Consider the following 72,089-nt stretch of genomic DNA (forward strand, 5'->3'; position numbering starts at 1 on the left):
GCAATTAACATGTTATTACTACATAGACATAGAAAACATGAATGTTTTGACTTAACAAAACACAAGGTTATTAATTTGTTTTCAAAGATTTAGAAAAATCACTTTCAATATGGTACTTAGTACTTAAAGTCATTATTAACACTCACACGCCCTTTGTTAATTCGTAGCTTGTTTAGTAACTCCCCATCAATGCAACACTTATGCATTTACCGAATGGAAAAGCTATGTCTCCATATGGTGTTACCCACTGATTCTCCACCGTATAACAACCTCAAACCAATGGTCAAGTTGAAGTGACAAACTGGGGGATAAAACAAATACACAAAAAAACGGTAGGGCAAAATCGGAAGGATTAGGCAGCTAAACTCGATGATGCTCTTTGGGCATTCAAAACAACTTACAAAACACATGTTGGGACCATAACTTTTCGCCTGGTTTATGGAAAAACATGTCACCTTCCAGTTGAGCTCAAGCATCGAGCATACTAGGCTCTCAAAAATGCCAACCTAGACTTAACAGAAGCTGGTAAAGCTCGAATCTCCCAGCTGAATGAACTGAAAGAGTTAAGAAATCAGGCCTACAATTATTCTAGAATATACAAGGAAAGATCCAAGAAAATGCATGATCAAAATTTGAGGGGATCAAAAGACTTCCAAGAGGGATCGTGTATTTTCTTGGATCTCTCCTTGTATATTCAAGAATTATAGTGTGACAACTGGCACCTAACCGGTAATTTCCGTACACTTTAATTATTATTTAATGACTGCAATTATGTGTTTAAATGTCAACATTGTTTGATTACATGATATACTTGTGAATTCATGCACGTTTTATACTACAAGAATTACTTTATGATAGCGTTGCGTCAGAAACACTAGTAAACTCACCGGTAAGACACATTGTGTCAACAATTCTGCAGAAAGCAGTCAGACAATAGAATTGGGGCCTAGGTGTAGGTCCAACAACAAGAATACATTAAAACCCAAGAGTACATACAAGGGTTAACATATAGACTTTCCGGAAGCTAAAATACGCACTAAAAAGCACCCGAAACGCACTTTAAGTGCAGAATTTTTCAGAATTCAGCTATAATCAACTTTATAACCTCGAAATATTATGCGGAATTCATGTTTTATTATCCAGAATGCCCTCCTAAGTGTTGGGAATTAAAAGGGTTACAAAAGGGTACTTAAAGGACACTAAACGGTGCAATTTAGCACTTTAATGAACCGGTATTTAACCGAACAACCGGACATTACCCGAAACATAAAAATATTACTAGAAGCATTTTTTTATGTTTCTGAGCTAGTTATGGTCTCCGAACACCATAACACCTCCTATAGCATAATAACACATCAAGTCCCTAAAAATTACACTTGAAAGCTAACTTGTTTATAAAATTAAAGTTTGGATTTTACACTTTGCCCCCCCCCCCATTCTTGTCTACGGTTACAAAGGGGTGGCCCCCGCAAAATATTTGCCAAATCCTACTAAATCCCATTTGATATTATTTTGATATTACTTGGATTTGTTTTGATTTTATAAGATATGGTGATCTTTGAAGATATGATATGATTATAAATAAGATACTAGAACTCCATCTTCATCCACACACCATCTTCAACCTCCTTCTCTCCCTCCTTGTTCTCGGCCTCAACCCACCACCATACTACCACCATTTTCATCCAACATCCTTCCATTCCAAGGTGCACACAAGGTGTTAGGAGCTCAGTTAAGAGGTGTGGAGCTTGTGGATCTTGAAGGACCTTCTTCATTTGCTATTATCCTTCATTTTTGTCATCTTCAAGTTCTAGTAATCTTCCCTAGCCTTATTGCTAGTGGTGAGCCCTCATAGTCTCTTATTACTTCATATCTTGATGGTTAAAAGATGATATATATTGTTAAACACAAGAACACTAAAGAATATGAACATGAACTTTAACATAAGCTTAAATACATAAGAAAATATGTTGATTGTGTTGATTTGCTTCTTGTTGATTGATTATAAGTGTTAGTGATGTTAGACATCATATGGAAACTACTAGATTGTGATTAAACACATGATCTAGTGAGTTAAAGTGGTGATCTTGTGAAAGACCAAAATCATCATACTTTATGTCTTCATGAACTTGAATGAAGGAAGTGATTTTCATATGTAAAAATGATTTAAACAAAATACAAATCTTGTAAATAGATGATTTCCAAATAATTTTCTCAAGAAACCAAGTTTGTTTATGAGATCTACAAAGTCATGGTTTCTAAATAAACTAACCATATTTCTAGTGTTGAAACAAGACTAGAACCATGTGTGTAACAAGAAAAATACAAACTAAAAGAAATATTTTTTTAGAAAAATCATCTTACAAGTTGTAAATGGCTAAATCTTTCAAGAAAGTGATTTACAAACAAATAACCATGTTTTAAGGGTAACTAAACCTACTAAATAACATGGTAAGTTACTAAAAGTTTTTACAAGAACTTCAAGTTCATGATGTAGTGTGATTTACATGATCTAGGCTTATGGTAAGACTTGATTGTGTTGTTGATGTTGTTGATGATTTAAAAGAAAATAAACACATGTTTTGGAAACATGGGAAACCTCCATTTTTAGGGGAAACTATATCAAAATTTTTATAAACTTTGACACTTAGAAAAATATAAGTTTTTGAGAAACTTATTCCCTAAAAATGTATCTAAAGCCATTTACCAAGGTTTCCCTAATTTTTGTGTTAAGAAATGATGATTTCTTCAAGATAAAAATCGATATTAAGTATTGATGTGCACAGAATGCAACATATAAGTTACATCAATTGTGGCACAAAACTAACATTTTTTAGTACTAATGTTGGAAAAAGTGTGCTTTTGTCTTCCTTTTATATTTTCAGGATTAAATGAGCTCAAAATAACAAAAGAAGCAAAAAGACAGCAAAATCTAACATAAATATAAGAAAAGAAACAAAAGTGACATGCCCGACCCCTCGACAACATCTTCCCAAGCAAAAACAAAGAAGACAGAAGACTAAACACGCCCCGTGCCCAGTGAGCACGGGGCCGTGCCCAAGTGCTAGCAGAAAAGACAAACTCATAGAAGCTTCTGTTGCCCACCACGGGGCCGTGCCCAGCGGACACGAGGGTGTGGTCAACTACCTGCAGGCGCATTTATTTTAATTACGAATTACAATTAATGAAGAGAGAGAGTCAGATGGACACGGGGCCGTGCCCAGCGGACACGGGGCCGTGCCCGAGCTTCTGTTCAGCCTATAAATAGGAGTGTTTGGAGCTCTTGCAACTCATCCCTTGGCACATCACCTCTCTCACACTTCACCCACCACCCACCACCACCATAACACCATCATCCACCACCATCATCTATTATCCATCATAGAGTGTGTGAGTCGTCTCGGGATCCAAGATTGATCGTAAGAGTTCTTGACAATCAAAGGCCATGTTTGCCTAAGTCTCTTACATCACTTGGTGAAGACAAATGTTTAGTATAATACTTTTTATTTTTAATCTTTTGCACTTTTTAATTGGTTTTGTATTAATGACTTTAATTACTAGTTTCTTATGTTGAAGGTGATTCTTCCTTATCGTTTGTCTGTGGTGTCTTGGCATTATTTTACTGTCTATATAAAATAATTGGCTACCTAGTCGGGGGTTAAGGGAACGGTTTGGTAAGAGTGTTGCCATTGTTCAGTGTATAGATCCTGCAAAGGACCTGGGTCAAATTTAGTAGGACCTCCTTCAATACCCAAAGGTATTGGATGGCGGGGGTCCAAACTCTTTGATCCCCTCATAAGTTAAACTACTATTAAAACTTTAACCCGGCTACTTAGGACTGTATCCCTGCTGACTCAGACTACTTAGCCGAGGGTAACATCGCCTTCAAAAGAGGGGCCTACCACATTACGCATTAATAACTTAATTAATTATCTTTCAATAATATGACCCAATAGGATTGTATCCTTGCTAACTCAAACTACTGGGTTGAGGGTAACGTCACCTTCAAAAGAGGGGCCTACTACAATAACTAAGATAATCTCTTAAACAAGTGCAAAAGTGCAAAAATAATCGAAGGTTACACTACACACGAGTCGGATCCAAGTGATTCATCTTGTTTATCTGTTTTTCTTTTATTTTATTTTTCAGCATTTTAGTTAGTTTTATTTTCTTAGTTTAAAACCTTTTTCTAACATTTTGATTTGTTTAGACGTTGAGGATAAACCGGTACTAAAAGCTCTTGTGTCCTTGAACGACCTCGGTATCTTACCAACACTATACTACGTCCACGATGGGTGCACTTGCCCATATGTGTGTTTAGTGTTAGTAAATATCGTGTTTTATAAATTCAAAACTTGGCTAAAAAGTGTAAAAAGGGCTTAAAATATATACCTAAATTATATTACACCTAACGCACATCAAGTTTTTGGCGCCGTTGCCGGGGACACAAGGATTTTAAGAAAGTTAGGAATCAACGGCCTAATCATTTTTTCTATTTTCTTTTTATTTTTTTAGGATTTTCTTAATTTTTCAGCTTCTGCAGAGCTCAGCACGGGCCGTGCCTGGTCGGAAACGGGCCGTGCCCAGCAGTGTCACTGGCAGTTTTTATTTTCCGAGTTACAGAAGGCTGAGCACGGGGCCGTGTCGGTGCAACACGGGGCCGTGTCCAACTTTCCAGTAACAGGGATCCAGAAAACAATCGCTGTATCTCCGACCACGGGCCGTGTTCAGTGAGCACGGTGCCGTGGTGAACTTTCTGACCAACATTCTTTTCTGTTTTTATTGCAGGATTTGGAACCAGACGCCGCATCTGAACCTTCTACGTAGTGTATGAGCTCTAGTTCTAATAAAGACATAAAAGAACCTCTAGAAGAACCCGAACGTTTTCTCAGAAAAAGACTTAAAGCTTAAAACCAAGAGAAGGTTTCGGGGGACCCACTTCCAATGGCGGACCAACGTACCCTCATAGATTACCTACGACCCACCGTAGGTAATCTCGGCGCCGCTATCAATGCACCGAATGTTGAAGCCAATAACTTCGAACTTCGGCCACATTTGATACAAATGCTTCAAAACTCCGCAACCTTTCATGGGCTTGCGGACGAGGATCCCCATCTACATATTACTAATTTCTTAGAAATATGTGATACCTTTCGGATCAATGGAGCATCAAATGACGCCATCCGCCTTCGAATGTTTCCATTTTCGCTAAAAGACCGAGCAAAAGCTTGGCTCAACGCCCTCCCAGTTGGTTCGGTAAACACCTGGGATGAACTCGCCCAAAAATTTCTATATAAGTATTTCCCTTCCGCTAAAACGGCTAAATTAATGACTGAATTAATACATATTCACAAGAGGATGGGGAATCCTTATATGAAACTTGGGAAAGGTTCAAGGAGCTATTGCGAAAGTGTCCCCATCACGGTCTTGCGGTATGGCAACAAGTATCCACCTTCTATAATGGGTTGTTGCCACACACGAGACAAACACTTGACTCTAGCTCCGGGGGACTTTTAGGTAATCGCCGCCCACATGAAATATACAATCAAATCGAGAAAATTGCTCAAACCAATTTTCAGTGGCACACTCCCCGAGGCAATAAATCTATTGCCCCGGGCGCCCATAAGGTTGATGAAAGCACTTCTTTACAAGCCCAAATCGAGGCCCTTTCTTCAAAAATTAAAAAGTTAGAAATGACAAAACGGTCTCGGTAATGGCTTGCGAAGGGTGTGGTGGGCCACATGAAAATTGGAGTTGTATGAAAGAAACAGATGATCAAACAGAGTCGGTAAACTACATTGATAATAGACCTAGACCATCGGGTCCCCTAACGGGTACCTACAACCAAGGATGGCGTAACCACCCTAACCTTGGTTGGAGAGAACCCGACAATAATAGTAACCAACAAAGTCTAAATCAACGAACAAACTTTCAACAACCAAGAAATGAGTCACAAAATTTCCCTCAACAACAAGGTGGACGAGAAAGGCTTGAAGATACTATATCTCCCCTCATCTCCGACACTGAAAAGAAAAACTCGGATCGGTTTCAACAATTGGAATCAAATTTTAGAAATCAACAAGCTAGTATACAAAACATTGAAAAACAAATAAGTCAACTAGCTCAAAATTTCTCCGAGAGACCACAAGGCGTGTTACCAAGTAATACCGAAACAAACCAAAAGCTCAAGTTCATCTCATAACATTAAGAAACCGTACCGTGGGTCCCGCGGAAGCTCCGCCACCACCAGCTGAGGAAAGCACAACACTGCCCCAACAAGATAAGGCTTCTCCTCTACTTCAAGAGCCCACCAAGGCTCCTCCGATTCCGTACCCCGGTAGGTTAATTCGTCAAAAGACCAATGAGCAATTCGCAAAATTCGAAAGTCTACTAAAACAATTTCATGTTAATATTCCTTTCATAGAAGCCCTAACTCAAATGCCTAAATACTCAAAATTCATGAGGGACTTCCTCACTCATAAAAGGAAAATTGAATCATTGCAATTAGTTAACCTAGGCGAAGAATGCTCCGCCCTCGTACTCAACAAACTTCCCCAAAAGAAGATTGATCCTGTAAGCTTCACAATTCCTTGCTCGATCGGGGAATCCCCCATTCGTAATGCACTAGCCGACCTTGGGGCTAGCATTAACCTCATGCCCGCATCAATGTTCAAACGACTCGGCCTAGGAAAAACGAGCCCTACCAAGATGAGTATACAACTTGCCGATAGGTCCGTCAAATACCCGCAAGGTGTCGCTGAAAATCTATTGGTCAAAGACGACATTTTCGTCTACCCAACCGACTTTGTCATACTAGATATGGAAGAAGACACCCAAGTCCCCCTCATACTAGGGAGGGCATTTTTAGCCACCGCACAAGCAGTGGTAGACATGAATGACGGAACACTCACTTTGAAGTATGGGGATAAGGAAGTGAAGTTCGGGGTTGGGAAGAGAATAGAGGACGATGACCCGGTCAATTACATGAAGGTTATTGATTCGAGTTTGGATGATGCTCTCCGACGGTGCAACATGGGATGCAAAACATCCCGCTCGGAAAACATATAACCTCACTTTGGGTCTAGCCAAGGACCCTTATAAACGTGGCGCACCATGGAGGCATTCCGCGGAACTATCCTTAGTTTAGTTTAATCTTTTAGTTTAATTTTAATTTGCAGGAATAAAACACACTCGTGATGGTAAAGGATAGCAAGGGAAACGAGAAACATAGCCCCATGCACGAAAACAGGGCCATCCGACAACAATTTCTTCATTACAGTAAGCTCAGCACGGGCAGTGTCCGCCCAACACGGCCCCGTGCTGCACACTCTACAGAAATATGCCCAGTTTAGGTAACTGGACACGGGCCATGTTCACTGAACACGCCCCCGTGTCCAGGCTTCTGTTTCTTTTCTTTAATTTTTGTCGCTGGCACCTGAACACGGGGTCGTGCCCGGTCACCACGGGGCCTTGTCCAGGATGCCAGTAACATAAAATTTTGCTTTTAACACCATTTTACACATTCAATCAACCTAAAAACTTATTTTTGGGACACATTGAGGACAATGTGTAATTTAAGTGTGGAGGGATGCTAAAACCTTGAATTTTGCAAGTCCTAATAACAAGCCTTACACAAAACTCTATTGGAACCGCTATGTGAGATTAAATATATTATTAATGTAATATTTAATCTTGTAGCCTTTATAATCATTTATATTATATTAGATCAAAATATATTAATAACCTATTAATAATTAGTTGGTAATTGTTGATGGACCATATTACCCTTATTAACTAATTAGGTTTCCTCTTGGGTGTAAAAATAAGGGGATTATTAGAGAGTTTAAGGGTTACACAGATTACATAATCACAAACCCTCATAACATCAATTTTCGTCTCTCTCCCCATAACCGAAATCTACCCTACTTTCGGTTTCATCACCATCATTACCTTACACCCTAAGGAGGAACCAGATCATCCTGACAATCATATCGAACTCGATGGCTGCATCTCTGACTGGATTCTCTGCTGGCCTGTCTGCTGTAACAGGTATGTTATTCATGTTTTCCATTACATTTAAATAGAACTGATCCAACATGTGGTATCAGAGCATATGTTGATTAATCAGTTCTGGTTTTCTATCCATTATTCTGGGATCAAAAATCTGGAAAACGGAAGTTTTTTAAAGCCATATAAATCACGGCTGTTTTCGATTTTCTATGAGCCGAAATCAGTATTTTAAGAAAAGGGTGGTTAAATCATGTCACCCAAAACCATAAATGGGATAATAATATCCGAAATTTGTTAACTGAAATCATAAAATTTAGATTTCGGATCCCAAATTATGTTTTTATTTTTTTAGGGTTCATCATAATGTTCTAAGAAAACTCGAAAATTCCCTAACTTTTGGAATGTAATTTAGATTAGTGGGTGTTTTTACTGTTTTGATATTAATTTTATCTAATAAAGTTTTCGAAAACTGTTAAAGAGATAATCAGTTATTATTTACGAAATCTTTTGATAATTTAGATCAGCAATAAAACAGGAAACACTATCCCACAATCCCTAAAATTTCGAGTTTTCAGTTATCATCACAAAAACAGCTGTTAACAGGGATTCGAGATCATCAGACTGCGAATCGAGCCATCAGATCTCGACTCGAGACCACAAGGTCTCGACTCAAAATCATAAGGGCTCTCAAATCTGTACTACTCGAGACCAAGGTTGCTACTCGAGACCAAGGTTGCTACTCGAGACCAAGGTTGCTACTCGAGACCATAAGGTCATAACTCGAGACTAAGGTTGCGACTCGAGACCATAAGGCTACAACTCGAGACTAAGGTTGCGACTCGAGACCTCATAACTAACTCGAGATCTCAAAACTCAGTCGAAACCTAACTCGAGACCATGACTCGAGACCATGACTCGAGACCTCACTCGAGATCTCAAAACTCAGTTCGATCCGCGCTAACAGGTGGTTTGCTATTAAATACTTGGTTTTGTTAACACTTAATTAATTAATCAGAATCAGATAATTTTTGCAAAACCAAAATAGCTTTACTTGAATGAGCTTCTGATGTATTAATTCTGGCCAAAGCTGATTTAATACATCTATTTATTGTTCAAGTATCATGAAAGCTATGTTAAGTATGCATTACAAACATGAAATGTCTTAATTCTGGCCAAAGCTGATTTAATTCATTTATGTTTAGCATGCTTGACAAAGTGCATAATTAAAGTGATTGTCTCATTTCTGGCCAAAGCTGATTTGTCACGATTACTTTGCACACATACTTAAATGATTACACTTCTGGCCAAAGCTGATTTGTTTTCGTTTAAGTAGAATTTTTACTAAGTCTATTATTTTTGATGTTAGTAATAGACAATATCACAGCTTCATAATTAAAATGGTCATTATTTATGCCTGCCTTAGTATAACATGCCCATTAGATCACATTAGGACTTCTTCTTTTGTATCATAACTTGCTCATCTTATTTCCACTATCAGCACCCAATTGCGGGATTCCACCTTTGACTGGTGATAACTTTGCTGAATGGAAGGATGCCCTCATGCTTACACTAGGATTGCTAGACTTTGATTATGCTCTAAGAGAGAATAAGCCAGCGGACCTTACCGCTACAAGTACTGCTGCTGAGCAGATAGTCCATGATAAATGGACTAGGTGTAACCGCATGTCTCTCATGTTCATGAAGCAGTCCATTCATAACTCAATCAGAGGGGCCATTCCTGATTCTGAAGATGCTAAAACCTATTTGGCTTCTGTGGAGAATCAATTCAAGGGAACATCAAAGGCACACGCAAGCACTCTTATCCTCAAGCTGGTGACAACTAAATATGATGGGAGGAGCGGCATTCGCGAACACATCATGATGATGCATGACATGGCCAATAAGCTGAAGGGCCTAGAGATGGAAATCAGTGATGGTTTTCTTGTTCACTTCATCATCACTTCGCTTCCTTTGTCTTATGAAGCATTCAAGATCAATTACAACACTCAGAAGGACAAATGGACGATGAGTGAGCTGATCGCTATGTGCGTGCAGGAGGAAGAGCGTATGAAGATGGATCGCACTACTGATGTTGCTAACTTCACCACCTCCAGCTCAAAGAAGAGGAAGAACTCTTATCAAAGAAAGGATGCTTCTAAGGTTCAAAAGCCAAATCCAAATTCTAATACAAGTGCACCTTCCAGCTCTAAGAGCTCCTTAGGCAAACCCTATTGCAAGTTCTGTAAGAAAACAGGACATAAGCAAAAGGAATGCCCTGACTTCAAGGAGTGGCTGGCTAAGAAAGGTAACGATTTTTTCATGATACTTGAGTCCTTTAATTTAAATGTTCCTGCTAATTCTTGGTGGTTTGATTCTGGTTCTATGGTTCATGTTACCAATTCACTTCAGGGATTCCTTACAATCCGGAAGCTGGGAAGAAACCAAAGAACACTTAAAGTTGGGGATGATCGGGAATTAGAAGTGAAGGCCATAGGAACATTACAATTATTTTTGAAAACTGGTTTATGTATTAAACTTTATGATACCTTATATGTTCCTGAGGTAACTCGGAACCTTGTATCAGGACCAAAGTTAGACATGGACGGTTTTGTCGTTTCTCATGGTCATCGCAAACTCTCTATTCTCTATGATTCCGTTGTTTATGGTACTGGCATTCTGGATAGTGGTCTCTATAGATTAGAACCAGATGATAATTTTTCCAAATCTTTGTTGTCATATAATATAAATGAATCACTCACAAAGATGGAAAAGAAACAAATTCGAGACTTAGAGACTTCATCTATGTTGTGGCATCAACGTTTAGGCCACATCTCAAGAGAACGATTAAATCGTCTCGTAAAGGATGAAGTCTTACCTCCTCTCGATTTCACTGATTTTGGAACATGTGTCAAATGTCTTAAAGGCAAAATGACATCATCGAATAAGAAAGGTGCCACTAGGAGCTCTAATTTATTAGAACTCATTCACACTGACATTAGTGGTCCCTATCAAATCGCTGGCATCACAGGACATACTTCATTTATCACTTTCATTGATGATTATTCTCGTTACATGTACTTGTATCTTATTAAGGAAAAGTCTGAATCTCTTACAACTTTTAAAGATTATAAAGCTGAAGTTGAGAAGCAATTAGATCGTCAGATTAAAGTTGTGAGATCAGACAGAGGCGGTGAATATTATGGAAGACATACTGATGTGGGTCAAGCTCCTGGTCCATTTTATGAGTTTTGTAAGGGCCAGGGAATTGTGAACCAATACACCATGCCTGGTACACCTCAGCAGAATGGTGTCGCTGAACGAAGAAATCGTACCCTTATGAACATGGTGCGCAGTATGTTAGCCAACACTAATTTACCATTATTCCTCTGGACTGAAGCGTTAAAAGCAGCTGTTCATATACTCAATAGAGTTCCTTCTAAGTCTATCCCTAAAACTCCTTATGAACTCTGGACAGGAAGGAAACCGAGTCTTAAATATATGAAAGTATGGGGCTGCATTGCTAAAGCAAAACTCTATAATCCTTTCCTAAGGAAACTTGACCCTAAAACAGTTACCTGCTTCTTTATCGGGTATCCTGATCATTCAAAGGGTTATCGTTTCTATTATCCTTCCCATGTCACCCGTATTGTTGAAACCAAGCGTGCTGCGTTCCTGGAGGATTTCAAGGTCAGTGGGAGCAGTACCAACCCTTACGAAGAATTGCAAGAAGTACAAGACGCGGGGGGGAGAGACTCGTCGCTTACCATTACTCCGTTTACTCCTCTTGTACCCCATGCAACTGCACCTGAAGCCACTGCACAAACTCCATCTCCACAACCAGAACCCATTATACCTCATAACGAAGGCACATCAAACGCTCAAAACCAAGACAACGCTGAACCCGAAAATCAACTCAGGAGGTCATCTAGGCAGAAACGGCCTACTGATTGGGATGATTATGTTACCTACCTGACTGAAATGGATGCTGGAAAGCTCAATGATCCTATCTCTTATAATGAAGCCATTAGCAGTGATCCGTCTTCTGAATGGAACAAAGCAATGATTGATGAGCTTGAATCCATGAAGAAAAATGACGTTTGGGATTTGGTAGAAATATCCAACGGTGTTAAACCTGTAGGTTGTAAATGGGTGTTCAAAACAAAACTGGATCCGAATGGGAACGTTGAACGCTATAAAGCGAGATTGGTTGCAAAGGGCTACACTCAGAAAGAGGGAATTGATTATCAAGAGACGTTTTCACCTGTCTCTCGTAAAGATTCAGCTAAGAAGGTCCTCAGATATCTGCAAGGGACGAAAGACTATAAACTGACCTATAGAAGAAGTGATCATTAGAAGTGGTAGGTTATTCTGATTCTGACTTTGCCAAATGCAAAGATGACAAGAAATCCACTTCGGGCTACATCTTTATGTTAGCAGGCGGACCTATCTCATGGAAGAGTCATAAACAACAGTTAACTACAACTTCCACAATGATGGCAGAATACATTGCTGTTTACAACGCAACCTGTCATGGAATGTTGCTTAGAAATCTGATCACTGGACTCAAAATCGTTAATTCCATTTCTAGACCATTGAAGCTTTACTGTGATAACTCAGCTGTCGTTAGTTTCTCGAACAGTAACAGTTCGACTGGAGCTGGTTTATATCTCGATACAAAATATTTGTTCGTACGTGAACGAGTTGAGGAAAATAATCTTTGTATTGAGTATATTAGTACTAAAGATATGCTAGCGGATCCGGTGACTAAAGGTCTCCCACCTAAAGTTTTCGAATAACATGTAACGAATATGGGACTTACTAAAGACCTTATTTAATGGCATATTGTACTAGCTTATGTTTTAATTAATAAAATTTCCTCAGTTTGATTTTGTATGTCTCTAACATATGTTCTGCCGGTGTAATGACATATAGACAAATATAAATACAAATCAGACGCTAAAGGGCTTATACATATTTTGATCGTAACTATTAGGTTTTAAATTGAGGCTATAGTATGATTAATGGGGGTCCTGAGTCGAATGATGATTCAACGGCTGTATTTCTCTGCTATAGTTCTTGGTTTAAAGCTAAAATGAGTGTTAACTCCTGGCCAGGCTTACCTAATACTCATGATAAATGATTACTCGGCTAAGTGGGAGAATGTGAGATTAAATATATTATTAATGTAATATTTAATCTTGTAGCCTTTATAATCATTTATATTATATTAGATCAAAATATATTAATAACCTATTAATAATTAGTTGGTAATTGTTGATGGACCATATTACCCTTATTAACTAATTAGGTTTCCTCTTGGGTGTAAAAATAAGGGGATTATTAGAGAGTTTAAGGGTTACACAGATTACACAATCACAAACCCTCATAACATCAATTTTCGTCTCTCTCCCCATAACCGAAATCTACCCTACTTTCGGTTTCATCACCATCATTACCTTACACCCTAAGGAGGAACCAGATCATCCTGACAATCATGTCGAACTCGATGGCTGCATCTCTGACTGGATTCTCTGCTGGCCTGTCTGCTGTAACAGGTATGTTATTCATGTTTTCCATTACATTTAAACAGAACTGATCCAACACCGCTAATCACCCCAAATTTTTTCAAAAATTTTCATTTTTTTTTACTTGTCTAAGTTTAAGTTGGAAATTCAAGTTCTAACAAGGTTATATTTTTACAAGTTTACAACCTATAGCATTGTGATGAAAAGAACCAACATAAGAAAATTACGAAAAGGCATGACAAACTTAGTTAAAATTTGATTATATATACTTGATCACATAAAAACCCTTTCCCACAAAAGTGAGTTTTGAGCCTTTAATGAGCATACAAATATATATCTTTACACTAAATGCTCATTTTTCGTTTCTTGTGAGAATAGCCGCTTGGTTCGTACGACTCTAGAACTCGCCACAACAATACATTCCCGGTCCTTACCAACTTAAACCCGAGTAAGTAAATGATGGAGGCATTAGGACTAACCCCTTTTTCATACCATTATTTTTCATTTTTTTACCACCTACCCAAACTCCCCTAGTTAACCCCTTTGAGCCTAAACCTTTTCATTTCTTAACCCAAAATAATCACCCTTTTTACCCAGCTAAACCTTTTTATTTTAACCCTTTTCTTTTAGTAACGACGTTCGGTTTTCTTATGACTTATGTTGAAAAAAAAATTATTATATTTTGATGAAACAAAACAAACAAACAATTTCATCAAAAATAACTTTGTTTGAACAATTCATCAAAATTAAAATAAAAATGTGAAAAATAAAAAGTCTTTCAAAAACCGACGTTTGTTACGCTTTTCGCCCTTTTACTAACCACCCACCTTTAGCCCAAGCCTAACCCTTCACCCAAAAAGTCCTCTTGATATTTACAAAGGTATATAGTTAAAAAGGAGGAGGATTGATTGCTTGGCAAGCTTATGGTAGGAGTAAGTTCCATGCCGCTCTCGAGAGATTCACTAAAAATACAACTTCGGCCGAGTGTTGCGTGATTCCCCCGTGAGGTATGTGAACTTGTATATAAATGAAATTTTAAATAGGTATGTTATGCCCTAATAAATAATTTATCTTATGAAACGTTTTTAATAAATCATGACGAATAGGATTGTAAATAAATAAAAATAAAACCTAAATAATCTTGGAATTCCTGACACTCTATGACAAGCCCAAAAACCTTCTCTTCTACCCATTCCATTTGGGAGTGAATAAAGCCACATTATAAAGAGTTTTGCTTGAGGACAAGCAAAGATTCATGTGTGGGGGTATTTGATGTGCACAGAATGCAACATATAAATTACATCAATTGTGGCACAAAACTAACCCTTTTTTAGTACTAATGTTGGAAAAAGTGTGCTTTTGTCTTCCTTTTGTATTTTCAGGATTAAATGATCTCAAAATAACAAAAGAAGCAAAAAAAAAAACAGCAAAATCTAACATAAATATAAGAAAGGAAACAAAAGTGACATGCCCGACCACTCGACAGCATCTTCCCAAGCAAAAACAAAGAAGATAGAAGACTGAACATGCCCCGTGCCCAGTGAGCACGGGGCCGTGCCCAAGTGCCAGCAGAAAAGACAAACTCATAGAAGCTTCTGTTGCCCACCACGGGGCCGTGCCCAGCGGACACGGGGGCGTGGTCAACTACATGCAGGCGCATTTATTGTAATTGCGAATTACAATTAATGAAGAGAGAGAGTCAGATGGACACGGGGCCGTGCCCAGCGGACACGGGGCCGTGCCCGAGCTTCTGTTCAGCCTATAAATAGGAGTGTTTGGAGCTCTTGCAACTCATCCCTTGGCACACCACCTCTCTCACACTTCACCCACCACCCACCACCACCATAACACCATCATCCACCACCATCACCCATTATCCATCATAGAGTGTGTGAGTCGTCTCGGGATCCAAGATTGATCGTAAGAGTTCTTGACAATCAAAGGCCATGTTTGCCTAAGTCTCTTACATCACTTGGTGAAGACAAGTGTTTAGTGTAATACTTTTATTTTTAATCTTTTGCACTTTTTAATTGGTTTTGTATTAATGACTTTAATTACTAGTTACATATGTTGAAGGTGATTCTTCCTTATCGTTTGTCCGTGGTGTCTTGGCATTATTTTACTGTCTATATAAAATAAAAGATTTTCACCATTCATATCTCCACGGCCTATATGGAGGTATGTTGGCTACCTGGTCGGGGGTTAAGGGAACAGTTTGGTAAGAGTCTTGCCATTGTTCAGTGTATAGATCATGCAAAGGACCTGGGTCAAATTTACTAGGACCTCCTTCAATACCCAAAGGTATTGGATGGCGGGGGTCCAAACTCTTTGATCCCCTCATAAGTTAAACTACCATTAAAACTTTAACCCAGCTACTTAGGACTGTATCCCTGCTGACTCAGACTACTTAGCCGAGGGTGACGTCGCCTTCAAAAGAGGGGCCTACCACATTATGCATTAATAACTTAATTAATTATCTTTCAATAATCCGACCCTTTAGGATTGTATCCTTGCTGACTCAAACTACTGGGTTGAGGGTAACGTCACCTTCAAAAGAGGGGCCTACTACAATAACTAAGATAATCTCTTAAACAAGTGCAAAAGTGCAAAAATAATCAAAGGTTACACTACACACGAGTCGGATCCAAGTGATTCATCTTGTCTATCTGTTTTTCTTTTATTTTATTTTTCAGCATTTTAGTTAGTTTTATTTTCTTAGTTTAAAACCTTTTTCTAACATTTTGATTTGTTTAGACGTTGAGGATAAACCGGTACTAAAAGCTCTTGTGTCCTTGGACGACCTCGGTATCTTACCAACACTATACTACGTCCACGATGGGTGCACTTGCCCATATGTGTGTTTAGTGTTAGTAAATATCGTGTTTTATAAATTTAAAACTTGGCTAAAAAGTGTAAAAAGGGCTTAAAATATATACCTAAATTATATTACACCTAACGCACATCAAGTATGTATATTTTGAGGAAAATATATATATTTATTTGTCACCAGATTTTGTGCTAAGTGTATGTAGTATGTATTATACGTGATAGTGTATTAAGACTTGAAAATACACTAAGTACTCCTAAGGAGTGAAGATACAAAAATATACATACAACATGCTTAGACAAATACAAGAAAAATATATTTATGAAAATATATTACTTGATAGATTATATAACTTGGACAAGTTATGAACATGAATTGAAGTTTTGGACAAAATACATAATTCGGGTGAAAAATACAAGATACTTATATTTATTTTTGAGAAAATAATATAAGTAAGAGACATAGTTAAAAATATAAATTATTTTTAACACAAGAACAAATACATAAAAGATAGTGACTTGTACTTGTGCGATACAAGTCTAGTGACTAACGTTAATAAAACACGTTTAGGTCACGACGCTAGATAAGCAAATCCGGTGAAGTTTACGACGCAGGAACACAAAGTTGTGAGTTCATGCTCCCCCTTTTCTTCTAACTGTTTTCAGTTTTATAACTTCGGGGGTGAAATACATGTTACAAATAATACAATGTTTACAAATAGTATGATGGATACAAAAACAAGAAGCACTCTTGGTGATAACTAGTACCAAGTATGATGCGTATTAAGGAATGATACGAGAAATCGTGTCACGAATAGGGTACCATAAGCACCATTAATCGTGTACATACTAAGACCGCTGAAAAAAAGGTTAGATCTAATGGGTTTTCGGGCAACCACACTCTTGGTGAAAACTAGTATCAAGTAGTGCTTTTGTGTCTCAGTCGTGAATCGACAACTAGAAAAATGCCTATGGTTTGGTTGCTTCCTATGTCGTGTCACATGTTAATGGCCTTGCAACCCATTAACAACATGATACATACAAGAATACTTGATTTATACAAGAATACTTGAGTTATACAAGAATACTTGATTTATACAAGATACATACCATGTTTTTCATACAAAGTATACAAACGGTCAATACAAGAATTGCATGAATTCACACCAACATTATGTTGACGTTTTTCCAAAAACTCACATGTATTTCAGGTAACTAAAAGTGGATGTGCGCGCGGTCTTACTCATGCTCTTGGATGTCGTTTATGTTTATCGTTGAATAAAGTTGTAAACTTATCAGACAATATATCGTCTTGTGTTGTAAACACTTAAACTATGATTTCAGTTATGTAATGTTGGGCATTTAAAGTTATTTTTATGAGCATGTAGTATGTTTACCAATCGTATGCAATGAAAACCTTTCATGATCACACCTCGTGCTTCCGCCTTAGAAAGGGGTGTGACATATAGTAAGTCTCATTTCTTAACTCCTCCACTTCATTCAACTAGGAGATTTAAGCTTTCCCAACTTCTATCGAGTCTAAGTTGACGTGTTTGAGAGCCCAGTAAGCTCGATACTTGAGCTCAACTGGCAGGTAACAAGTTTTTCCATAAACCATGCGAAAAGGTGTGGTGCCAAAGGGTGTTTTGTTAGCTATTTTGAATGCCCAAAGAGCATCATTGAGCTTATCCTCCCATTCCTTCCGATTTTGCCCTACCGTTTTTCGAGTATTCGTTTTATCCCCCGATTTATCACTTTAGCTTGACTATAAGTTTGAGGGTGATATGCGACGAGGAATCGGTGGATAATACCATATTGAGACAATTTCTTTGGAAATTGCAGAAATGCGTTTCACGATCACTTATCAAGGCTTTAGGGGTACTAAAGCGTGAAGACAATTTCTTTAGATATTTAACCACAATCCTTGCATCATTTGTGGGTAAAGCTTCAGCTTCTACCCATTTGGATACATAATCGACCGCAACAAGAATGTATTTGTTTCCACAAGAAACAAGAAGATGTCTTATAAAAGCCAACTCCCAAACGTCACAGATTTCACACACCTGGATATCGTTCTGGGGCATCTTATTCTTTGCAGTGATGTTCCCGGCTCGCTGACGGGCATCTCAAGCTTAACCCATGCGTGTGCATCTTTTTAGATGGTTGGTGATGTGCCATCAATTATACATATTTTTAATACGAATTTACCCCCATTTATGAATACTTTTGAAGCAATTTATGAAGGAAACACTACCTAAATTGTTCCTTTTTAGTTTTCATAGGATTTGAAGGATCAAATAAAAAAGAAACAGAAAACGATGAAAACAAGATGAAAAATATGAAATTTCCCAAAAGCACCCCCCATGCACAACAAGGCATGGTCATGCCTCTCGCCTCAGCCTGCCTTTTGAAAGAATCAAAACAACTTGCCTTGAATGGTAGTTTGCCCAATTCATTGTCCGATGGCGTTTTAGCAATTTAAGCCCTTTTTCAATTCGGAAAATTTTAATAAGTTTAAATGAAAACTAGCGGGCACATTTAGCTCGTTATCCTATCTAGATTTATTATGTCCCTAAGGACATAAAAGTTTCCAATGGTTTAGCAGTTTAAAATCCATTTGGTCGTAACTTCGCATCATAATCGTGTTTTTGGCTCTAAAGGTCGTTTTTCCCAAATACTAGATACCTCGATTGAGTTAATCTATTACCCAAATCTGACCCAACCATCTTTAGTCGGACCATAAGCCCTTACCGAAGACATGATCCTTTACACATACCCGTTATCAATACCTTGTGATTCCTTATTACTAATTCATGGCAATGCATGCCCGTATGCTATGCTTATCTGTAAGCACACGACTTAACAAGACAAAACATTAATATCATATTCAAATGGTGACAACATCACCATTCGACCCGTTTGACCCGGTAGTCCATTTGCCCCGTTGTTAGCTTACCCTTCTGGTGTTATAACCTAACCACGTATTGTTTATTACCAAAAAGGTGCTTATTAATCATCTTACCCATTTGATCCGTAATGGTATACACCTTAGGGTCCTATTTCAAAAATTCATTATTTGATCACTAATATGTGATTACTTGTCATTTACTCGTTGACCCGTTATGGTTCATAACATATAGTTCTATTTCAAAAATTCATTGATTTATCACCAAAATACGGTCCCTGGTCATTTTACTCGTTTGATTCATTTTTGTTTACACTATAGGGTCTTACTTTAAAAATTCATTGGTTTATTACCAAAATACGGTTCCTGACCATGTTACTCGTTTGACCCGTTTTGGTTTACACCATAGGGTCTTACTTTAAAAATTCATTGGTGTATTACTAAAACATGGTTCTTGACCATTTTACTCGTTTGACCCGTTTTGGTTTACACCGCAGGGTCTTACTTTAAAAATTCATTGGTTTATTACCAAAATACGGTTCCTGACCATTTTACTCGTTTGACCCGTTTTGGTTTACATCGCGGGGTCTTACTTAAAAAAATCATTGATTTATGACCAAAATACGATTCCTGAACATTTTAGTCGTTTATCCTGTTTTGGTTTATACCATAGGGTCCATCTTACCACATTATCGTTTATTACAAAAAATGTAGTTTTATCATAACTTTATCCATTTTGACCCGTCTCATGGTTTACACCATGGGATCTTATTCTTAACAAAATCATCTGATTCTTTCTTCATCTTGTTTTTAACCAATTACACAAGTAGTGATTCTATTTATGAAATGTGAGCCTTACTTACCTTGCGTCCGATCATGCTTTCTCGCATCTTTGACTTGATTGACCCATTCATTTCCAAACTTCCACCTAGCTTGTCAAGAGTTAAACTATCATATAACACTCACAAAATTGTTAGATTAGTTATCATATATCATGACCATCACACCTTATGGACTTTTATACGTATTTCTCATTCAATTATATTATATGTCAGTTTGAATTTTAAAAGTTAACTGCAAATTGACATACATTGCCACTCCATTAATTTGATAAAACTCACTTAGGCATTTTATCAATCACTCGGTGGGCATCATTTTTAAGCCACCATATTAGCTCAAATTTTAATCCAAAACTACCATGTTTCTTTCAACTCTACTAGTTCATATACTTCTTATTATCAAGTTAACATAAACCTTATTTCAACTATCATGAGCTAATTCATCATTTTGACCAAATAATCATAGTTTCATCTTTCATATCAAAACTTCTTTCATCATATACATGGACAACTATCTAAACATCTCATTTAGTCAAATACTTCACAAAATCACCAAGTATGATCATCATAAGCATCCATACAACATCAATTCGCATTAAATCATATTCAAATCAAATTTTATATTTTTCTTGAACATGAATTCTAAATCAAAATCCCCAGATTATTATTAACACTATGTTACTACATTTAAACTTGAATTTAGCCATCTAACATATCCAATTTAGTCAATTAGGATTGATTCATCAAAACCCATCAAGAACTTCAACCAAGAAGGTTCAAGAGGTGAATCGGATACTTACTTGATGCATATGAGATGAGAAACATTCCTAAAACCATAGATTATTCATGCAAATCTCAATTCTTCTCTTTTCCTTCTTCCTCTTGATTAGGGTGTTCAAAACTATCCGTATCCGAAAATTCGATTCGAAATATCTGAAAAATCAGATATCCGAAATTCGAATATCCGAATTTTTCGGATTCGGATTCAGATAGTGATTTTCAAAATTTTCAGATATTTCGGATATCCGAAATATCCAAAATTTAATTTTCAGTTTTTTCGGATATCCGAATATCCAAAAATATTCGAAGTATCCGAAAATGTCCGAAATATCCAAAATATCCGAAAAGTATCCAAAAACTTGTATTCGGATATCCGAAACTATCCAAAATATCCGTTTCCGAATATGAAAAAAATAATAAAAAAATAAAAATTAAATAAAAAGTTGGATTTTCGGATATCCGATTCACTATCCGAATCCGTATCCGAAATTTCGAATACGGATTCGGATAGTGGAATTTGGTATTCGAAAATTTCAGATCATCCAAGAGCAAACTCACACACAAGTGTGTGAGTGTCGTGGTTTTTCACCACCATTACCTCCTGGCCCTTTTTTTTTTTTGTAAAAAACCACTTACACCTTAACCTCTCATAGTTTCATTTTTTTATAAATAGGCACTAAACCCAAGTTTAGTTCCTTATATTTATCATACCAAGTAAATATTATGGCTCCAACTTTAGCCCCATGAGTTTAGCTAGTTACTTTTTTTTAGCGGCAAATAATATCATCGTCCCACCAACAGAACCATCCAATCATATACATCTCCACTAGGCATAATGCACACACACCAATCCAATTCAGGAGGAAACCCAATAAATATGGGAAAAACCCCCCTTGTGGGAATCGAACCCAGGACCTATTGGTCTCAAAACCTTATTCCACCACCAAGATGCCACTAGGCTATAAAACCCCAGACTTTAGCTGATTACTTATATTTAATTTTAACTCACTTACCTCTTATTATTTAACTCATCATATAACTAAGTTAGATAAGTTAGTTACTTTTATTTCGTGTCATACATAAAAATGCACTACTTAATAAAATCGGGTTATGGGTCGTCACATAGTATGATCGACCCGGTCTAATTTAAGCCTCGGTAGCCGAGCCTTTTATAAGCTTTATTTTCTAAAACCATTCATTCACTTTTAATTTAACATTAGATTCATTTATTTAAATCCTAATATTTGTCGGGTTAACCTTCACCGCTAATAGTATTTTACCCGCTCATCCTTAGTTAATTTGGAAAAATAACCAAATTTGTTTTCGGGATATTACAAAAGCTCCCACGTCCGATCCACCATTTTTTCTTTATATTACTCACAAGCAATTATTTTATTATTTTTTTGTTTTTATACACTCACGTAATTTGGTGGAGGATGAACTTTTGATATATGAAAAGTTACTATAGCATATTTTTTTATATATATTTTAGAGTAAACTGCAATTTTATCCCCTGGGGTTTAGGTTGATTGGCACCCTTACCCCCCTCCCCCTCTAACGAAATAATTGCAATTTTACCCCCCAACGTTTGCTGTTATGTCGCAACCTTACCCCCCGGCTTCAAATTTGTTGACTGATCTGTTGACTATAACTTGAAATGACTATAATGCCCTTTCATATTACCCCCTGTGTTTTCTTCACTCTGTGATATTACCCCCTGCCACCACTGCCACCGCCATTCACCATCACAACCACCACTACCACCTCCAGCCACCACCCTCAACCACCTCCAGCCACCCATAAAATAATTTGCCATTCAATGATCTCCCTAATTTCACAACAATCTTAAAATAATTTGCCATTCAGGGAAGGTGACCTTATAAAAAGGTGCACAAACACAGTGCCATAGGTTCACTGTAAGAAAGAACCGGCTTGCACGATACATGATGTTAAATGGACAGATCATTATCAATAATACAACCTGCAAAACAGAAGTTAGAACTGGTATCATACGTGTTCAGTTTACAGAATTTACAAGAGGACAAACTAGGAAATTCTTACAGTGACTAAACCTAGAGGGACCAGTTCAGTTAGAGTTCTCAAGCTTTGAGTTCTTTCATCCATTTCCATTTCTTACAAAGATCATTGCTCCGGCAACTCCATCTCCGATCACTGTATTAACACCTCCGGCAACCACTTTCTTCTCCAACCACCTCTGAACAACCACCGTGCATCACCTCCGACATCGAACACCATCTCCATCTACATCACCACATTCCGACAGAACCATCACCCACCGTCCTTCATCACTTATCACTACACCATCACTAACCTCCGGTCACCGTCAACCTCCTCTGCTGCTGCGTAACATCATCACCACCTTCATATCAACATCATTGCATCTACTATTCACCTTCACCTCCGTTCTCCTTCCACCACACCACCGCACTGTCACCTGCATCATCAATCGTTCTTCTCCACTTACCCACCACCACCGCACTGTCACCGCACTGAGATTTTGGAACCGAAATCGGATGATAATTTGGCGATTCAGTAGAGTTAGGCTTAGGGTTAAGGTTTCAGATTTTGGGTTTCGAGAAGAAAGGGGTGAACGGAGACTGGGACATAACAGATCTGTTAATTACACACACAATCAAATCCAAAAGGTTATTAATAATAATTGGAGAAGAAAGGGGTGAACGGAACATAACAGATCTGCTATTTTGGAAGTGGAGAAGAAAGGATTCTATTTTTTTTTATTTTTTTTTACCAAAAGGTTATTAATAATAATTGAAGAGCATTATAGTCATTTCAAGTTATAGTCAACAGATCAGTCAACAAATTTGAAGCCGGGGGGGGGGGGTAAGGTTGCGACATAACAGCAAACGTTGGGGGGTAAAATTGCAATTATTTCGTTAGGGGGGTAAGGGTGCCAATCACCCTAAACCCCAGGGGGTAAAATTGCAGTTTACTCTATATTTTAAGGTTGGTGGATGGGATGTAGTGGAAGTATTTTTAAAACTAACATACATGCACACTTCTTCATTGAGTCAATGGGTTTCCTTCACATACAATCTAGTACCATTTGTGATGCTACATCTGAATTTGGGTCAAGCTACACCATGCTTGGATCTGAGTTGCAATGTATAAAGAATTCCTTAGAAGGTGACCTGACCTGAGGCCGAAGCCTCGGGAACACCCATAGAAGCATGTAAAGAAATATTGTAGATAAGAGAGGAGAGATCGAGGAAGAAAGTTGATAGTGTTCGAAGGGTAACTGGTTGTGATGGTGATGGACTATGGCAACAACCGATGATGGTGGGTGGTGAATAGTATTCGACTGCGGTGATAGCTAAGGCAAAGATGTTGTGTACTAGTTAGAGAAGATTATGCTTAACATTTTACTTGGACGGACAAACAGTGAAAGTAGAAACAAAGTGTGTAGTAGAGATGGGCATAATAACCGGTTCCAAACCCGACCCGGTAGACCCGACCTGGAACCGGTTCCAGTTCCTACCCGCTTTATTGAAGAATCGGTTTCGGGTTCAAAAAACACATAGGTTCTTACCCGGTTCCACATTTTATAAAAAAAAATAGGTTCGTAACCAGTTCCTACCCAGAACCGGTTCCTCCGTAAACAAATACAACCCGGTGCATTAAATTCTATCATTTATTGGTTTTGTTACCGTTGGAATCGATTCCTAGCCGTTGCAAATCACCCATTTAATGCATTGTTACCATTGGAATCGATTCCTAGCCGTTGGATTCATTTGATACTATGGCATCCAAGAATTCCAAAACCACCACTTCTCCATCCGTCAACAAGGGTCCTCCATCCGCCCCATATGTTGTTGGGACACTCACACATAATCGCAATATGGAGGTATGGTGTAATTTCGGATTTGGTGGAAATGAGTGACAGTTCGCAAAAGACTTATGCAAACATTGTGAAGCTTTGTTAAGCAAGGACTCCAATTCAACATTGGCGAAACATATAAAGAACAAATATTGCAAGGCTTTGAAAGAAATGGGCACATTAAAACTTTTCATACATCAATAAGTGATGACTACCAAGTCGACCCTTTTCCCGACACGCTTGGGGAAACATTGAAACACTAAGTAGTTTTCTAAAAGTTTTCAAAACCTCAACAACTAACATTTCTGGTGTTTATTATCCTACTAGTTCTATAGTTCTTTCGGAATTGTATATGATCACTATCAATTTTAAAAATTTTGAAAATTCAAGTGACATGTTGAGGAACATGATAAAACCAATGACTGAAAATTTTACAAAATATTCTTTGGATTCACCACCCGTTTCTCTATGTGACGCCGCTTTAAATCTAATTTTAAATGTCCTGGGTGTTGAAGCTTTAATTGAAGAAATATATAACAAGTTGGATATGCAAGAGGAGGATCCAAGATTAAAAGATAATATCAAAAAAAAATTAACACTAGTTTATCTAAAGTTTGTGATCATTATTTAAAGAGTAAAATGCACGGATAGTCCCTGTGGTTTGGTGAAATTTCATCTTTAGTCCCCAACTTTTCAAAATTGCACTCTTAGTCCCTGTGGTTTGACAAGTTGTTACTCGGATAGTCCCTAAAGTGGATGAAGGTTACTCGGATAGTCCCTGTGGTTTGACAAGTTGTTACTCGGATAGTCCCTGTGGTTTGACAAGTTGTTACTCGGATAGTCCTTGTCATTTGACACCCACTTAACCAGAAAAACTAACCTCCATCCGCTTTGGGGACTATCCGAGTAACAACTTGTCAAACCATGGGGACTAAGAGTGTAATTTTGAAAAGTTGGGGACTAAAGGTGAAATTTCACCAAACCACAGGGACTATCCGTGCAATTTACTCTTATTTAAACAAATATGGGGAAAAATACTACTAATATGTTTAAGTCTCGATCGTCTACCTCTAGTTGTACAACTACGATTGGAGACCCACACATAACAATAACAATGTTGAATGTCGTTAGAGATGAAACGGCTAAACAACAAAGGGGTAACGCCCCATCAAGTGAACTCCGTAGATATAAAGAAACAAATTATTTGCGTACTATAACCGCCGAGGAATATAAAAAGTTTGATATTTTGTCATGGTTGAAACTAATGATTACGAAAACGATTGTACCTAAGTGGCCCAACCAAAGCGAGCCGCAAGTCAAATGGCCGCACCCACGACAAGTAAACGGTCAGAGAAATAAACCGGTTACAATGCAATATATTTGTATTTCTTAATATGTTTGTATTTTTTTAATATGTAATTTTTTATTCAATTTCGAGTATTTTTTTAAGAACCGATTCCTACAGTAACATTGCAGTGATTTTATTGACTTACCCGATGGAACCGTTCTTCAGAGGAACCGGTTACAACCTTACCCGGAATCGGTTAATATCGATTCTAGTATTAATGGTCTGAAACCGGTTAGGAACTGGACCCGATTCCTGCAAGAACCGGTTCCACCCACACTCATACAAAAACCGGTCCGGTTAGGAACCAGTTCCGGATATAAAAAAAAAAAAAACCGATATGCCCATCTCTAGTGTAGTAACCACCGAAAACGTTTCAATTCTTGTAATGAAAAAATAAATCCCTATTTAAACATATTAGGGTCTGGTATCACTACAATTCTAAACCTAAATAATACTGCATAACGTTTTAAATCAGAACCAAAAATGACAACTCAACCCATAAAGATTCAAACATAACAGATGCAGAAAATTAATCCACGGATCAGGGTTCAGCAATTTGATTTACACCAACGCTACTCTCAGGTCGAACGTCTGGTTGCATCCCCATCGCTTCAGAATTTAGACCAACAACCGGCACTTCTGCTTCTTTCTGATCGAATTTTGATTCACGCCGTCTTTCACGCCTTACAGGTGTCCGGCTGCGGCTGCGACTACGGCTCCGGCTGCGTGACCAGCTACGGCTACGTGACCGGCTCCGGCTGCGGCTTCGGCTATAGCTTCTTCCCCTGCTACGGTCGCCATCTCTTCTGTTATCAAATCGCCCTCTGCCGCGCCCACCACGGGAATCCTTGAATCTATCATTCCTATCCCAACCGCCATCCGGTCCACCAAATCCAACACCTCTAGGTCCGCCACGGCCACCAAAGTTGCCGTCCCTCCCTCCACCACGGCCTCCAAAGTTGCCGTCCCTCCCTCCACCACGACCACCAAAGTTGCCTTCTCTCCCTCCACCACGACCACCAAATCCCCCGCCACGACCGCCGTCTCTCATTCCACCATGACCTCCAAACCCGCCATCCCTCTGGCCACCTCTGCCTCCAAAGCCACCACCACGGCCACCAAAACCACCGTCCCTCAAGTCACCACCGCCACCAAATCTGCCATCCCGCATGTCACCTCTACCAGGACCACCACGGCCACCAAAACCCCCATCCCTTGAGTCAAAACCACGGCCCCTAAAACCACCATCCCTCATGGCTCCACGACCACCACCAGAATCAAATTGTCCACCCCCTCCAGAATCAAAGCGACTCATTCCACCCCGGTCCTTACCGAAACCAGGCCCGCCACGTGTCGCAATCTCTCGCACCACATGTGGCACAGGCTGATTGGCCCCCTCAAGAACTTTGATAAGATCAGGAGCGTGCTTCCAATCCTGTTCAGAAAAGAAAGTGTAAGCCACCCCTTTTGCCCCTGCCCTTCCTGTTCGCCCTATTCGGTGGACATAGTCCTCCACACCGTTCGGGAAATCATAATTAATCACCACCCTGCAAACACCATAAAAAGTCAGAATCTGCTAATAGTTATTGCATATTTTTACTATTTAACTTTTAGTGGAGTCCTGACCTTACGTCCTTGACGTCAAGGCCACGTGCAGCAACATCAGTAGCAACTAAAATGGGGGACTTTCCAGAACGGAACTGATTGAGAACGAAGTCTCTCTCACCCTGAGATTTGTCTCCATGAATGGCAGCAGCACCGAAAGTACGACTAATACTACGTGTAAGCTGATCACATAGCTTTTTAGTTGAACAGAAAATAATAATTTTGGAACCCCTTTCTTCAGATCTCAGAATCTGCTCCACACGCCTCTGCTTCTCCATTTGAGGGACCACTTCCACATACTACAACATCACATATCAAGCTGTTAGCTAGGGCCTACGAGTAAATATATCAGTATATACGCAACACTGTGTTACCTGTGTAATAGACTTGTTTGCAGCAAGCTCATCTGCATTGCCAATGTTGACCTGAACAGGATTGACCAAAAGATCACCAGCTATTTTCCTCACTTCTTTCGGCCAAGTGGCAGTATACATTAAGGTCTGCCTGCGAGGAGGTATTTCATTGACAATCTTCCTTATTTGAGGTTCGAAACCCATATCAAGCATCCTATCAGCCTCATCAAGCACAAGAAGAGAAACTTGACGAAAGTCAACCTTCCTCATTTCAAGTATATCATTTAGTCGACCTGGAGTTGCTACAACAATATCTGCTCCTCGTTCTAACTCCTTCAGTTGTGGGCCCTTAGGAGCCCCGCCATACAAACACTGAACCACATTCACACCCATTAGCAAATATGTACGCATACAGAAAATGATAAAATGGTAGCTAAAGATAAAAGACTCACTGTGCAAGATATTCTGACAGATCGACCGAACTTGATGGCCTCGTCTTGTATTTGAGTAGCAAGTTCTCTAGTGGGAGCTAAAACAACAACCGTGGGCCCATTTTGGGGATTGTTGTTACAATGTCTAAGCAGCATGAAAGCAGGGATCAGATAACCTAATGTTTTACCAGAACCTGTCTTTGCAATTGCCACTATGTCCCTGTTTTGTAGAGCAATAGGCCACGTTTGTGCCTGAATTGGAGTAGGGAAAGCAAAACCAGCAGCATAAATCTGAAACAAAATCATATTATATAACCCTTTAGATTAACAGATATTTGTTTCATTGAGTGTTGAGCATTTTGCAGGAAAGTTAAAAAAACAGAATTTAAAGCATGTTTAAATTGAGAAAAAGATGTTTGGTAAATGAAGGCCTAAATATATAGAGTTGCTTACTGAAGCAACTCGAGGAAAGAAAAGGGTGCATTTAAGACAAAAGAGGCAGAGCCAACTTCAGAATTTGCAGCCTAACTCAGAATAAATGTGTGAATAGCAGGGCTGCGTACGACATGTGCTCCGTTTCTGGAACAGATATCGCACCTGCGTTAAGTCAAAAATTATTAATCCTAGAGGCAAAATTAAGAAAAAAATAAAAATTAGAATCTTAGAACAAATTCTAATAGTCCAAGACTTACCTCCCTCAACAATTCTGGAGGGAATCCAGTGGATTCAAATGACATGAATGGAGCAGGAACATTATCACCCTATGGAATCAAATGGAGAAAGTAACTTGCATCAAGGTTCTCTGATATCTCTTACACAATAAAAGGGGCATCATGAAACATTATCATCCACATATATAAGTCGAGTCAGTAAACAAACCGTTGCTGTTACGTCATGTTTTTGACGATACATGTCAACAGATGACAAGTTCATAGCATCTGGAGAAACCATAACTGCTGGATTTGGCCTCATCATAGCATTATTCATAAACGGAGGGCCACCAGTAGCTTGCCCGTACATGTTATGTGAGACGGGCCCACCAGGGATGGTAGGTGTAACATTCTGAAAGAACACAGTCGGCATTCAGAATCATGCAGCATAGTGAATCAGCACAAAGTACATTAGAATAGTTCAAAAACCGAAAACAAGAAAAATACTTAACATACCATCTGAGTTCTTGCCACTGGAATTGCTGCAAGCTTAGGTTGATGAGGGGCCGTACCAGGCCCACCATTTTTAGCATTAAAATAGTGATCATTCCCGCCTCTTCCAGGTGGATTATCCTCGAAGCCCATTTTTGATCCTACTGACGGAATGTTTGGCTGCTGACCCATTTGGTTCTGGAACTGTGGTCCATGTTGCTGATAATCAACACCACTCGGCTGCAATTGACCAAATGAAGATGGTTGTTGCATGTTAAACTGCGGGCCACCATATTGCGTCGGTGGTGGTTGAATGGGATTAACATCTGAAGGTTGACTTTGAACGGGCGGAGCATCCTCTCTCTGCGTGAATGCAGCCCTGTGATCTTGTTGAGGGGGATATTGCTGTAGATGCTGAGGTGGCTGCATCATATTAGGTGGCCTCTGTTGATACCCCATGTAGGGCATCGGTTGCTGATGTGTATACTGGTAGCTCTGCGGTTGTTCCATACCAACACCCTGGTATGATTGAGGTATGCTATTACCTTGCTGAGGTGGCATTTGTTGTTCTGGTGTCGTAAACATCTGGTGTGTTTGTTGACCAGGAATCCCATTTGGCTGTTCGACCCTAGTACCCGGTGCAGACACGGGTTTAGATGCAGATGGCACAGAAGGTGGGCCTGATGGCACCGGTGGCGGCACAGCAGCAGGTTTCTCATACTGAGTGATATTAGTTTCAGGGTTCCAATAGTACATCACACCTGAGCTCCCATCAATTAAACCCTTCCAGGGTTCAGGCAAAGTTGGATCAGGCGGGGCATAACGAGGAGCCGAAGAATCAGAGGCTCCCTCAGCAGACATGATTGATAATAGTTCAAATCTGATGATGAAAGATGAAAATATGTTAGCTCTTCTTACGTTATAAGTCGGAACATGCACTTATAACTTATATTATAACCCAAATAATCTTAAATAAGAGAACATATAATAGTAGGAAAAAAAAGATCAAAAGTAATGTATCTTACACGTTACAAAACAACAACCATACTCAGTAAATCCCACAAATAGCAAAACTACTAGTAGGGTTCGGGGAGGGTGGGATGTAGACAAACGTTACCTCTATCCCTACGGATAGAGAGGCTGCTTCCAAAGAGAACCCCCCCCCCCCCCTCTCTAAACAAACAAACATAACCAAAGATAAAGAAATTGAAAGCGACCAGTAACATAAGAACAGGTGAATGAATAACATAGTAAAAACAAATATAGTGTCATAACATCATAAAAAGACAATCCTACGCTAAGTCTGCCTATAATGCATGAAGATCCATATCCCAAGAACAACCTAGGGCACAACCCCCCCCCCCCTCTTAATCCTACTCAGAGGTGCAAAAGACCTAATTTAATAAAACCCTTGCTACGAAATTCACCGATTTACTTCTAATTCCAGCTTATATATCCTATAAGCACTATAGTTACAAACATATAAATCACCTAAAACTTGAAATAAATGTATAGTCATAAAATAAAAATTTAAAACAATATCCACTTATTGAATACATGTATCTAGTATCCTTGCAATATGCCTTAACAACAACATCTACTCATAGAATTTATGATATCGGTTTCAAACACACTTCCTACATGAATCTACTACAGCAAACAGAATCTAAATACGTCCAAAAGCAATAAAACAAAGGCGATTAAACAGTTTATAACATTAAGAAACGAGAAGTAATTGAATTAATGAATAAAGTAAAGGCATTGGTGGTGCAAATTCGGTTACCTTTGGTAGAATCGATCTCCAGATAGAACAATCTGGTGAATTTGGAGGATTAGGGTTGGGTGTTGGCAAATTGTGCGTGTTAGGGTTTGAGGGGCGTTTGGATGGTTGGAAGTGACAATATTGTGGGATTACAATTCATCAATGAGGGCCTGTTTGATTTGCTACAAAAAGTAGTTATATATTGTATTGTATATGTATATTCTTTCTTTTCTTTTTTCTTTTTTTTTTTTTGTATAAAAGTGAAAATATCAAAGAAATAACTTTTTTATTTGTATAAAAGTTTGAGAATTTTATGAACTAGGTTTTAATGTTTTGTAATGTAATGTAGTTCACACTAATAAATGTCACATACTAGTTTTTGCCTGTTGTGGGGCACTAAACTGAATATTTCTCTCTAATACTATGTATGTTTGTGTTTCGGCTACTCGTACATACTACTCATAACACGATCTCAAAAAAAAATATATATATATATATATCAAGTCAACCAATTAAAAGAATACAGTACCGTACTTTTACTAAAAAAACTAAAACGATAGAAAGACTATAATTTTAAACTGGGGGCAAAATTGTAACTTTTCAGTGATTTTTTTTCTTCTAAAAACAGAAGGACTAAACAGCTATATTAACGAAGTTGAAGGTTTAAAAGGAAAATACAAAAAGCGACGATCAATTACTAAAAATAATAAAAGTAGAGAGACTAAACATATACACTACTAAAATTAAAAAAAAGGGACTAAACACACATATAAGCAAAGCTAATCAATAAAAAGAATATTTTTTAAAAAAACAAAAGGACTAAACACGTGTATTAGCGAAATTATAGTTGTCTGACACTATTCCCCTCATTGTTATTGAGTTATTGTGGTTATAGGTAAACGTAATATTTTAGGTTTTTTTAAAGTGATAATATTAAAAAAAAAAAAAAAAAGTGACTTTTGAGAATTTTATGAACTAGGTTTTAGTCTTTTGTCTAACTAATAAATGATATATATATTTTAGGCTTTTATAACCACAATTTGTTACAGACTATAAAAGAAGTCCAATCTTAATTTCAATGACTTTACCATTTTGATCCAACCCCAAACGTTATGTAATTAAAGACGAGTTCTTTTTGATAATTATTTAATTTAGAGTAGATTACAAAATCGTCCTTTATGTTGTTATTGGATTGCAAATTATGACATTTATCTTCAAAAAGTACAAAAAAACGTACTTTATGTTTGCAAACCATTGCACGTTACGTCCTTTGGCCCTAACTTAGTTGTCATGGTTAAATCAGACCTAGTGTACAGACCCCACATTAGGGTATTTTGGTCAATTTATATAAAGAAAGTTAATAAATAATTTTATTTTTCTAGAAACAAATACAACCCACCCACCCCACTCTACCCTTTCTCTCTCTAATACTCTCTCTCCTAAGCACTACCACCACCCAACCACCACCATCGCAAAATTCCAATGATAAAACAAATCAAGAATTGTGTTGTTGGGATTGTTGGTGACAACCCGCCGTAGGATGAAGGTTATGGTGTGGGTTGGTGTGAGGGGGTGGCGGCATGGTCGCCAGTGCCAAAAACCTTTGATTCAATCACCTCAGTCACTGACAAATGGAAATCCCATAAAAAGTAAAACCCCTAAGTCTCCCATGTAAATATATTTTGGTGCTTTCTGGGAAGCGGTTGGCATACGAACTAGGTGTAGGAGATGAAGAATATTTCTCCATTGAATTCATACCAGTAATGGGAGAACTTAGATTTTTAAAAGGCTTTGGCGGCTGTAGTATCGCACCCCCATTCTTAGGGGTTTCCAGCTTTGTAACAAGAGGATTAGGGCTGGAGATGGATTTCCATGTTGGCGGTCATTGAGCCGTTGAGTTGAGATGGGAGTTGTAGTGGTATATGGTATAAGACTATCCGCATCAGTGAAAGGCTATCCTTTCTACAAACAGCCTAATCAGCATGCCACATCAGCTTTTCACTTATTCTTCCCACAAACACTTTTTACCCACAACAATAACATATATATCCTTCCCACAAACAACCTTATAAAAAAAAAGAAAGGACCCACCATTAGGCCATTCTTCACCATTCTTCCCCAAGAATTGTGAAGAATGAACACCCTCCATGTCATCCTCTACAACACCCACTAATCCATCCCTCTCACAAATGCCCTCCACATAGGAATGAACACCCTCCATGTCACCTACAAACATCCTTGATGTGGATAGTCTAAGGGAGAGATAGGTAGAAAAAGAGCGAGAGTAGAGAGAGAGATGTATACATGTATGTTATATTATTTTTTTTAATTTTTTTTTGTTTTGTTTATTAAAATGTTTAATAAATGGGTAAAAAGACTAAAATACCCTTATATTACCTAATTTTACAAAAATTAATTAAATTAGGGTTAAAAGAGATAACGTGTAAGCATTTGCAAACATTGAGTATGTTTTTTGTACTTTTTGAAGATAAATGACGTAATTTGCAGTCTGATGTTAACATAAATAACGATTTTTGTAATTTATTCTTTAAGTTAATATTGAAAGATTATGTACTTATATATACTTTTTATTATGTTTTCCGATATTTGGGAAACGCTATGTTACATCTTCAATTGTAAATTGACTATTTTATCTTTTTAATTGGACATAAATTAGCAAGCATTTAAGAAACTGATATTGTTATCAATTTTTAATATGATTAACGAATTTAGTGTTACGAGGCTTAGGTGCCAATAGCTATCAACGTTACAAATAACGTAAAAAGATGCACTTCGTTACCAAAAACATGTAAATTCTAACCTAGACAGGCATGATTGCACGTAAACATTTCGTAAAGTCAAATTTAATCTTCACTTGACAATTTACGAATATAATACAAATGCAAGATAAATATCATAAGCTTCAAAATCAAATCACAACTTGTCACAAATCGAATCTCAAAAACAATGTTTAAACCCTAGGAACTTACAAAAACCTACACCTGGGTGAAACCCACAAGATTTAGCAGCTCATTGTATGATGAACGCGATCACCGGATGTTTGGAACTCGAACTTTGACATCTTGAAGCTTTGAATACGGTGGAGGTGATTATTAGGGTTTGGTCAGAAGATTTATGGAGAATGGATTGGTGGAATGATGGAGATTAGGGTTGGGAAGTGATGTTTGGAGAAGAATTCAGATGATGATGGGATGATTGGATGGATTGGGGATGAACGTTGGTGGTATCTAGGCTCCAATAACTCAATTCAAACTAAACCAAGTGTAACCCCCGAAAAAGGACCCCAAGATGTGTTTTTAATCGTTAAACAATGAAACGGAACAAGAAAACCCGTCGGCACGCAGAAGGTGTAACACCCCGTGTTACCGAATGTCAAAGTCAAAGTCAAAGTCAAGATTGACTCCTTTGACCATAGTCAGTCTATTTTATGTTTGCATTTTCGTTAGTTGTATTATGTGGAGTAAGTGTTGTTAATCAAAGAAATCGAATGAATCGAATGTTCAAATCGATGTGAAACGCTAAACGACTGTGAATAGTAGGAAGTAACAATGCGATAAAGTCAATTAATCAATAATCGAGCCAATCTAATCATCATCGAACTCGAGACTCGAATTACGCAAATTCTGGTGTTAGTATACGCGTGTGTGTGTGCCTTATGTATTACTTGTGCATGTTTACTTTATGTGTGGTAATCAACCGAAACTCGAATCGAAACTCGAAACTCAATCGAACCCAATCAAAAGTCGAACTATGATAATTGGTGGCGAAAAGACAGCACGAGAAATAGGTGATTGTATGTTAGATATAGTGGTTGGGATTAAAAGTAATTTGAATAGGAAACTCTATCGTATTCTCATCAATCGCAATCGAAATCGAAATATCGAAAATCGTCACACCGAACGCTCAAAGCAGGCAGCTGAACGATCAGGCTCCCAGCCGATCGAACAGCCCAGCCGATCGGACTGCTGTCCGATCGGACAGGCTGTCTGATCGGGTACCTGATCGATCGGCCAGCCCTTTCCTCTTTTGGAAGCCTATAAGTACCCCTTGTCACTTTCAAACTTTCTACTTTTGGAAACCTCTGACCGACCAGCTCGTGCTCCCCTCCTTTTCTCAGATTTCTTCCAATTTCGGTAAGATTTCATCCTAAATCTTGTACTTTCTTGATCTATACACACTCCTACACCTTTCTATCTTTCAAATCTTACTTTTTAACCGTGAAATCATCAAGATTCAAGTGTTCAAGGATGATGTCATCATGGTGTTCTTGAAGAACTTCATGTTTTGGCTTCAATCCACCAAGAATCACTTGGATCTAGCCGATTTCCACATAAACAAACAAAGATCTATTGTAGATCTAAACATTTACACGGTGAAAAAGGATTGAAAAAATGCTTTCCAACTTTCTTTCAACTCTTTTACACTCAATGCCTTCAAACAGGTAGAAACGGGATTTGAACCGACTCACTTATCATCCTAGTAGTTGTGCGGTTCAAGATCCGGGTTCTATCCACGAGGTTCACCGACTCCGGGTTAAACGTTAAACTCCGTTCCGAACAGCTCACCGGCCGAATTTGGGTGATTCCTGTCTGAGCAGGAGAAACAAGTAAGAACGAGGGTTCTATGGTTCAACTCGCTGTCAAAATACCTCGGTATAACATCAAACAACCAAAGTAGCCAAGTGTTAGACGAACCGGCCGGCAGGTCAGGAAGCTGACCGATCGGGCTGACTGTCCGAACGGACAGCCCAGCTGATCGGATAAGCCAGCCGATCGACCAGGCCAACCGATCGGCTAGCACATGGCCCCACACTCTAACAGTTTCATGAAGTCTAGTATTGAACGAAGTGCTGATCGATCGGACTACGGTCTGATTCGAATTACTCTTCGGATCATGAGATACTATGCTTCAAACACTTAACTCGATTTGCAACTTGTTCAACACATTGGAGTGCCACCCGATCGGTCAAGCCGTCCGACCAGGTGACACTCTGATAAGAACTTGTTATTAAAGTACCTAACTGATCGGTTAAGCCGGCCGATCGAACGGTCCGTTCGATCGATCGACCTGAAAGGTAAGGATACTTCAATGTTTTCAAATACTACAACGAAAACCTCAAAAGGTCAAACCATCATACACAAACACATCCTTCTCAAAGGAAGAAACAATCCACTCGAACAGTCCATCCGATCGGCCTACTGACCGACCGGACAGACTGTCCGAACGGATTGGCTAACCGAACGATCAAGCCGTCCGATCGGACCTACCGTCCGATCGGCCAAGCTGTCCGACCCTCCAACACTTGTTTACGTTTTACGCGTTGCTTATCGTTATGCTATCGAACTATTCAGGCTAACCCTACTCTCAAGTGCTCCCTTCAATCCATCAATCACTGTGAGTATACTCGATCCCTTTTTGCTTTTAACACTTTTGGGTGTTACATACATTGCTTATACGAAATCACATCGAACACACTACTCAGTTATTTCAAACGCTAACTGTTACCGCATGTATTACATGACTAAATGAATGCTTGTTGTTATGTTTACGTGGAATGCTGTCTACCTGCCTTAACGACGATAGTACTATAGTTTGGACTCAGCACCCGTTCACACGGGGGTTGTTAAGGACAATTACTTGCATGGATTACGGTGGTAATCATGTATTGCGAACTGCCTCGGGCAGTCAACCCGCAGTCATTGGTATCGATAGATCCATGTCGATAATTAACATGCTTCGTTTTCCTCTGTGTACGTGCTGGTTATGTGTCACACCCTGGCTTTGCGGAAGCGTGGGTTTATTTGGTGTGACTTCTTAATACCATAGCATAATCACAACTATGCTATATGAAAATAAAACCATGATGTTCATCCATTTATTTCAAGCTTAAAAGGTAAAACACAACAACATTGTTTAAAAAGTCGACACATGCAACGGATTACAACATGACATAATAAAAATCTTGTTCATACGACACAACCATAAGACATGAATTAAAAACACAGTTTAAGACTTGTGACTCGTCCAGGCAAAAGTCACAATCCCTAAACTCGGATGACATCATTTCTCATACGCAGCTTGACGACATAGCATACCTTGCCAGATCCCTAATTTCCTGAAATACATGTAATTTGAAAAATCAGCAAAAGTTGAGCAAGTTCATGTAAAAGTGAGTATGTTTATAAATCGTTTAAGTACGTCCCAAAGTATAAATGTTCCTGGTATGTAGCAATTAAGGAAAAGAGATCACCACTGGGTTGCAAAGCCACTGGTATGTGTGAAGTGATGAAGGAAAACTCAAACCTAGCAAATTTGTACCGGGCCTCGGCTGTAAGACACAGTCACCTCTATGGGCCTCCCCGGCCTCACGGGTGTGGGCTCGCTACACCCAAATAGATCTATCACTCTTGTGTCCCTCGGTCCTAACAACGAGGATTAATGGCTTTAAGTGTTGTACCCACCACTCACATGATCTGAACGTCCTAACCCTCCTTAAGCTAACCATACCATATATAAAAATGTTCTAAATAATTGTAACATGTATTTCACCCCCGAAGTTATAAAACTGAAAACAGTTAAGAGAAAAGGGGACATGAACTCACAGAAGTGCATCTCGTGAAATAGTCGATCCCAAATCAACCTGCTGCGTGACGACCTACACGTACTAATTCCTATTAGACGGACGAGCGTGCCTTAGCTTAAGGTTTAACGTTTTTGGGAAATAGTTATACAACTATTTCGTATTTTACACTTCTTAATTATTTTATAAGTATATTCCTTCCCAATGATGGGGGTAGTAATACATGTGTGCTTTATAATTCCAAAAATATATTTTTAAGTCTCACTTGAAAATATATTTTAATCACTTTGTGTAAAATGCTTTATTTTTTCAAAATATATATATTTTTCCCAAAAACATTATATTTTATTTCGTAAGTTTTTCCAAAATAATATTTTCACAAAATGTACAAATAAGAGTATTTTTCTGAAAAATACATAAGTTACATTTTTAAAGTTCGCGTTGTATTACGATACTTATATAACTTAAATATTTATTTTGTGAGAGCGTTGATATTATTTTGGAGTCGAAATTTCACGGTGTTTTCATGTTATATTATTTTTATCCCAAAAATAATATATATCTAGTTCACAAAATAATCACATAATCACACAAGCGTCTTATTATAAAATATCTATTCTAAATATATATTTAACAAGTTTTATTTACGAAAATCCACCTCCGGTACTTGGTATTTTGTAATAAAAATCATGGCGAAATTTATTTTTGAAAACAAGTTAAAAATTATATTTGTAAATATTTGTTAGAAAAATATTTCTAAGTGTTATATTTCTGGAAAAATTTCGCCAGAGTTTCCTCTGTAAATGGAGGTGTCCATGCTTTTAGCATATCATTTTCTTTTCAAAAACCAATCAACAATCATCAACCAACAATATTTAATCACTAACCTTGACAAAATAAGACTAAATCATAAACTCATGAACTTGAAGGTTTTGTAAAAATATGTAGTAAATTACCATCATATTTAGTATGTCTTATTATCTTTAAAAACATGATTAGTTTCTTGAAAACTTTATTTTTAAAAAATCTGAAGTTTAACAACTTCTAGTCAAGCTTTACAAAAATATTTTCTTGTTGAATTTTCTTGTTACACAAGTGTTTACACACTTGTTTATTTACCAAAAATGCTTCTAGTTCATAAAATATCCGGGTTTTAACAAAACTAGTATCTTCCGCTTGGTTCTCCCGAAAAACCACTTGTAGATCTTTAGATCCACAAGTTTACAACTTCATTTTACAAGAAAACTTATGTTTATTCAAGTTCAAGGCTTATGAATGGATGGATCCATCATCTTTCAACTTTCTAACTTTTACATCCCACTAGTTCATGCTCTTAAACATGAACTAGTATGTCTAGATGATGATCCGTCTTGTTCCTACTAACAAACAACATCAAATAATCACAACTACACAAGATCTACAGGATTTACACACATAACTTCTCTTTATCCACCCTTTATCACTTTATGTTTAAGTCTTGTTCATGTTCTTTAGTGTTTCTTAATTTTTCACCATTAAATCATCTATTAACCACAAAAAACAAGATCAAGATGATGATTAGAAACACTTACTACTAGCACAAGGCTAAGGAAGAAAAAAGGCGTAAAAGCGGTGGATAAAAGGAAACTAGAGTGGTTCTTGAACTTCCGAGAGCACCGAGCTTAGTTGTTGGACTCCTTGCTTCTTTGTATGTATGAGAAATGGTTGTATGGAGGTTGGATGGTGGTGAGATGGTGGTTGATGGTGGCGGTCGTGAGGGTGTAGAGGGGTGTAATGATCTTGTTACTAATTTGGTTAGGATTTAAGTATTTAGTTAGTATATTAAGTGTGTTGTTTAATACAAGGTGTGTTAGGGTGTTCGGGGACCCTAACTAGCTCAGAAAAGTAAAAACTATGTGTTTGGCAATATTTTTATGTTCCGGGTAAAGTCCGGTTGTTCGGTTGGATATTGATCCGTTAAAGTGCTAAATAAAGCTTTTAAGTGTCTTTTATATTGTTTTAGTGACACATTAAATTTCCCAACACTTTGGAAAGTGTCTAGGACTATTTTACCAAGTTTTTGCACTTAACTAGCTTTGTTAAATGCTGAATTTTTGTATGTAGTGCAAGATTTTGTAATTAAAGTGTGTTTTAGGCACTTCCAATCACTATAAATATCTCCTAGTGACGCACTTTAATGGTCCCCACCTCCCTACACTCCCTACTAGTGTAGTAATCTATTCCCGGCTCATACTGGCCTCAGAAACAATGTCTGTCTAGTGCTGACAATGTCTGCATGTTTACTGGGTTATCCGCTCACTGTGCTAACTGTGCTTTTGTGCATCAAGTTTGTCACTATTGTTTGTGTGTAATAAATGGAGTGACAGTAATAAAGTATGATGCATGAGTATGTATATATCAGAAAGCAGAAAGCAGTTTATTCATAATTGTAATCAAGCACAGTAATTAAGCACTAATTAAATATTAATTAATTTGTACGGATACCTAGATTTGTGAGGGTTGTCACATTCTCCCCCCGTTAAGAAAATTTCGTCCCGAAATTTTAGGCTCTGCTTCTAGTTGCAGGGGTCTTAGGAAATAAATGGGGGTACTTTTCTTTCATGCGATCCTCACGTTCCCATGTGTATTCTGGACCATGTCTTGCATTCCAACGAACTTTGACGAGTTTGACACTACTCCTGCGCGTTTTATTAATCTTCCAGTCAGTAACCTCAACTGGTTCCTCAACGAAGTGGAGTGTGTCGTCGATATGAATTTCGTCAGCAGGAATGACAACTGTCTCTTGTGTTGGACTCTTCTTCAAGTTTGATACATGGAATGTATCATGAACACCATTAAGATCAGCAGGTAAGTCCAACTTGTACGCTACAAGCCCAATCCTTTGCAGGAGTCTGAATGGGCCGATGTATCTGGGATTTAACTTTCCACGCTTTGCAAAACGTGCCACACCCTTCCAGGGTGATACCTTCAATAAAACCATGTCTCCTACCTCAAACTCCAGAGGTTTCCTTCTTCTATCCGCATAACACTTTTGTCGATCGCGAGCCGCCTTGATGCGATCTCGGATCTGAGCAATCTTGTCTGTGGTTTCCTGGACCACTTCAGGACCAACTAACTGTCTATCACCTGCGTCAGCCCAACAAATCGGTGATCGACATTTGCGTCCGTAAAGAGCTTCGAACGGTGCGGCTTGAATACTTGCGTGATAACTGTTACTGTATGAGAATTCAACCAATGGTAGGTGAGTATCCCAACTCCCACCTAAATCCATAACGCAAGCTCGCAACATATCTTCTAATGTCTGGATCGTTCGTTCGCTTTGTCCATCGGTTTGTGGGTGAAAAGCCGTACTTAGGTTCAACTGAGATCCGAATGCTTCTTGGAAGGATTGCCAAATCCTTGACACAAACCTTCCGTATCTATCAGAGATGATCGAGAGAGGCACCCCATGACGTGCAACGATCTCTCTCATATATATCTCAGCTAATTTGCTCATGTTATCCTTCTCTCTGATAGGCAAGAAATGTGCAGATTTCGTTAACCGGTCTACTATTACCCAAATAGTATCGTGACCTTTGGGTGTTCTTGGCAGCTTGTTATGAAATCCATTGAAATCTGTTCCCATTTCCATTTGGGTATTTCAGGTTGCTGCAGAAGTCCTGAAGGCTTCTGGTATTCGGCTTTTACCTTGGCGCACGTTAAACACTTGCTAACATAAACTGCTACATCGCCTTTCATCCTAGGCCACCAATAGAAGTCCTTAAGATCTTGGTACATCTTATCCGCTCCTGGATGAATAGAGTACCGTGACTTGTGAGCTTCATCAAAAATAACCCTTCTCAATCCACCAAACAGAGGAACCCAAATCCGTCTCATGAAACATAAAGTTCCTTCCTCATTTGGTACTAACTGCTTCTCCATCCCATGGAGATATTCCTCTTCAATGTTCCTCTCTTTAAGGGCTTCTTTCTGTGCGGCACGGATGCGCAATGAAAGATCTGTCTGGATAATCATCTCCAAAGCCCTAAACCTTATGGGCTTCATCCTTTCTTTACGACTTAGGGCATCAGCGACCACATTCGTCTTCCCTGGGTGATACTTGATCTCACAGTCGTAGTCGTTCAATAATTCGACCCATCATCTTTGTCTCATGTTTAGCTCTTTCTGGTGAATATGTGTTGCAGACTCTTATGATCCGTGAAGATTGTACACTTCGTACCATATAAATAATGTCTCCAAATTTTCAACGCGAATACCACTGCGCCTAGCTCCAAATCGTGTGTGGTATAATTCTTTTCATGGACCTTCACCTGGGGTGACGCGTAAGCTATAACCTTCTGGCGCTGCATCAGCATACATCCTAAACCTTGACGCGAGGCGTCACAATATCCCACAAAATCATCTGTTCCCTCTGGTAGCGATAAAATCGGTGCATTACAAAGCTTGTCCTTTAACAACTGAAACGTTTCTTCTTGTTTGATTCCCCAATCAAACTTCTTATCCTTCTGCGTGAGGGAAGTCAAAGGTTGAGCGATCTTTGAAAAATCCTCAATGAACCTTCGATAGTAACCAGCCAAACCTAAGAATTGCCGAATCTCGGTTAGCGTCTTTGGAGTCTCCCAATTCTTTATCGCTTCAATCTTGGTGGGATCCACATGGATTCCATCTCCATTAACCACATGTCCAAGAAATTGGACTTCGCGTAACCAAAAGTCGCACTTCAAGAATTTGGCATACAACTTTTCCTTTTTCAGTAGCACCAAGATAGCTCTCAAAAGTTGTTCGTGCTCGTCCTTCGTCTTCGAATAAATCAAGATATTGTCGATGAACACAATCATGAACTTGTCGAGGTACGTCTTACAAACTCTGTTCATCAAATCCATGAAAACAGCTGGCGCGTTTGTCAACCCAAACGGCATTACCAGAAACTCGTAAGGTCCGTATCGAGTTCTAAAAGCAGTCTTGGGAATACTTTCCTCTTGAATTCTCAGCTGATGGTAACCTGATCGCAAATCGATCTTCGAGTAGAAACTTGAACCTTGCAGCTGATCAAATAGGTCATCAATCCTTGGCAGAGGATACCTATTCTTGATCGTCAACTTGTTCAACTCCCGGTAGTCAATACACATACGGAAACTACCATCCTTTTTCTTAACAAACAAAACTGGAGCTCCCCAAGGCGAGAAGCTTGGTCTGATGAATCCCTTGTCTAACAACTCTTGAAGTTGCGTCAACAACTCCTGCATCTCTGAAGGGGCAAGTCGATAAGGTGCCTTAGCCACAGGCGCGGCACCTGGAACTAAGTCACTGTGGAACTCCACTTGTCTTTGGGGTGGCAATCCTGGAAAGTCTTCTGGAAAGACTTCAGGATATTCCTTTACTACAGGGATGTCTTCGATCTTCGGCTCAGCAGCTTCCTTATCCACGATGTGTGCCAAGAAGCCAACACATCCCTTCTGTAAACACTTTCGGGCTTTCAGACAGCTGATGATTCTCAGAGGTGTATCGTGCTTCTCTCCGTGAACCACGATCGTCTCTCCATCTTCTATTGGGACGCGAATTATCTTTTCGTGACAAATAATCTCAACCTTGTTGCTCGACAACCAATCCATCCCTACTACCATGTCAAAGCTTCCCAACTCGACTGGTAGTAGATCCAAAGTGAACTCACGCTCTCCCAGCTCGATTACACAACCTCTGACGACTTCATTTGCTTTAACTAGCTTTCTATTAGCCAGTTCAATTGAGTACGGAATATCTAATTTACTAGCAGCTAACCCAAGCATACTCTTAAATTCTAACGACACAAAGCTAAAGTCGGCACCAGTATCAAACAGAACAGATGCAAAGCGTTGATTTATAGGGAACGTACCAGTGACAACGTTGGGATCCTGGCGCGCTTCCCTCGCTCCTATGTTAAACACTCTTCCACGGGCTTGATTCAGTTTTGGGCATTCCTTCTTAAAGTGCCCAATATCCCCATAGTTGAAGCATCCGGGTCCTCGACCATTCCCATTTCCATTTCCATTTCCATTTCCGTCCCGATTTCCGTCTGCTCCCCGGTTTCCAGCTTGATTCGCAACATTCCCACGATTACTGTTTCCTCCATTATTCCCTTGCGGTCGGTTTCCATTACCACCGCGGTTGTTGTTACCGAAACCCCTTCGGCCACCCTGGCCTGAACCAACCCAGCAAGTATCCTTCAAGTGGCCAATTCTCCCACAAGTTTCACATTTTCTATTTCTACACTGACCAGCATGATGATACTGGCATAATCCACACTTGGGCAGAGTGCCCATGTAACCCTTTCCTTTATTCTCAACACCGGTTGCAGCCTTGCCGGTGTGCTTGATTCACCTTTCTTGTTCACATTGCTTGTACCTTGTTTGAAGTTCGAAAATTTCCTTTTATTTTCACTGGATAACTCCACGTGAGTCTCCTTCTTCTTCTGCTCAGAATTCGAAAACTTGTTCAATCGAATGGCTTCCTCAGTAAGAGCCACACTGAGATCAATTGCTTCTGTGATTGTTGCAGGCTTAGACGTGGTAACCATACTCATGATCTGAGGTGCCAATCCCCAGATAAAGCGCTCGATACGTTTGAACTCGGTGTAACCATGTATGTCACTACATGGGACAAATCATGGAATCTCTGGACATACTCCGCAATCTTGGGACCTTCCATTTTCAGGTGCCAGAATTCAGTCTCCAGCTTCTGAATTTCAGCACGTGAGCAATACTTCCTTCTCATGAGCTCCTTCAGCTCATTCCATGACATTGCATAAGCAGCAGCTTCACCAAGAGTTTGCACTTGCAAATTCCACCAAGATAGGGCTCCATCCAGAAATAGCCCTGAGATGTAGGTCACTTGTTGCTCGGGAGCACACTTGCTCATTCTGAGAACAGATTCTGTCTTCTCAGCCCACCTTACAAACGCAACAGCACCTCCTATGCCGTCGAAATTCACGGGCTTGCAATCGAGAAATTGCTTGTAAGTGCATCCTGCACATACGTTTGATTTTACAAATGGTATTAGCGTACGTGCTATAAATATCCAAATGTATCATAGTATATCTCAAACGACTTAACATTACCATTCGGTGGACTGTTATTGCCGTGGTTTTGAGAGATATTTCCACTTGGTTCTGCATGAGAAGCAGCGTATTGCGCGATAGCAACGGCAATGATTCCTTGAAGTTCTGCCTCATTAGTGGGCATGCGCGGATCACGTCTTGGTGGCATCTTCTAAAAGATGTTTCACGTTGGTCAGGTCATAGTAAGTAAATGATATACGTACGCAACAACAATATCAAGCACATAACATCTCATGTTACAAATAAATCAAGCACATAACATCTCATGTTACAAATATTAAAACAATAAATCCAACATCACATATAATGAGAATACTGCGATTGCGCTATCATAAATCAAGACCACAATATTGTTTACAAGCTTTGTAACTGTATCGTACATCAAAAGTGACTAAGGGCCACATTGCCCTTGTCTGATCTGTCTAGTCAACTACAACAACAATAAAAAACTAAACACCAAAAGTAATGTCATCAAAATGCGGTCTCCAAAAAGCTGTATAGTCTGCACAATCGTGGTCCTCTCACCAAAAGTCTACCTGCGTCGAGTCAAAATGCCTATGCTGATGGCGGAGGAGGAGGAGGAGGAGGAAAATGAGAGTAATACAGGCGTCGCATATGTAACCAGTCCTGCTCTAAAGCACGACAGACGCGCAACAAATATGCAATCTGCTGCTCGGAAGTCCAAAAGCGAGCGTCTGAGTCGGGGGAAAGTGGACGCGGAGGGTGTGATGCTGCAAACGGGGTCTGACAATGACAGGATGGACGTGGAGCTCTTTCCAAATCCTGAATACGACGTGTCAATGCCTCCTGCTGTATCATCAAGGAAGTAAGGATGTCGTCCGTAGAGTACCCAACATGGTATGGGTGATACGGATCAGACAGTGGCATGATAGGGGGCGTAGTCCATAGAAATGGCTCGCTCGACGGAGTGAAGGACGGTGCAGTAGGTGGTGTAACAGTGGGAAACTGAGACGTGAATGGAAAAGGTGATGACAACATGGGTGGAACAGGAATAGGCGGCTGCCTAGATGACCCCTCTCCAGGAAGCGGTGGCGGTATGTCCTGAAGGAACGTAACAGGAAGATCTGTGCGATGAGCATCTGTGATGTGTGGGGGAATCAGGGGGATATCAGTGGATGCTGAAATGGGTGCTGAAACAGGGGCTACTGGTGGTGTAACAGGTCGCACAAAAGGTGGGTAATCGTCATCGTCATCGATCCACCCGTTACGGGTGTCGGCGTAACGTGGATCTATATAGGTAGCAAAAGGTGCACGGTCAAACAGCTCCGGCACAGGATCAGGAAATGGTGCAACAACAGGATCCTCTATCAAGAGTGGAGCGTCAACAGGAGCGTTAACAATATGATCATCCACCAACGGTGGAGCAACAACAGGATGATCAGCAACAATGGGTGCAATGGCTGGTGCATCATCATGAACAAGGTCATGCTCTAATGCAGGATCAGGAGCAACGACCGGCTCAGGGGCCACGACAGGCTCGGGGTCAACAAAATCCATATCAAAATCAGCGGGATCATCAAACAAAGGATCGATAGGGGCTACAGGCTCCTCTAGGGGCTGGTCTAAGTGAATGAACTCGATATCCTGGTCAGGATCAAAACCAGGGGGAAAGACAGGGTCAAAATCATCATCAACATCGTGATCAAACTCAAAGTCGTGTGCGGGAGCAGGTGCAGCTGATAACGCCATGTCAGGGTCGGCGTCTGAAGAGTGATGCTGCACTCCCTGAGCGTGTAAGGACGCAGATGCCACAGACTCAAAGGAATCTGGGACAGGTGAATCAGCTGGAAGCTCCTATGCAGGGGCCTCAGCGATGGGAAGAATGACGTCAGCAACAATAGGGGCCCCACCCTCATGGTCAGCCTTAGGTAGGTCCTTCTCAAACAGATCGATGTCGTCGTCAGAAACAACATCGAGTGGCATATATACGACTGGATAAGCAGCAAGCGGTATAGGAGCAGGGATCACAGCAAGTGGTAAATCCCTGGCGGGAAGGCCATCAACAGGCTCAAATCCGACGTCAGGTAGCGCGAACGGCTGGAAATCGTCGTCGTCAGTGCTGGTGGTGTCCGAGGTGTAGACCTCTCGCTCTGACGGAATCTCGTCATCTGATACGATCGCCATGGGATCTAAGGTGTCCGAAACTCCCGTGTCTGAGGATGATGGCATGATGTGTGTAACACAACCACACATGTGCACAAATAATCAACATATAATCAAATAAACATGTTAGTCCAAAACTCCCCTTCAATCCATCAATCACTGTGAGTATACTCGATCCCTTTTTGCTTTTAACACTTTTGGGTGTTACATACATTGCTTATACGAAATCACATCGAACACACTACTCAGTTATTTCAAACGCTAACTGTTACCGCATGTATTACATGACTAAATGAATGCTTGTTGTTATGTTTACGTGGAATGCTGTCTACCTGCCTTAACGACGATAGTACTATAGTTTGGACTCAGCACCCGTTCACACGGGGGTTGTTAAGGACAATTACTTGCATGGATTACGGTGGTAATCATGTATTGCGAACTGCCTCGGGCAGTCAACCCGCAGTCATTGGTATCGATAGATCCATGTCGAGAATTAACATGCTTCGTTTTCCTCTGTGTACGTGCTGGTTATGTGTCACACCCTGGCTTTGCGGAAGCGTGGGTTTATTTGGTGTGACTTCTTAATACCATAGCATAATCACAACTATGCTATATGAAAATAAAACCATGATATTCATCCATTTATTTCAAGTTTAAAAGGTAAAACACGACAACATTGTTTAAAAAGTCGACACATGCAAGGGATTACAACATGACATAATAAAAATCTTGTTCATACGACACAACCATAAGACATGAATTAAAAACACAGTTTAAGACTTGTGACTCGTCTAGGTAAAAGTCACAATCCCTAAACTCGGATGACATCATTTCTACTACGCAGCTTGACGACAAAGCATACCTTGCCAGATCCCTAATTTCCTGAAATACATGTAATTTGAAAAATCAACAAAAGTTAAGTGAGTTTATGTAAAAGTGAGTATGTTTATAAATCATTTAAGTACGTCCCAAAGTATAAATGTTCCTGGTATGTAGCAATTAAGGAAAAGAGATCACCACTGGGTTGCAAAGCCACTGATATGTGTGAAGTGATGCAGGAAAACTCAAACCTAGCAAATTTGTACCGGGCCTCGGTTGTAAGACACAGTCACCTCTATGGGCATCCCCGGCCTCACGGGTGTGGGCTCGCTACACCCAAATAGATCTATCACTCTTGTGTCCCTCGGTCCTAACAACGAGGATTAATGGCTTTAAGTGTTGTACCTACCACTCACATGATCTGAACGTCCTAACCCTCCTTAAGCTAACCATACCATATATAAAAATGTTCTAAATAATTGTAACATGTATTTCACCCCCGAAGTTATAAAACTGAAAACAGTTAAGAGAAAATAGGGACACGAACTCACAGAAGTGCGTCTCGTGAAATAGTCGATCCCAAATCAACCTGCTGCGTGACGACCTACACGTACTAATTCCTATTAGACGGACGGTCGTGCCTTGGCTTAAGGTTTAACGTTTTTGGGAAATAGTTAGACAACTATTTCGTATTTACACTTCTTAATTATTTTATAAGTATATTCCTTCCCAAGGATAGGGGTAGTAATACATGTGTGCTTTATAATTCCAAAAATATATTTTTAAGTCTCACTTGAAAATATATTTTAATCACTTTGTCTAAAATGCTTTAGTTTTTCAAAATATATATATTTTTCCCAAAAACATTATATTTTATTTCGTAAATTTTTCCAAAATAATATTCTCACAAAATGTACAAATAAGAGTATTTTTCTGAAAAATACATAAGTTACATTTTTAAAGTTCGCGTTGTATTACGATACTTATATAACTTAAATATTTATTTTGTGAGAGCGTTGATATTATTTTGGAGTCGAAATTTCACGGTGTTTTCATGTTATATTATTTTTATCCCAAAAATAATATATATCTAGTTCACAAAATAATCACATAATCACACAAGCGTCTTATTATAAAATATATATTCTAAATATATATTTAACAAGTTTTATTTACGAAAATCCACCTCCGGTACTTGGTATTTTGTAATAAAAATCATGGCGAAGTTTATTTTTGAAAACAAGTTAAAAATTATATTTGTAAATATTTGTTAGAAAAATATTTCTAAGTGTTATATTTCTGGAAAAATTTCGCCAGAGTTTCCTCTGTAAATGGAGGTGTCCATGCTTTTAGCATATCATTTTCTTTTCAAAAACCAATCAACAATCATCAACCAACAATATTTAATCACTAACCTTGACAAAATAAGACTAAATCATAAACTCATGAACTTGAAGGTTATGTAAAAATATGTAGTAAATTACCATCATATTTAGTAGGTCTTATTATCTTTAAAAACATGATTAGTTTCTTGAAAACTTTATTTTTAAAAAATTTGAAGTTTAACAACTTCTAGTCAAGCTTTACAAAAATATTTTCTTGTTGAATTTTCTTGTTACACAAGTGTTTATACACTTGTTTATTTACCAAAAATGTTTCTAGTTCATAAAATATCCGGGTTTTAACAAAACTAGTATCTTCCGCTTGGTTCTCCCGAAAAACCACTTGTAGATCTTTAGATCCACAATTTTACAACTTCATTTTACAAGAAAACTTATGTTTATTCAAGTTCAAGGCTTATGAATGGATGGATCCATCATCTTTCAACCTTCTAACTTTTACATCCCACTAGTTCATGCTCTTAAACATGAACTAGTATGTCTAGATGATGATCCCTCTTGTTCCTACTAACAAACAACATCAAATAATCACAACTACACAAGATCTACATGATTTACACACATAACTTCTCTTTATCCACCCTTTATCACTTTATGTTTAAGTCTTGTTCATGTTCTTTAGTGTTTCTTAATTTTTCACCATTAAATCATCTATTAACCACCAAAAACAAGATCAAGATGATGATTAGAAACACTTTCTACTAGCACAAGGCTAAGGAAGAAACAAGGCGTAAAAGCGGTGGATAAAAGGAAACTAGAGTGGTTCTTGAACTTCCGAGAGCACCGAGCTTAGTTGTTGGACTCCTTGCTTCTTTGTATGTATGAGAAATGGTTGTATGGAGGTTGGATGGTGGTGAGATGGTGGTTGATGGTGGCGGCCGTGAGGGTGTAGAGGGAAGGAGAGAGTTGTTTGTTAGGTTTTCCATCAAGATTTAAATCTTTTATTTTAGAAATGTTAATTTCTGTTAATTTGAAAACCTGTTTGATCATTTCAGTTTTGACACTTCTTATTGGAAATTCCTTATCAGAATATAATTTGTCTGAATCATTCAAAGTATAAGCTACTTTGATTGATCCATCATTCAAATTAGATTTCGATAACAGGAATTCTTTATTGTAAACCCTTTTAACCGGTGAACTCGGATTCTTTTCTGACGAACTCGGACTTTCAGATTTAGACTCCGGTTTAGACTCCTCATCCATATCCAATACCTGATCGACCACTTTCTTTAACAACTCACACTCATGATCAGTGTCAGGCACTGTGAATATGACATCAATATTATCTGGTAACTCATCAATGATTTCAGACTTTAACTTGATGTTGAGATCCTGATTTACACGTTCCTCATTTGGCTTTCTGGGAGAATAAATTTCATAGATTGGGGGCGGACATCTGTTATACTTAACACTTTTTTCTTACCAGTATCAGTATCTTCAGTCTTTTCCTCCTTGAATGCTTCAAGACCTGTAACAGTAGGATAAACTCTGTCAATCAAATAATCACATGTTGTATAGCTCAACAGTAATCGTTTAATCCTTTCACTCTCAATCTTCTCAAGCTCTAAATCCTGCTTCGGCTTAACACAGTCTTCAATATACTCATTGATGACTTTCTGCTTCATCATTAATGTCGAGTTCATTTTTGTCATTGCATTTTCAATTTCTGAATTCGTTCTTTTTAGACTATCAACTGTTTTGTTCAGCACATCATATGATTCCTTCACATACTTCACATCAGACAGTAAATCTTCTTTAATCTTCTCTGATTCAGCAATCTTCTTATCTTTCTCCTCACACGCTTTGCAAGATTCTAAACACTTCAAACATGGTTTTTCAACTTCAACCACTTTTTCAATTATCTTTTCAACCTCGACGATTTTCTCAACTTCAACGATTTTCTCTATAATCTTTTCAACCACTGGTTCTTCAGATTCTATTTTAGCTTTCTGTCCCTCAGCTTCCTTTGTTGAATTTTCTTCAACTTCTGCTTTCTCAGCCTCTACTTTTGCTTCTTCTTCTGCAGCTTTTCTTGCTTCTGTCTTTTCCCATTTTCTTTTCAATCGAGCAGCTCTTTTTTCTTTCAGCATCTCGATCTTTTCTGCAAAAAATAAATTAAAACTATCAGTATCTAAACCTCTCCTAGCTTTTTCAATATATTCTTCTTCATCATCGGTATCTGCATCAACTCCCAATTCTGGAAAAATCGGTATTCTTTTCGGTTTAGATTTGACAGAAGTTTCCTCCAAGATTCGAGCAACAAAAGCCGAGCTTAAGTGTGGATTTTCTTGAACGTCTTTATCCCAGCTAAAACCTGCAGCCATTTTCTCATCATCTTGATCAATGATACCAAAATAAGCTTTTTTATTTGCATCTTCGATCATTTTCTTTTTTCCATCATCAATGGCCCGAGCATGTGCAGTTTGTGGATGTTAAACAAGTTGATGATAAGTTGACTTTTGATAATAATTGTTCTTTTCACTCTGATCTTGTCTTCCAGCTTCATTGTTACATTCTCGCTTAAAATGTCCTTTTTCTCTGCATCAGAAAAACGTAACTTTTGATTTATCAAATCCTATTGGAGATTTACCAACATCACGAAGATCATCTCTACCAGTAACTTGTGTAAACTTTTCTGCTCTTCTAAACGCACTGGCTAAACACCATTTGATATCCATCAAATCAAGCTCTTCTGCATCAATTTGGTCATAATCCTCTTTGGTAAGCATAGGATTTCCAATTCTTCCTGCAATCAGACTTTCATATGACTCTAACATAGTAGCAAGTGATGCCATATGTTGTTTTGCAACTTCTGGAGAAAGATTGTGACCGTTTTGAAAATTCAAAGTGACATTGCATTGCAAATTTTAACCGTTGAAATTTATTGAAATTTTTGACTGAGAACTTGAAGTTGTAAAATTCGGATTAAAACTTGAATACGAAGACAAATTTCCATCACTTTGAGTCACATTACCACCCTTTGTTCCATACGAACTATCAACACTGAAACCAGTCTGAATCTTAGGACTTGAAGTAGCCTCAAATTTGTTTCCCCTATAATACAAGCTGACATCTTGTTGAGCATTTGGATTCGTCATGATAACAGTTTTCTGAATATCCAATTCATGCTCTTCAATTTTCTGAATGAACCGTGCCAAATTCATATTCTCAGACTTCCTCATGTGTTTCACAATCATCAAATAAGTTCCCCACTTATGCTGTGGTAGCGCTTCAGCTAGTTTATCAACCCACTCCTCATCATCTTTCTTTATATCTAATCTTCCCATTTCCAAAACAATATGAAAATATCTGTCGATGGTTGTTTTTGTTGATTCACCTTCGAAAGCTACAAACATATCAAATGATTTCTTCAGTAACGCCTTTCTGTTTTTAATCATATCTGCACTTCCTTTGAACTTTTGAATCAATGCATTCCAAATCGATCTAGCAGTTCCCTCATGTTGAAGCAAAACAAAGATATCTTCCTTTACCGCTTGTTGTAGAAGACTAATCATCATTTTCTCACTTGTATATTTCAATTTATCACTCTCTGAAAAATCACAAAAAGCTTTTTCAAGCCCACCTTCGTTTTTCGGTTTCTCGTAATCTTTGTTTAAAGCACACCATATGTCACGAACCCCGACCCCACCCTGGACGGGATCGGGAGCCGCGAGCAGCCAAGTGGTACCGGTGGTTATTTTAAAAACATTGCAGCGGAAATTTCATCAGGACCGTGAGTTAGGAAAAATATCAGAGTTTTGAAACACCGGATTTTATTTATTAAATAGATGGGATAAACCCATGTTTTGAAAGGTAGCTTTAATATGGGATAAACCCGAATACATAAAATAACTTTTCTTAATTTTAATTGAATTGATAAATTAAGCCACTTCTGTAAGCCTTTTTGGTGCCGTATCCAACTCTTATTCCGATCTACGGTAATTACCTGAAACGCGTTTTAAAAAGATTTGGTCAGCAGGAAATACTGGTGAGTTCATTCATTTTTATACAAAATGACACATTGTTATAATCCACAGTATTAAGGGTGATTACAATGCTTCTATCAACCAATTACCCCAAATCGGTATTTGTCACTCGACTGTATCTGTGACTATGGTCAGATCACCCATTGGCTAACTCGTTGTCCAATGGTGACGGGTATCAAGTAATGTATACAAAACCCCACATACCAGCAACAATTGAAGATTATAAAAACTTAATCCCTGTAATTATAACTGGAGAACATTTAAGTTTTATAAAATACTTTGGTAAAAAGAGAATGGCTCACTTTATAAGCATGCAGTATTGATTTAACAAGCTTCCCGATTCAAATTCTTTTGAGAATTAGCATCTACTTTGATTGTAAGTGTATGGGGTAAAGTTTAGCCTACTGATAAGCCTGATAACCTAATTTAAACAATAATGCACACAAACTAGGTTAGTAACTAATACAACATTTACGATAATTAACGAGATTAAACCCTCACAATGAATGACAAAGTGCGATACTTAAACATCCAGCAGATTCGCAACGAATGACAGAGTATAGCCCGAGTTCGGGCGACACTCAAACATCCTGTCGGAATCACGACGAATGACAAAGTATAACCCGGGTTTGAGCAGCACTTAAACATTCATCGGATAGTTTCAATCGATCGGACATTGAATCGTAGCAGCGATTGAGTTAATACCCTATATCGTAGCAGCATTTCGTGATCGTGTGTGTTTTTATAGTAAACGGACGATATCTCAGTGCACAGAACGAATTTTTCCGTCGAACCACCACAGAAATCTAAGTTCCAAACTCCTCTATTTATACCGGAAAAACAGCTCCCTCGCGTGGCGCAAGGGGCTGTCGCGTGGCGCGAGGGGCACCACCCTAGCATAGGGTAGCCCCGTGTCTTTGTAGCCTAGCTGAGTCGACCGTTCGTTAAAATTTGATTTTGACAACAAACTGTTTAGATAATACTTGTCACACCCCGACCACGTAAAACAACAAATCGTGGCGGAAACGTCGGGGAGTGTTGTAACAGAATCATTGTTTCACAACCATGGATCAAATAGTTTTGTTTTATTAAATTATTGACCTCATTGTTTTTGTACAACTTAGATAAATACAATAATTGTTTCTCAGTTTTAAGTCACTAAGGCACGTGTCCATCCTATGTTTAGCATGCATCATCAATCATCACATAGCAGTACCTGAAACATATATGAAAATAGGTACGTCAGCATAAAAATGCCTGTGAGTAACATAGGATTTTGTATATTAGATTCATGGCTTTGGATAATACGAGAAAAGGTTTTATGTTTTCAAAATAGCCATGAATCTAATGTAAAAGTTTTGTTTCTGAAAACGTGTCGTTTTGGAAAAGGGTTTATGGTATAGGTAAAAATATACTTTGGTTTTGAAAAGTTTGTATAAATAATATAACAAAGTATACTTTAGTTTTGAAATAGTTAAATAGATAGTATATCGAAATATATTTAGTAATTAAAATAATAGTTTTGGTAGTATATCTCAAATATACTTTGGTTTAAGGATAAAAGTATCGGTAGTATATCAAATTATACTTTGGTTTGAAAATAGCATATCAACTATGCTTTGGTTTAAAAAAAAATAGCATATCAAATATGCTTTAGTAGTATATCAAATTATACTTTGGTTTATGAAATAACAAAGTCGGTAGTATATCAAACTATACTTTGGAAAACAGTAGCATATCAAACTATGCTTTGGTAAAAGTAGTATATTAAAACACATGTTGGATTTTGTACTTAGTATATCAAAATATACTTTGGTAGATCACATTTGAGAGCACATCAAACTGTACTTTTGTAGTATATCAACATATACAAAGAAAGTGTGATTTGGTATTCAATCAAGCCTTAGTGTATCAAACTACACTTTGGAGACTATAGAAATACCACGAAGGCAACTTCTATTTGGTTAAAATTTGGTTTCTGACATTCCATACAACAGGAATGGGGTGTCTAGTCCTATAGCGCTATATCATACTACCAATCGGCTGGGTGAATGTATAAAAATGGTACAATCCAACAATTTGTTTATTAAGTTTTGGAAAATCAGTGTTTAAACCATAGGAAATCGTTTAATTTATCAAAGAATATGTAATAAGCATGTATAATCATGTAGTTTAAAATCAGGAAAATAACAGATATGCATATATGTTTCACCCCAAAACATTTGAAAACAGTAAAAGAGAGGACTATGTACTCACTTGAGATTGCGAGTATCCTTGATTAAGTGTCCTAACAAAGCTCGGGAAATCAAGGAATCAAGTGGTACCTAGTATGGAATCGCTATGTTAAACAATCGGATCCTAAATCGGAAGATAGGATAGAATGAAGTTCTATAAATCAAATGAGTATTGCAACTCATATGGCATGATTTAATAGACCTAACATTCTGATTTGGAAGTTTACCTAAGTGCTTTTGACCCGTTTCGACCCATTATGGTAGTATAAGCCACTATAATGCGTCGTTTGCGTAAAACTATGTTCGGATGGTTAACTATGTGCTATGTCAAGTCTTACATGCCCAATTATCCCTAAACATGTTACTAATTCAGATTATATGTCAAAAATATGTTCACATAATCAAAATATGGATTTTCGCTTCAAAAGGGCATTTTGGTCATTTCCTATGGGCATACAAGCTAACTAGCATACGACTAATCAATCCTATGTGATCATAAGGTATAACCTCAGTGGTTATTCCCTATGCAACTATGATCACTAACTAAGCTTGGTCGGATCTTAAAGATCGACCAAACGGGTCGGGTTCGAAAGGCTAAGCGGTTGTTTAGACCGCTTCCCTAGCGACCCTAAACAAGCACTAAACTAATAGTGTCGAGTTAAACATGTCAAAACATGTTTAACCTACTGATTTGGTATCAAAACAAAGTGTTTTGATACCCTAAAGTAGTTCCGTTGCAAAATGCGTGCTAAAACGCATTTTGACCGAAACTTTGACTCGACACTACAACTAGTTAACGTGGTAATCAGCGGGTATAATCACTAAGGATTATAACCAACGTGATTACAATCACGTTGCAAAGTTCAACCGAACTTTGCGTTGACCAAAGGCTGGTCAAACTGATAGTCAAACACTTGTTTGACTATTTAGACTAGAAAGCAAATAAAAGAATGAAAGAAGGCTCACTCAAATCCTTGCTATCTTTTCTACAAAGAAGACAAGTCCCAAACTCAATTGAGAGAGCTCCAAAGCAGATGTAAAGGAGAGAAGAGAGGAATGAGCAATGAACAAGTGAATGGAGTGGCCTATTTATACTTGTTGGTGATCAACAAGATCATGACAAGTGGTTTGTTTAGCCATTAAGCAATGAATCACAACCATACAAGTGTTAGGAGCAGGTGCAAAGCCTTGGAGAGGTGGTAAACTTGGTTACCACACAAAGAATTTGCATAAACAGCCCCTGAATTAGCAACAGATTGCTTAAAAACAACTTTCTGGTCTCTGGGCATCTGAGGCGGCCCGCATAAGAAATGGGGATAGGCTTACGCGCCCCGCCTGAGTCCCCCAGATCAGCAAAAGTTTGAAAAATGACAGTTTTGGTCCCTGCATGCATTCGAGCCCATTTTTGGCACTTTTGACACCCGTTAAGCCATTTTCATGGCTTTACAAGGTCAATAAAGTTTAGAGGACTCAAAATATGCTTGGAACACTCTCGGATGTCGACTCGTTTGGTCGCACGGTCGCGTTGTTCGTTAAATTACGACGAAACTCAAACGGACGCGAAAACGAACCAAATTAAGCGATGAATGGGATTTTTGCATGCCGATCACTAAAATAAAAATATTTTAGTGTGTACAAAAATTTTGGATGTCCAGATGTGTCCAGAACGTAAGATATGCGCGAAAATGCAAACTTACGCCGTTTTTGACACTTTTAGTCCCTGTAAGATCATATAAGCATGTTTTCGCACACCGAACCTATCAAAGCTTATTTCTAAGCCATGTTTAGGTTATATATGGTATGTTTAGCTTATGATCAAGTTCCGGACTGAACGTTAGCTTACGAATCGGTATAGTTTCGCAGTTTGACGCAAATAGTCCCTGCGATCGAATAAACTTGTTTTTGCCATACCAAACCTTCCAAAACTTATTTCTAAGTTATGTAAAGGTTATTTAAGGTATGTTAAGCCTATTTCACTATTCCGGAGTGTTTGTCTCGTTAAACTGATTACGTTTATGCACCAGTGCGCGTATAACTTTCTAGAAAGCGATTTAAAGCTCGGAATTGAACAAGAATTGATATGTGCAAAAGATACACCTATTTATACAAATCCCAAGTATGAAACACAATATTTCATTGACTTGACATTTGTTTGGTGTTCATGGTGACACAGGTGTCACAGTCTCCCCTACTTTAGGAAATTTCGTCCCGAAATTTAATTCTAGAGGAAACTTGTGAAGACAACTCTGATTGTTTTGCTTTCGAATGAATCCTCCGTTTCCCAAGTAAAACTCTAGGTCACGTTTGGATTCTAAGCGAATCTGTTAACTACCAAAATGTCGTTGTTAAAATAACAAAAACATGGAGTCGAGTAATGGATAGGAGGAGGTTTCCTATGAAGACTATTATAGGAAACTTATGTGTGCTCGAAATCAGAGTCAGAGATTGTAAAATAAAATGACATTGGCCAAGGTCCAGGACTTCTAATAATTTAAATAACGCTACTTTCGCAATGCAATAAGGAACACTTATATATAGGAAGTAACAGCGGCGTATCCACCATGCCCTTTTTACATTGTTCCTGTCTCGTTATTCTCATCACTATAAGTCTTAACACATGACAAAACTTGTTGTGGTTTCTGTGCACTGGATTCCATAATTACGTATGCATCCATAATTACGTAATTCCTTGCACAGTCCGCACAGTTCATTTCATAATGTGTAGGGTAAAATCAATCGAATAAACATGAAATGACTTGACTAGACCACCAAAGGATCTTTTTTTAACTAGATCTATGAACGATCTTTTTAACCAGATCAACACATGATCTTCCTTAACTAGACCGTTGTATGATCTCTTTAAATAGACCACTTAAGGGATCTTTATAACTCGGAACCAAATAAGTGTTTTGAATCAGCACTTTGGAATTCAAGGTTCTTACTATTTGCATAGAAGCCCCTTAAGGATTTAAGACAGTACTTTGAGTATCCTTCTGAGAATCTAACATATGAAAATACGAAAGATTCCACCAGGAATTTGATAATGAGCTTTGGAATTACACATAAACACAAAATCACCAAATTGTGTATTCGTTAATTTAGTTATCAGCTCGTTTGTGAATTAATGCATTTTGAAGTACACTAGAAATCCAATCACGGACTTCAATTAGTACTTTAAAATATCCTCAAGAATCTAACTATGAAGATAGGAAGATCTTATAAGGATTTGGAATTTGTTTCTGTCGTGTTATAACATTCATATTAGGACACATAAAAAAATCCAATCAAGGACTTATGATAGAGAGGGTGAAACCCGGATGTTAAAGTGCTTATATTACGCGTGTTATTGTGTTTTAAACAATTATGTACGTTGAATATAGTAACTACGAGAGTTTGTGGTTTTGCAGGTCAATTGCATAATTTGATGAATTTTTAGGTGGTTAGAGATGAAGCGGAATACCCGCGGATGATAAACAAGTCCATGGGGTCATCATAAAGTTCAAATAAAGTAAACGAGAGGTCATCATGTTAACAAGATGTGGCTTACGGAATAAAAAGAAACAGAAGTTAGCAAACGTAACCTATGGTTTTAACCGTACGGTTGAATATGTATGACAGCTTTAATTCACGTGGGAGGCACACAAAAAGTCAATCAAAATATCATCACAAGTGGGGAGAGATCATCACAGCCAACAACAGGACTGGGGAACATGCTAGCCGACATCATCATCTCACATATACAACATCAAATCATCATCAACTTGGGGGGCCCTAGAAACACACGAAGACCAAGTTCAAACTTCAACATAATTATCATCATCACGGCTAGACTAGAAGGCACTATATATATTTTTTATTATTCTCACAAAAATTCGAAAGAGGGGATCACGTGAAGCTTTGGATTGAGCCAATAACAAAAATAGAACATCATCATTGGGCTTCATCTTGTACGGCAGACTAGTTGGGCCGAATAGGTCATGGATTGGGCCGATAATTGAATCACATGATCACACAAGGGAAGATCACGTGAAGTGGGCTCGCAGACTTGTGAAGACCATTGGGCCACACATCTTTGGACGACAAGGGAGAAGACACATGATTGAATTTTTGTGGAGGAGGTAACACATATACTTGACAGCCGCCATATATCGGGGGGATCGCATCATCATCACACGCAATATTGAGAGAGACAGATCCGGCCACCGACATGAGCGGCTAAATCCTCGTGGACACTTCGGGTGAATGATTTTTGTGAGACACTTTTAATTTTAGTTTCTGTTTTGTATTGAGATTTGGATTTGTAGTCGGGTGACAGCCGGCTATTTGCATGATTATATTATTTGTGTGACAGACAAATCCTGAGTGACAGTCAGAGTTATAATTATGTGTTGAATCCACTTATGCTTTTGTTGATTGAATGATTCCTATTTATGTTTGTTTTAATATGTATCTGATCAATTAATATTAAGATTTTGAACTGCATAGGTAATTGGTAGATGTGACAGATTTACTATTGAATCAATAGCATCCAATAAAATCAGAACTAGGTTATTAGTAATTACAGAATCTGAATCCCGGAGTGGTCACGTTCCTATCATTGTTTTCTCATTTTGACAATACTTATTCATAAAAATTACAAAAATAGATAAACTAGCAAATTTCATAAAGTAAGTTTAGATTAGTTAAATGGTATTACACTGACCACATGCTCCTCTGGATTCGATACCTGACTTACCCTGTCTATAGGTAATTTTAGGTTTTTGCATAAACCCGACGACAGTCTATCAAAATGGCGCCGTTGCCGGGGAGCTAGTGCGCTTAGTGTTATATCGTTTATTTGATTTTTATTATTTATTTTTTTTTCAGTACTACTTTTAGTTTGTTACTTGTGCAGCAACTATGGAATGGGATTATGATGTTGAACCATGCTCATGTTGCGGGAGTCAAAATCACTGGGCTCAAGATTGTCCACGTTCTTACCACCCGGATCATGGCTCCAGAGGATATCAAAATTACAATCAATCCGATAAAGGCGGTAACGAGCAGAATCGAAACGCAATTGAGGAAGATAAGATTTTAGAGTTATTCAAAACCCTCCTCAAGCATGTAGAGGAACTCACCCAGTCTCTCAAGGAACAGCAAAATATTAATGAATCACTTAACCAGCGAATTGAACAACTAACTAATCAGTTTGACAATTTTGCAGAAAGAAAAGCTACAGTTAGCCTGGTTGAGGATGCTGGATCAGAGACAGATAGAGATCCAGGGGAACCGCTCATCCCAATTCAACTTGGGGATTTCAAGACAGATAACGCTTCATTGAATTTTGGAGTTAGTATGAGTGTTCTTCCCGGGTATATTTATGACAGGTATGATTTGGGCCCATTGCAACAGGTTAATGATCCTATGGGTTTAGCTGAATACTCACGAGGAAGGCCCCGAGGGATTTTGAAGGGATTGACTGTAAAGGTAGGCGAATTTTATTATCCTGAAGATTTTGTTGTCTTAGACCCATATACAGAGAAGGAACAACTGAGGGTGATACTTGGCAGGCCATTCCTGGCCACTGCAGATGCTCAGATCTGTTGCTGGAAAGGTATAGTTGATATGACATACGGGAGTCGTAAGCTTTCTATTGACTTCCTTTCACATTCTTTTGATTATTCATTTATAAATACTTGTGCATGGGATTTTGTTACTAACACAAGTTATTTTCGAGTGTGTGACGATGGCCCGAAAGAGAGTGTTGCTATGATTGACAGGTCTAAAGATGACAAGATCGTGAAGGATAAAGAGGCCAAGTCACCTTGGTGGTTCAAATTGAGAATTAAAAAGCAATTAGCCAAGCGAAAAAAGAAGCCACCAAAGGAAGCAACCAAATCCAAGAAGAATCCCATAGAGACACGTACGGGCGAGTTATTATATTCTTTCGATGATACAGATCCAGATAACCCGGATCATTGGGATGCCATAAGAGATGATGGATGGATGTGGGATGATAACCATGTGTTTCATACACAGGGGATACTATTTGAACCACCATGAGCTTAATCAGGTACGGTCTGGCTGAAGACCTAAAACTTAGCGCTCTCGGGAGGCAGCCCGAGGATGTAGAGTTTGTACTTTGTTTTGGTTTCGTTTGGTGTGTTGTGTTTTGACAGGTTTATACAATTCTATCTTTATGGATGCAATGAATCAAGTGTGGGGATGTTTGGCAACATCCCCGGTGAGATCTCAAAGAATCTATGAGGGGCGTATGTCCGGTTAAATCGCAACAACTACACCACTACAAACACTCACTTGTTTTCTGATCAGGTGCATGTGTTTATCTATCCTGTGTTTTATTTGTTTTCGTGTATTTGGTGGTGTGAACTTCTTGTGTTGGGAGTGGTTTTATGTGTCGAGTCGTCTAGTTATTAGCCGTTCATGGTTTGTTAGGTGGTATCTCTCGGGTTATGACTATAAATTGCACTATACATTGGGGACAATGTATCCCAAGTGTGGGGATGCGGTAACTCGAGAGGGGGTTGGTATGATTATTGATCTTAAATGCTTGAATTGGTTGAAATTGTGCTAAAATTGAAAAAAAAATCGAAAATTTTTGTTTCTCAAGTATGCTTGAACTACATGAAAACCCAAATTGTCAATTGCTAATGCTTGCTAATATTAAACTAACTTAGATCCTTACTCATGGTTGTCCCTTTAAGTTTCATGAGAGTATTTCTGACAATTTTTAGAAAATAGTTGGAAGAGATGCCTAACTAGGGGTAACATGCTTTAGGAATTACACATGCTATATGTCGGTAACCCATATTCCTTTTATTCGGTGAGATATTTGAGCCTACTTAGTGGTTAGTTGAATTTACAATAAATGTTCAATTGTTACGTGTAGGCCATATGTTTCTTTGTATTAGAACTTGTGTAGTTTGATACGTGCCAAGACTGTGATTTAACGTGTGCATAGATGATAAAGGCATTAGGATCCCTTCATTGTTTCATATGTTGATTGTTTATCCACCCACCTTAGTAAACCATGTTGAGCCTTTTACCCTTCATTTGATACACCTTGTTTGACCCGTTTGATTACCAACCATGAATGACAAGTACGTGTTAGATGTTTGTTGAAAAAAAAATGAAAAGAAAAAAACATTGAAAAGAAAAAAAGAGAAAAAAAAGAGAAAAGAAAAAAAAAGAAAAAAAATCATTGTTATGTCGTGTTATATAAATGGGTTGAAATAACCCAAAGTGTTAGTATTATTGTGAATAAGTTTTCATGGTTTGGTATGTTCATTTGTGCTCGCCATATAAACATTAAAATTAAAAAAATACATTCTTACCTTTACCATTAACCCAAAACCCAAAAAGTCCTTTTGATATGTGCTACGCTATTTGATACAGTGGAGGTATGATTGCTATACAAGCTTATGATTGCAAAGTAGCGTATTTGGTTTTGAGTGAATTATATACTAGCACATTACACGCTAGTCTTGATAAACCGAGAGGAGTGATTATTGTGAGGGGCGTGTGACATGTGTGTAGTAATATAAGCATGTTAGTTTTAGTTAGGCAAGTCTTAAGCTGTTTTAAATGCGTATCATTTATCTGTCAGATTGTCAATCTCGATTGTGTCAGTCTATGGGACGAGTATGACTTGTGACCTTAATTTGTTAAATTGGAAAGGGATTTAATGGTGATTTGTTACGGTATGGTGAGTAATGTTTGTAATGGTTGCTTGAGGACAATCAACGTTAAGTGTGGGGATGTGATAGAGAGGGTGAAACCCGGATGTTAAAGTGCTTATATTACGCGTGTTATTGTGTTTTAAACAATTATGTACGTTGAATATAGTAACTACGAGAGTTTGTGGTTTTGCAGGTCAATTGCATAATTTGATGAATTTAAGGTGGTTAGAGATGAAGCGGAATACCCGCGGATGATAAACAAGTCCATGGGGTTGTTTGCTATTTGCTGAAAGTTCAAATAAAGTAAACGAGAGGTCATCATGTTAACAAGATGTGGCTTACGGAATAAAAAGAAACAGAAGTTAGCAAACGTAACCTACGGTTTTAACCGTACGGTTGAATATGTATGACAGCTTTAATTCACGTGGGAGGCACACAAAAAGTCAATCTATATATCATCACAAGTGGGGAGAGATCATCACAGCCGACAACAGGACCGGGGAACATGCTAGCCGACATCATCATCTCACATATACAACATCAAATCATCATCAACTTGGGGGGCCCTAGAAACACACGAAGACCAAGGTCAAACTTCAACATAATTATCATCATCACGGCTAGACTAGAAGGCACTATATATATATTTTTTATTATTCTCACAAAAATTCGAAAGAGGGGATCACGTGAAGCTTTGGATTGAGCCAATAACAAAAATAGAACATCATCATTGGGCTTCATCTTGTACGGCAGACTAGTTGGGCCGAATAGGTCATGGATTAGGCCGATAATTGAATCACATGATCACACAAGGGAAGATCACGTGAAGTGGGCTCGCAGACTTGTGAAGACCATTGGGCCACACATCTTTGGACGACAAGGGAGAAGACACATGATTGAATTTTTGTGGAGGAGGTAACACATATACTTGACAGCCGCCATATATCGGGGGGATCGCATCATCATCACACACAATATTGAGAGAGACAGATCCGGCCACCGACATGAGCGGCTAAATCCTCGTGGACACTTCGGGTGAATGATTTTTGTGAGACACTTTTAATTCTAGTTTCTGTTTTGTATTGAGATTTGGATTTGTAGTCGGGTGACAGCCGGCTATTTGCATGATTATATTATTTGTATGACAGACAAATCCTGAGTGACAGTCAGAGTTATAATTATGTGTTGAATCCACTTATGCTTTTGTTGATTGAATGATTCCTATTTATGTTTGTTTTAATATTTATCTGATCAATTAATATTAAGATTTTGAACTGCATAGGTAATTGGTAGATGTGACAGATTTACTATTCAATCAATAGCATCCAATAAAATCAGAACTAGGTTATTAGTAATTACAGAATCTGAATCCCGGAGTGGTCACGTTCCTATCATTGTTTTCTCATTTTCACTTATTCATAAAAATTACAAAAATAGATAAACTAGCAAATTTCATAAAGTAAGTTTAGATTAGTTAAATGGTATTACACTGACCACATGCTCCTCTGGATTCGATACCTGACTTACCCTGTCTATAGGTAATTTTAGGTTTTTGCATAGACCCGACGACAGTCTATCAACTTACGATAGCACCTTTATCAAATCAAAGATTTGAAATGGTACTTCAAGTATCTGATTAAGAATTGCACCTGTACTTTGTTTCTTAAAAGAAAATAGTACTTAGGAATTTTTGGGGAGATCACAAATGATCATAGAATAAAGGAATCACACGAGAAGTTTGTTCTGATAAGAACATGGTTCTTTGGTGTCGGTATTGTAGGGGTATGTCGACACATACACACAATCGTATCAGTTTTGGAAATAAAATTGGAACAACCATTTTATTTATAATAACCGAATTGTCTCAAATGTCAAAAGATAACAAACAAAGGAAATACAAAAGACTAATTGTTCACTGCTGCATTGTCGTTCGCGTTTGCCTCGTTTATGTTAAATACTCGTCCGCGTGCTGGATTTGCATTAACAAGTCTCGGGCAATTGTTCCGGTAGTGAGTAAGATCACCACAGTTATAGCACGATCCAGGTGGAAACTATGCTCGAACAACAGCAGGATTTGCAGCATTTTGGTTTTGGATAACATGACGGCAGGTTTCAACCAAATGTCCCAATCGCCCACAGTGGGTACATTTTTGACACGGTGTCTGATTCACATGATGACGGTTGCATTTGTTGCACAATGGTGCAGTACCAATATAGTTCTTCCTAGCACGAGGCTGTGCTGGCTGATTTGGTGCAACCTGATCATTCTGAGCGACTACTGCGAAGTTTTGTGAAGCCTTACGCTTCTTCGACTTCTTAGAGGACTCGGTCTGTTTATCCTTTGGTTTATCTTGTGCTGACTTGTCAGATGGTTTCAGATCGCCTTTTCGGAAAAGCTTACCCTTCCTGATTTGAGACTCAGTCAGGGTAGCAGATAGTTCAATGGCTTGTCTGACGGTAGTAGGGTTGCTACGAGTAACAATATCCTGAACTGGGTCAGGAAGACCATCGATGTATCTTTCAATCGCCTTATCCAAGGGCGTAACCATAGTAGGACATAACAGACTCAATTCCTCGTAACGATCAGTGTAGGCTCGATGTTCACCGCTGTTTTGTTTGAGATCATCAAATTCCCGTTCTAAAGCTCTAAGCTCATGACGAGGACAAAATTCCTTCATCATTAGAGCCCGAAGCTCTTCCCAGGTTTGTGCCATTGCTACATCGGCACCTCGATCCCTCATTATGCCGTTCCACCATGTGAGTGCTCTTTTCTGGAACACACTTGACGCGAACTCAACTTTTCGCTCGTTTGGGCATTGCACATGACGAAACGTGCTTTCGAGACTCTCGAACCACTGTAGGAGTCCCGTGGCCCCTTCAGACCCAGTAAATGTGAGTGGCTTAGCTGAGTTGAACGTCTTAAAGGTGCACTGAACATTGTTATTGTTATTGTTTGCCTGATTTATCTGGGTGATAAGGTTCGAGAGTACAACAGCGAATTGCTGAGTGACTAAGGCTGCCAAAGCGGCATCCTGAGCTTGATCACGTCGAGGAGGTATATTCTAAAAGAGCAAAGAAACATGAGGGAAAACGAGTGAGATGTCATTGGATATTCAAAACTGGATGTTAAGAATATCAACAAGGCATAAGGATTGTGACCATTTGTTTGTTACTTAAAACAAACAAACGACACTGTGACAAATCAAAGTAAATAGGTCAATATAATGTATCACTGAAGACATGCTCGCCTATAAGTGAACACTCACCCCAAGAGTTCCCAGGTAAGAGTGACTGGTCCGATACTGCGGATTTGTACGAACACTCTAGCCTTAGACAGAAAACTCAGGGTACAGGTGTTCACCCTTCCAGTTTGCACGTGTTCACATTATTTAGACCCAAACTTTGACGAGATTTTGAAAATACCAAAGGCTTAAAAGCCTAAAAACAAATCATCTAAGGATAGATGACTTCTTGTGATGTTTTGAAAAAAATTTTGACTCGAGAGAACGAATTGTGTTTTGTTTTTTTGTTAATCACCTAAGGATAGGTGAAGTGTATTGTTTTAAGACTAAACACAAGATAACTTGTGTTAGGGTCCTAGGAAGGTTATAGTCTAGGTCAAAGCATTACTAATACCTAATTCCCTATAACCATTGGCTCTGATACCAACTTTTCTGTCACACCCCGACCACGTAAAAGAACAAATCGTGGCGGAAACGTCGGGGAGTGTTGTAACAGAATCATTGTTTCACAACCATGGATCAAATAGTTTTGTTTTATTGAATTATTGAACTCATTGTTTTTGTACAACTTAGATAAATACAATAATTGTTTCTCAGTTTTAAGTCACTAAGGCACGTGTCCATCCTATGTTTAGCATGCATCATCAATCATCACATAGCAGTACCTGAAACATATATGAAAATAGGTACGTCAGCATAAAAATGCCTGTGAGTAACATAGGATTTTGTATATTAGATTCATGGCTTTGGATAATACGAGAAAAGGTTTTATGTTTTCAAAATAGCCATGAATCTAATGTAAAAGATTTGTTTCTGAAAACGTGTCGTTTTGGAAAAGGGTTTATGGTATAGGTAAAAATATACTTTGGTTTTGAAAAGTTTGTATAAATAATATAACAAAGTATACTTTAGTTTTGAAATAGTTAAATAGATAGTATATCGAAATATACTTTAGTAATTAAAATAATAGTTTTGGTAGTATATCTCAAATATACTTTGGTTTAAGGATAAAAGTATCGGTAGTATATCAAATTATACTTTGGTTTGAAAATAGCATATCAACTATGCTTTGGTTTAAAAAAAATAGCATATCAACTATGCTTTAGTAGTATATCAAATTATACTTTGGTTTATGAAATAACAAAGTCGGTAGTATATCAAACTATACTTTGGAAAACAGTAGCATATCAAACTATGCTTTGATAAAAGTAGTATATTAAAACACATGTTGGATTTTGTACTTAGTATATCAAAATATACTTTGGTAGATCACATTTAAGAGCACATCAAACTGTACTTTTGTAGTATATCAACATATACAAAGAAAGTGTGATTTGGTATTCAATCAAGCCTTAGTGTATCAAACTACACTTTGGAGACTATAGAAATACCACGAAGGCGACTTCTATTTGGTTAAAATTTGGTTTCTAACATTCTATACAACAGGAATGGGGTGTCTAGTCCTATAGCGTATATCATACTACCAATCGGCTGGGTGAATGTATAAAAATGGTACAATCCAACAATTTGTTTATTAAGTTTTGGAAAATCAGTGTTTAAACCATAGGAAATCGTTTAATTTATCAAAGAATATGTAATAAGCATGTATAATCATGTAGTTTAAAATCAGGAAAATAACAGAAAGCATATATGTTTCACCCCAAAACATTTGAAAACAGTAAAAGAGGGGACTATGTACTCACTTGAGATTGCGAGTATCCTTGATTAAGTGTCCTAACAAAGCTCGGGAAATCAAGGAATCAAGTGGTACCTAGTATGGAATCGCTATGTTAAACAATCGGATCCTAAATCGGAAGATAGGATAGAATGAAGTTCTATAAATCAAATGAGTATTGCAACTCATATGGCATGATTTAATAGACCTAACATTCTGATTTGGAAGTTTACCTAAGTGCTTTTGACCCGTTTCGACCCATTATGGTAGTATAAGCCACTATAATGCGTCGTTTGCGTAAAACTATGTTCGGATGGTTAACTATGTGCTATGTCAAGTCTTACATGCCCAATTATCCCTAAACATGTTACTAATTCAGATTATATGTCAAAAATATGTTCACATAATCAAAATATGGATTTTAGCTTCAAAAGGGCATTTTGGTCATTTCCTATGGGCATACAAGCTAACTAGCATACGACTAACCAATCCTATGTGATCATAAGGTATAACCTCAGTGGTTATTCCCTATGCAACTATGATCACTAACTAAGCTTGGTCGGATCTTAAAGATCGACCAAACGGGTCGGGTTCGAAAGGCTAAGCGGTTGTTTAGACCGCTTACCTTGCGACCCTAAACAAACACTAAACTAATAGTGTCGAGTTAAACATGTCAAAACATGTTTAACCTACTGATTTGGTATCAAAACAAAGTGTTTTGATACCCTAAAGTAGTTCCGTTGCAAAATGCGTGCTAAAACGCATTTTGACCGAAACTTTGACTCGACACTACAACTAGTTAACGTGGTAATCAGCGGGTATAATCACTAAGGATTATAACCAACGTGATTACAATCACGTTGCAAAGTTCAACCGAACTTTGCGTTGACCAAAGGCTGGTCAAACTGATAGTCAAACACTTGTTTGACTATTTAGACTAGAAAGCAAATAAAAGAATGAAAGAAGGCTCACCCAAGTCCTTGCTATCTTTTCTACAAAGAAGACAAGTCCCAAACTCAATTGAGAGAGCTCCAAAGCAGATGTAAAGGAGAGAAGAGAGGAATGAGCAATGAACAAGTGAATGGAGTGGCCTATTTATACTTGTTGGTGATCAACAAGATCATGACAAGTGGTTTGTTTAGCCATTAAGCAATGAATCACAACCATACAAGTGTTAGGAGCAGGTGCAAAGCCTTGGAGAGGTGGTAAACTTGGTTACCAAACAAAGAATTTGCATAAACAGCCCCTGAATTAGCAACAGATTGCTAAAAAACAACTTTCTGGTCGCTGGGCATCTGAGGCGGCCCGCATAAGAAATGGGGATAGGCTTACGCGCCCCGCTTGAGTCCCCCAGATCAGCAAAAGTTTGAAAAATGACAGTTTTGGTCCCTGCATGCATTCGAGCCCATTTTTGGCACTTTTGACACCCGTTAAGCCATTTTCAAGGCTTTACAAGGTCAATAAAGTTTAGAGGACTCAAAATATGCTTGGAACACTCTCGGATGTCGGCTCTTTTGGTCGCACGGTCGCGTTGTTCGTTAAATTACGACGAAACTCAAACGGACGCGAAAACGAACCAAATTAAGCGATGAATGGGATTTTTGCATGCCGATCACTAAAATAAAAATATTTTAGTGTGTACAAAAATTTTGGATGTCCAGATGTGTCCAGAACGTAAGATATGCGCGAAAATGCAAACTTACGCCGTTTTTGACACTTTTAGTCCCTGTAAGATCATATAAGCATGTTTTCGCACACCGAACCTATCAAAGCTTATTTCTAAGCCATGTTTAGGTTATATATGGTATGTTTAGCTTATGATCAAGTTCCGGACCGAACGTTAGCTTACGAATCGGTATAGTTTCGCAGTTTGACGCAAATAGTCCATGCGATCGAATAAACTTGTTTTTGCCATACCAAACCTTCCAAAACTTATTTCTAAGTTATGTAAAGGTTATTTAAGGTATGTTAAGCCTATTTCACTATTCCGGAGTGTTTGTCGCGTTAAACTGATTACGTTTACGCACCAGTGCGCGTATAACTTTCCAGAAAGTGATTTAAAGCTCGGAATTGAACAAGAATTGATATGTGCAAAAGATACACCTATTTATACAAATCCCAAGTATGAAACACAATATTTCATTGACTTGACATTTGTTTGGTGTTCGTGGTGACACAGGTGTCACAATACTGACTAGGAAATACCCCCCCTCAGTTTTAGGGGCCCTGATCCTGATTTTGATTGTTCTGAAAATTTTAGGGTTTATGCAGGATTACTTGGGGGTATCAATTAGGTTTCCTTTTGGACAAAGTAAAATAATAATTAATAGTTTTGGTGAGAAAAGAGAATGGACTTACTTTGTAACTTTAGGGTTCAACTAGAAAATCTCCTGGTATAAATCTTGGGTATAACTTCTAAGCTATTAAAAATATATAATGCACTCGTGGTAAGTATAGTACCCTTAATTCAACCTTGTCCCTATGTCACAAGACAGAACCCCAATGAACTTAGTCAGGCAGAGCCTTGACATGCGTTATGGGGCTCAGATCAATCGGAAAGGGTAGCGGTGATCGGGAGTTAAAACATTTAAAACGGGACAGGCTTTATTATTATTATTATTAAACAAAGAAAAAGAAAGAATATATAGAGATGTGACGAGAGATGAAAGAAGGGAAAAATGACATTGTTTTCTGAAGACTGTGTGATGCCTTTTTATAGTTACTATCTAAATTTGATCCTCACTCATTAAATTTACACGTAGCCTTTCATGTATACACATCTTCAAAATGAATGACACGTAAATATGTACACTTTCAATGTAAAGTTTGACTTTGATTTAATGTGTACACGTATACTAAAATTTTTAAATGTTTAGTTTTATTATTATTATTTTATTTATATATTGATATTATTATTTTTTTATTTCATACGTAATTCTTAAGTTTTGATTTTTATTATTATTATTTTATTAATTTATATATTATAATTAATTTAACTGCTTCACTTATTTGGTGGGTATAACTTATAAAATATAACGTTTTGTAAGACAATAAATATGTCTTTAGAACGAGAATATTTTTGTCTATATTTGGAACCAAGTTTCATTAAAAAATAGAGTAGGTTCAAATATAATGTATTTTTATAAATTAATTATTAAACGATTCATGGGTCCGTCTAAATACTTCATATTTCTAATATTCAACTTACCCGTAATCTACCCGTCTAATAATATAAGTTTTTATATACTTTTTATTTTATTTAGAAAAGGTCACCCATATACAGGCCAATTAATTATAATATTTTAACCAACTATAAATAAAATAGTTTTTAAAACTATTTGGGTTGAATTAAAAATAAACTAGTTACTAGTTACTAGTGGTTAATAAATTTAACCAAACCTATAATTCTTATATGATAAAAATGGGAATGTTACACCATGCGTCAAACTTATATGCTTGCACCCAGTTCTCAAATCGATTTTGCCTACCTTTAAAATCTTCAATGAACATTAGCTTAGGTGGTTTTTGGTAAGTTCCTGTCTCATTCTCACTGTACAATGTTTCAGCAACAGTAACAGGAGCAATCGGTGTCGCAAACGCATTGTAAAATTCCTCTTCCATGTTTCGGCAAATTTTTCACAAAGTCACAAGTTCAAACAAAATATCAATCCAAGCGAAATTACTCCTGAAACGAAATTACCTGCACAACAGTTTCAAACGAAATTATAAGTTTCAAATGGAAATAGTAATTCCACGCGGAATTACTCACACGAAATTACACTTTGAAACGAAATTAACTATTTCAAGCGAAATCAGGTAATTTCGTGTGAAAATATCAAACGAAATTACAG

General features: G+C 38.2%; 1 protein-coding gene and 1 non-coding gene across 2 annotated transcripts; both read right to left on the bottom strand.

Moving 5' to 3' along the window:
- Positions 1-5,322: 5,322 nt before the first annotated feature.
- Positions 5,323-5,428, bottom strand: LOC118492828. The gene has a single exon (XR_004894829.1). It is a non-coding gene; the product is annotated as a small nucleolar RNA R71 (small nucleolar RNA).
- Positions 5,429-26,449: 21,021 nt separating this feature from the next.
- On the bottom strand, positions 26,450-31,558 carry LOC110889864 (DEAD-box ATP-dependent RNA helicase 14). The gene is made up of 8 exons (XM_022137438.2): positions 31,404-31,558; positions 29,645-30,500; positions 29,358-29,540; positions 29,171-29,239; positions 28,500-28,769; positions 28,069-28,419; positions 27,716-27,993; positions 26,450-27,636 (listed from the first exon to the last, which is right to left on the bottom strand). Exons 2-8 carry the CDS (start codon positions 30,479-30,481, stop codon positions 26,631-26,633), a joined length of 2,994 nt encoding a protein of 997 aa, XP_021993130.1. The 5' UTR covers positions 30,482-30,500; positions 31,404-31,558; the 3' UTR covers positions 26,450-26,630.
- Between the last annotated feature and the right edge of the window lie 40,531 nt (positions 31,559-72,089).

The sequence above is a fragment of the Helianthus annuus genome, chromosome 5 (assembly GCF_002127325.2).
Source record: "Helianthus annuus cultivar XRQ/B chromosome 5, HanXRQr2.0-SUNRISE, whole genome shotgun sequence".
Lineage (NCBI taxonomy): Eukaryota > Viridiplantae > Streptophyta > Magnoliopsida > Asterales > Asteraceae > Helianthus > Helianthus annuus.

What these genes read in the sequence shown, in the direction of transcription:
- LOC110889864 (XM_022137438.2), bottom strand. Translation starts at nt 30,481, where the DNA reads ATGTCTGCTGAGGGAGCCTCTGATTCTTCGGCTCCTCGTTATGCCCCG. An exon ending in CAGTGGCAAGAACTCAGATG is followed by an intron (nt 29,541 to 29,644) that starts GTATGTTAAGTA and finishes GTGTTCTTTCAG; the next exon opens with AATGTTACACCTACCATCCC. An exon ending in CTTGACGTCAAGGACGTAAG is followed by an intron (nt 27,637 to 27,715) that starts GTCAGGACTCCA and finishes TGGTGTTTGCAG; the next exon opens with GGTGGTGATTAATTATGATT.